Genomic DNA, 72,089 nt, shown 5'->3' with positions numbered 1-72,089 from the left:
GTCTTGGGAGGCGATTACAACTGCACGCTTGACCCTTCCCTGGACCGATCGCACCCTCCCCCTCCGCGCTCCCCGGCCCCCGACAATCAGAGTTGTTCTGAGCTTGGGCCACGCACTGGGCGCTCACCGATGCTTGGCGACACTTACATCCTCATGCCCGCCTTTATTCGTTCCACTCTATCCCTCACAACCTCCGGGTCTGCCTTGACAGGTTTCTATGCTCAGCGCAGATCCTCCCTACGATGGTCTCTGCGGACTACCTGGGACGGGTCCTCTCAGATCATGAGGCTCACATACTGCGGCTCACCTGGCGTCCCCCACACCCACCTGTCCCTACCTGGCGCCTCCTAGGGAATGTCTGACTGATCAGGTGTTCCGAGACTCGCACACACGCAGCATACAGGACTACTTCACACACAACACGAACACAGCTTCTTCGGCATTGATAGAGTGGGATGCGTTCAAGGTGGTGGCACGGGGGAGTGCATTAAACAAATCACAGGGGACAGGCACTTACAACCACGGAACAGAGCCTAGCCACACTCACTAAACAAGCTGATCCCTCGGGGGAGCACGCTGCGCTCACAGCGGAAGCAAAGTCAGCCTACCAGGCTGCCTGCTCTGATCTCCGGAAATATAATTTCAGGGCCTATGCCTCCAGAGTCCATAGAGACAGGGACAAAACGGGTGCGATGCTCGCATGGCTGGCGTGACAAGACACCGAAACCAGACCGATCACGGACATCGTCAACCCGGAAGGTGAGCTCGTGCGCTCCCAGGCGGAGATCCTTCTGGCGTTCCAACACTATTATGCCGTAGTGTACGGCGCCTCGATCTCGCTTTCTCCGTCGTCTGTCACCCATTTCCTTGATCTGCTGTCACTACCCACGATCTCAAATGCCGACAAACTCACGCTCAATGCCAAAATAGAGCCTTCAGAAATCACTCAGGCGCTACGGGCCCTGTCTTGCAATAAAGCCACAGGTCTCGACGGCTTCCCGCTAGAATACTATTCGACGTTCTCCCCTCTAGTGGTTCCACTCCTGGCACAGGTGTTCGCGACGGCCCTCGATCAGGGAGTGTTACCCCGCTCACTACGGGAATCGGTAATCGTGAACTTTTTAAAACAACACCGGGACCCACATCTTATGGGCTTGTATCGCCCCATCACACTACTGTCTGCAGACTGTAAACTCCTCGGGAAGGTATTGGCAGACAGATACGCCCAGATCATATGCCCGCTGGTCCACCTGGACCAGTGTGGCTTTGTCCCTGGGAGGAAAACCTCACAGAACATCCGCCGCGTCTTCCATGTTCAGGACCAGGTAGGGGACAGGTATCCTCGCTCCGCCTGTCTCATCCTGGACCTGGAGAAGGCATTCGACACTCTCACATGGCCATACCTCTTCTTGGTCCTACGCCACCTCAACATCGGCCCTGTACTCATGGCGTACACGCGTCTCCTATATACAGACCTGTCTACACGGGTCCGGATTGGGAGACATTGGCCCCAATAGGACGAATTGCCCTAGCTAAAATGATAATGCTTCCCCGGCTCTTGTATCATTTTACCAACTTGCCGGTGGTCCCACCCAGGTCCTTCTTCCAGGACCTTAATTCCCTCCTAGGAGCCCTAATTTGGGGATCGGGCCGGCACAGGGTAGCCATGAAAACCCTTCAGCACCCACCACCCAGGGAGGCCTCGGAGCCCCATCCTTTGAGTCCTACTTTCTAGCGGCCCAGCTCCAATGGTTGTCGTACTGGACAGCGGACCGACATACACAAGAGGCCAGTACCTCAACGGGTAGGATTACGACACCGGAGCTCACCCGTCTTCTTCTCCCGGGCACTAAACCGCGGCGCACATATCCTCTACAAGTCACGGTGGCGCGTGGATGTATGCTCTGGGTCCACCGGATGTCTCCCGGGACAACCCCATATTCCCTGTTGCTCCCGTTGGTCGGCTGGCCCAGGTTAGATTCATACTTCCCAGCCCCCATGCTCGCTGAGTGGTCACAGTGCGGTATTACGGACATGGAGTTGCTCTTTGAGGAGGGTTGGATTAAATCATTCGATCGACTAATCGCCAAATTCGATCTCCCCCCGGTCAATTCCTCCAATATCGTCAGCTCCTCGAAAGTTTCCATCCTTACCACAACTTCCAGGCCGGCGAACCAGACACGCATCCAGTTATACATGCAATCCTGCGCATGGGTGTAGGACGCCATTTGGTCACCTGGTTATTCAAGGTGATACGAGAACTCTCGTGTACTCCCCTAGTGTCCCTGTGCACCACATGGGAAGAGGACATCAGGTGGCCATTACACGACTCGGAATGGATCAAGGCGCTTGAAGCCCCAAAACGTACATCTAGGAATGCCCGTTTTAAAAACATCCAATATTACATATTACACAGGGCGTATCTGACGCCGGCGCGGCTACAGAAATTTTACCCCACTACACAATTCCTCTGCCCCAGATGCCACTCCCCAGATGCAGATTTCCGTCACATGTTCTGGAGCTGGCTGGACCTCCACCCCCTGTGGCAGATGGTGCACAACACACTGAAAGACTTCACGGGCCTCACAACCCTAGACACCTGGGAATCCAGCACGTTGGCCATTTTCCACATTCCGAAACAGCTCCCGGCCCACAGGCATTTTGTATCCCTAGTGTTACTGCTAGCAAAAAGATGTATAGCTCTGCACTGGCGATCATTAGAGGGTCCCCCTACAGCAGCATGGACAGGGGCAGTTTGTAAATGGGCAGCGGCGGAAGAAGACGCCCTGCGGGAGGAGGAGGCTAAAGGTGCCCGTAAACACCCCATCTCTATGGAATGGGCCAGGCTACTGCATCGTTTCCGACAGTTAACGCGCAATGATGACCCGGCCACACCCACACCTACAACTGCACCCACCCCGACCAATCCCCCCACCTCCGCCCCGGGAGCCTGCAGCCCCTGACCAACGACTAGTGCCGTACTTTGGCGATTCACAGACCCACACTAATACCTAGCTTCCGGGGCGACTAGCCCGATGCCCAATCGAACATGACACTCCCGCCCTTTGGCAGCTCTGCCTCACTGTAAACGCGAGTCATTAACCCCTCTAATGCCCGACCCTCATCTCTTCTTGATATGCCAGTGCAAACGCCCAGATGCTCCCTCCCCGAGTTCTATCCCCCCAGTTACTTGGCAACACCGCTGTACGGACTCTGCAGACCCAATCCATTGATTCCCATGATGGTGACTCACATGCTTGCGCTTGTTTTCCTTTCTCCTTGAATTTTATCCTGCGTTTTCTAGCTTATGTGATTACTTACATGGTCTGTACTGTTCAGATAACGAAATGCCAATAAAAACAAGTTAAAAAAAAATAATAATTCTACGTGGTTTGGTTGAAGACGGATGTAGGTGACCAATGCGATGTGCTCTCTGTATGTTAAGATGAGATGAAGATGAAGATTGCTGAAGATCTAAAAGTTCAGGAAGACGTTCCTGTAGAAATGAAACCATATCAGGACCTTCAATATTCTACGGAAGTCCGTAAAGGTGCAGATTATTTCTACGATTGCGATTTTCAAGATCCTCCGTGTGAATTTTTAACTTGTTCATTTCCTGTTCTAATATTGGAATCTTTGAAGAAGCATCTTGTAGGTCCCTGACTCGCTGTTCAAGTTCTAAAACCTTTCCCTCCATTATGATCCATCTCTCCTCAATCTGTTTTAGCATTTCCTTAGAAGTAGACATAAAAGGTTGTAGGCCACGTACTTCATCTAGAATAGAGTCTAAAACTGGATTTTGTGAAGAGATAATGGGAGAGGGCGGGTCATTTTTATGCCTTTTCTGTTTAGTACCAGAGGAGGAAGTTCTAACAGTATGAAGGTAGCTAGCCATTGTTGAATGCTGAACAACTAAACAATTCTACCTATGAAATAGAACACTTGGATGAGTATATCTCAAAAAACGGGTCTTATAATTGATGAGAAAATTATATAAAAGATCAGAGCATGTGTCATATACTAAAATATAATTATTAAGCATAGTAGCACAGGGACCTCAAAAATGTCACATTCATTATTCCAGAGACACAAAAAAGCACATTTGTGAGACAGTTTATGCCCAAATGCTAATCCAAGAGAAGAAAAAACGAATAAAACAGTATTGAAGCTCAGCCATATGTCAAGCAGGCAGAAAAAAGTCGGAGCAACACAAAAAAAAGAAAAAAACAGGGAGTATTTCTTGTGAAGATATCCTTGTAATCAGGCTCCTTCTGTTCTATAACACTACTTCAAACACTTATCAGTTGTCCCCAGACATTGTTCTGTTATAATCATGCCATTTGCTGCATATAATGAGATTTGACTGGCAAATATATAACTCTATTGCAGCTGTATGGCTAAAGCAAGTATTGCCATTAATAAAGGGTTAATAGTTAACCCGGAACAGGCATTGTGTAAATTGAGCATGTCAAAAGGCTCATATGCGTTAAGCGGGCATAATAAACAGAACGCGAGTGCCGCAATAGAAAATGGAAGGCGCTCGCGTCTCACTGAGGAGAAATTGCCGGCACTGATTTTGGGCTGAAGACTGGAGCTGGTGACTTCAAAAGCAGCATTGAGACTCACCGCCAGCTCCGAAAGTCATGTCTGGCACCTTGACGACGGAAACTCGCTCCAGCGAGGCTCTCCAGTGAAGCCAGGTCCCGCGTTGATGCAGAGCTCACCCTGAGTCCACCATTACGCTCCAGCGCCCAAGCCATGTCCTACATTAACAATTGTTTTTTCATATTCTGCAAAATTACATCCACAGACTGTTAAATGGTGTTGCAGACCTTGCAGAAGGTAGCAAAATGTTTTAGTTTACTGCATCTTCTCCCCACCTCAGGTAGAGCTTTGTCACCAGGAACAGGGGCTGGAGGTCGGGAGGCTGATGATCCCTCTCCTTCTCCCTCTCTACAATTTTAGGTTGCTTTTTGTGGTATGTTTTCAAGTGGTACAACATACTTGTTGTAACACATGAATTTAGTTTGTTGTGTCTTCCTAAAAATGCTGCAGCTCATCAATTTAGCTGTGGTCTTTGATTCACCAGATGGAATAGTAAAAAAATCCTAAGCTATGCTTTGTTTCTTCCTTGGTGGTACTCCATCAGCAGACGCTTCTGATGTATGAATAAATGAATGCATGAATGAATGAATGAATTCTTTATTTGTGTGGTTAGTTAAAACAATTACAAAAAATAAAATTTATAAAAAAGCTGTACGAAATATAAAAATCTTTAAAAAGCAAGTGTTTATACAATACAATGTTAATATTCTCTTTACTTTGTTGGGTAAAAACAGCCAAGTGTTGATCAGCCTGTTGTATTAAATCAGTCTTTTATATTAAATCAGTCTATTTTGAGAAGGAGGCCGAACGGCAGTCCTGGCAGTACCTGTCTAGCATCCTAGGTCGAGGTGTCCATCAGTTTTAGGCGAGTGAGGTGGGCAAAGTTGCCAAAGTTGGCCATGTGCTTCACTGTGTCCAATGTGTAAAGGCGAAGGACTGCCTCCTGTGCCGTGCGAGTGCCCAGTTGGAGGAGAATTGGTCTAAGATAAAGTCTGCGGGCTAGATGCAGGGACTAAAATATGGCCCAAAGACTTGCATTTGTAGTTGCAACGGCGGCACTCCGTAATGGCTGATCTTACTTTCCCGGTTGGATATAGATCTTTAAGAGGGAGGGGATGTAGTCTTGCAGCTAGAATTCTGTTTAAGGCCTGCCTCCCCTCCGCCTGCGTAAGGTGGAGTTTGAGGCTGGGGCATGTGTGGGGGAGACTTTGGGTCTCGTGAAAACCTCTTGTTACTATGGATTCCATGTCCGTAGTCGGAGACCGTAGACATACTTGCGTTTTTATTGTTTTTTTAATAATGGAGTATTTGATTGTGCTTGGGTCCGAATTCTCTGTTGCAAGTTGCAGCAGATCTTTAGCAGAGGCAAGACAAGCGGACCAAGGATTGCCAGGTTGTTCAAAGATGCACTTTCTGACAGCTTTTATTGAGTGCTCCTGAGCCGCCGTTGTTTGGTAGAAATATTTATTCAGAGCCGCCATCTCTTCCAGTTTTGGTTGGTTGAGGTTAAACACTAGTCGAATTAAGTTGTTCCTGGTGCAGGGTGGTAGGCGAAATAGTTTTTTGTAGGCAGTGCAGTGTATTTTTTCTAGATCATTCCCAAATTTCCATGGAAAGGCTTGTTGGGTATAGGTGATAAATGGTAGTAATTTAGCCCTCAGTACTCTATGAATGGCGGTTGTTGTTGGACTATCTAAGGTGGCGTGTAATTTGCAGCGAGCGTAGGTGACCCTTTCCCCTTTCTCCTGCAGTTTGTTAGGGTGAACCCGTGGGCGGCCTGTTTCGCTAAGCCATGCCCCTAGAAAGTTGTAATGTTGTACGCGGTCCAAGGTCAACGGACCCAGCCGCCACGTGATCCATTTTTTTGGGGATAGTGGCCAAAAATCACCGTTTTTGATTTTGTTGGGTTAGCAACCAACTTGTTTTTGGCATTGTTGACTGCGAGGGCTGTAATTGCTTTTCGTAATCCAATTTTGGTATGATCCAAAAGAACCAAGTCGTCAGTGTATTACATCAATTGGATCTATGGATGCCCGATACTGGGGGCGGCTAAAGTGGCTCCATACATGGCTGGACCCATGTCTGCTGTATTTACATTGGAGACCATCAGGCCAGAACGCAGCCCTGTTTTCACCCATGAATCCATGGAGATTTTCTCTGTGGCAAGCTTACTCAAGAGTTTGTGAATACAGTGATCTAAATGCTTGTAGTAAAGAAGGACTGATGTTCCAAAATGCCAATTTCTGCCAGAGGATGGTGCAATCTACCCCGTCGAAGGCTGCTGAATAGTCAATGAAGCAGGCAAAAAGAGGCAGGGTTCGATGAGTCACCGCTTGTTGGGCTAGATATGACAGGGCAATGGTGTTATCCACAGTGAAGCCCCCTTTTCTGATCCCGGTCTGTAAGAAGGGCAAAAGGCCTTAATTGCCAGCCCAGTCTGCTAGTTCCACTAGGAAAGTGCTTGCATAAGCCTTGCCCTCAATGTCCAACAGGGCAATCATGCGGTAGTTCTTGGGATTAGTGTTGGGGCCTTTTTTAAATATTGGGTGCAGCAGTGATTCCCTCAAGGAATCTGGGACATTCCCCAAGAACCTGCATTTGGCATATAGCTGACTAAAGTTTTCCGTCCAGAAGATTATGTCTTCGCTGAAGAGGGAGCCAGGCAGCCCATTGGGGCCAGGTGCTCCATTGTGTCGAATCTTCTTTATGATTAGGCAGACTAATCCTTTACTTGGGAAGGTTGAGTCATCGAGCGGTAAAGTAGATTCTGAGGTAAAGGTGCGTGTTCCCTCCCTTGGTGTTAGTAGGCTGATTGAAGGGGTTAAGTTGAAATCATCCGAGTACAAGCTTTTCACATGGGCTACCCAAGTGTCCGCATCAATTAGATTCTCTCTATTGGTGGCCCCATGGGTAAGGTTGTTTAAGTATTGCAAAAATTCTTGGGATTAATTTGGTGCCAACAGCTCAAAGATCTTAAGCTATTTTGCCTCAGTGCATTCCCGTCTTGTTTTCCAGACCAGTTTTGAGTGGATTTTTGCAGCTGATTAAAATTGCATTTTGGCAGACTCTGATTTTTGGTAGGCTCTGCATTTGGTGTTTAATTGTTTGGCACTTTCCTTGATTGCTGGGACGTATCGTAGGGAGTGTGCTGGGTCTGTCGGAGTTCTATGTGTACTGCCCCCCCCGAAGCAATGAGGCTAATTCATAGGCGAGAGAGTCCCATTCACCTATGATGTCCCCATTAATTGAGCTGGTTTGCCAGCCTTCCTGCATTTGTTTCCAAGAATCAAATGTATTTATTGCCGTCGGCCCCCATTTGATTCTTTTAAGGAGTGTATGCTATTCTTCCCCTTTGGATGCCCCAATGCAACACAGCGAATGTCTCCTGTGATGGTTAGCTGGACAGTTAAGGCGGTGTGAGGAAGCCGCGACCCCGACCCAACCCAAGAGGGCCGCGGGATTGGACGCGGCCAGAAATCAGGTCGGCGTACCAGCTGTGGCCAGGGAAAGCGCTGTTTCCGCTTTTCGAGCACAAATGGGAGCGTCCACAGTAAACCGGCGCGCAGAGCCGGAGTCGGGACCGGAAGGAACAGAGGAGACCTTCGAGAGCGCTTTGAGGCCGAGAGACGAAGAAGGGGACGTCGGCGAGAACGAGGAAAGGCAGGAGAACGTCCCGACCCCGAGGGACCAACCCGAAGACACCACAAGAACCCCAGAGAACGCGAGCGAGACCGGCCCCCTGACGGAACCAGAGGAGGCAGGATCTCACGATTCCACGGTCACCTGGGACCGTGGTGACAGGCAAGTGACGGGGGAGACTGGGGGCTGGTTCAAAGGGTGGTGGAAGGGCCGCCTGAGCACCACACTACGTCACTAACACTGGTATATCCCTCACTTAGGCACGGCACTGTTAGGGACCGGTGGGACCTGACCCTTGTTTTATTTCTTTTCTCCCTCACTCCCTTCTGGATTTCTGGAGGCCGGTCAACGACTTCTACACCCGAAGAAGGGGACAAAGACTTGGGACCATTGATAGAGCGCCAACACTTTATGAGAGACTTCCTATTATTGTACTGTGTTTACTCAGTGACTGTATAACTGACTACACAGAGATCACTACCTTGTTTCATGAGCCAGCAAGAGCATACCAAGTCTAAAAGAACCAATAAAGCTGGTAAACCATACCCCCAGACTCGCTCCTACCTTCGTGTGCCTAGTAGCCGGGACAGAAGTCCTGACAGGCGGCATGGTCGCTTTCACTTCGTGGATGCAAACTGTAGTTTAACATGAGTTTTTGTACTCTCTCACTTAATAAAACATTAACTATTGTGCTTTGATTATTATAAGTGGGTGCAAAAAAGGCCCCAGGGTTATGTTTTGTGTATAAAGAGTGTGTTGTTGCCAAATTATATGCTTGCATAAGGGCGTTAAAGATCCTGGTGCTCCCTGAGTTGTGATTTTGTGGTGCAGGGTCCCCTATTGAGTATTGAAATCTCCAAGAATAATGGGTTCCATGGATGCAAACTGCATGAGCAAAGCTTCTATCTGAGTTATCAACTGGTTGAGCTTGTCGTTGGGACCTGGCCCATGAGAGTTGTAATAGACGTTAATCAGAAGAATTGGTATAGGGCCGTCGACCATAATAAGGCCTTTAAGTGTACCAGCCAGAAACATGTCTGAATCGTTCTTTACCTCTGTGAAATGTATTTTCAATGAGTGCCTAATGTATATTGAGATCCCCCCAGAGGGTCTCCCGAATATGTTGCTTTTGATAGCCGGTTTGGTATATACTGCATAGCCTCATATTTGTATGGGTGTAGTTGCCCATGTATCTTGGGTGCAGATAAGATCAGCGTCTTTGAGGAATGTGGATGCCAGTAGGCTCTGCAGGACCTTGGTGATCCCTGCGACGTTCCAGGTCATGATTTTTAATGTTTGGATGTTATTTGAAGGGCACCTGTGCTAAGTACAGCTGTCTCTTAGGGTGTGCCAGGCCTCAGGTGTCACAAACTCCTTGTTAGCGAGGGGCCTGGTGTTAGGGGCAGGGGTTTAGGGCCCTTGGGAGCCAGGACCAGTCTTTGGTAATGTTCTCCATAGTGGAACAGGAGAGGTTGCCCCCTTCTGTGTGTGCTGTTATTTTAATTGAGCTGTCACTGGTCAACTTTGTTTTTGATCCACTTTTAGTACCATGAAGAACAGAACCAGTAGTTGTTGCTGGATGGTTTAAATCCTTTGTAAGCCTCCATTCCTCCTTGTTCAGTTCCTGATTTCCCAACTGGTCCTTCGGGTCACTACTTTTCAAGATCGCCGGGTATTTTATCGCAACCGGGGTCATGATTTTTATGCACCAGTTTTCCAGTTGCTTATTGTTTCCTCTCATTGTCTTGTCCATGGCCCAATTAGCGAAAATGATCTCTGTTGTCTCGCTTGTTTTGCTTGGTCCAGGGGTGAGGAAGGACACACTGTTGATGTCAGTTGTTTTTTTTACTTTTTCTAACCCCCAAATGTTTGCGCTCAGCCTCAGCAGATTGCCTATATTAAGGATGTCCCATTTCCTCTGCGAGATATACTCAGGATATTTATTTCGTCGGTGGCTGACAGATTTTGATGAGGAGTTTCCTCTGGCATGTAAGGATCCTCTATGGAGTTACACGTTTCTAGACCCTGAATAGCCAGGTCATCCGTGGGCAGAAATGAATTTCCTACCTTCCCTTGAGCATTACTCCAGAGCTTGTGTTGGTGGTCGCTGGCCAAGGGTAGATCATCGGTACATGTTTGAACGGATTTAATCTCCCTGTGATTAATCAATGTGGTTGTTAGGTGGAACTTTTTATAGTCTATTGCAGGAACACTTTTGTTTGTTTTGCATGGGTCGAGTTTTCCTTGATTAATGCTATTCATGTTTGCATAGTCCGCAGTGATCGCTGCATGCTGCTTTAAGTTAGATTCCAGGTTTTTCTTTTGTTCAAGGGTTGTTTTTTCAACTTTTGGTCCTTGTGTGTTGTTAAAGTGCCACCTGGGTTCTTGGTCAGTCGTGTCCAGATGTTTAGGTGGATGCACCAGAGAGTGTCCTCAGGAGCCAAGAGGAATATTTTCGCAGTTGGTTGTCCCGTGTATTTGTATGCTTGTAGTTTTGATTTTTTTGCGGTCATTTTTAGAGGAGGGGTAACAACCTCACATTGGTCTTTATCGTAGTCCTCATTCTCCTTTGTTTCCAGTCCGAGACAATGTAAAATAGAGCCTTCCTTGTGTTTTTTAATTTTTCTTGATTTATTAAAATTTTTCAATTTCTTGTTTTTTCTGGACAAATGTTGACTGTCAGAAGTTGTGGACTTTGACTTGTCAATAGTTCCTGGTCCTTTTTTCAAGGTGCAGCCGATTTTTATTTCTGGTTCTTCTGTCCTGTTTATTTGGTCACTTGCGGCCCCTATGATTTCGCATAAGGCATCCTTGTTGTTGGATAGTGGGTCCTTCTTACTTGTAGTCAGTTTTGTGCTCTGTTAGGACAGGGCGCATGGGGTGTTTGGCCGCTTATTGACTTCGTTCTTAAGGTCCTTGACTAGAGTGCTCATATTCTCTGGGAGCTTTTCTAGATTTTGAAGTATTGGACTGCATCCACAGTCATCTTGCTGGACCATTAAGGCCGTAGTAGCCTATGCTCTGTGGATCAGTGAATTTAAGTTTTCCAGTTTAGAATCTAGACCAGCAATCAGTCCTGTGACTGTTTGCAGTATATTTATTTGGATATCAAGTTTGTCTGCATGCATTATGGCAGCATTTGCCATTGAAATCATGGCATCATTGATCAATGCCAGATGGTTCTCAATTCTTTTTAGGGCTGCAAGTCAAATTCATTTGTATGTGTATTTAAATGTTCATTTGTATGTGGAAAAAAACAGGTATTTAAAAGATTAGGGCACTGTTTGGGTGAGAGTTGATGACTTGTGGTCTCATCAGGGGCTGAGAAAGGGTCAAGAAGCTCCGTTTGGAGCCTTGAAGAGGTTCTATATGTACTTGTGTTGTTGCTTGGTTCTGAAGAAGAGTCCTTGATCCTTTCAGGGATTGAGAGACCGAGTGGTGAATTTGGTTGGTTAAAAAGTTCTCCACTATTGTCTGTGTGTTTATTAGCGCTATAGGCTATTTGGAAAGTGGAGGAGTTTAAAAGGTAATATAGGAAGTGGTCTCAAGGTTAGCTGTTGTTCATTTGCAATGAAAAGACTGGCTTCCTCGTTTGTGTGGTCTATTTTTGCAGTCCCTAAAATTTGAAATGCTACATTATTGCAACTAGATGATCCTAGGTCCGCTGTGGTTTCCGGGGCTCTTTTCCCTGTGATAATAGTTATTTATGGCGAAAGTGGAACTTCTGGTTGAAGTCCTGAGTTCTGATCTGTGTTTTTGCAAATGTCTCCCTGCGGTCTAACAGTAGTTTTGGCACAGGGAGTGTGGAGTACTTTGTCAGATTCCCCGAATTTATCTTCTAAAGTTGTATAGTAGAGATACGCTCTTATGTCACTGTTACCTTTGGATTTGGTCCTGGTCTTTCTGATGCTGTTGCCGTTGCTATTTGTCATAATGTGCCTTGCGTTTGTGGTCTTTTCCGGAGAGATTGCAGTTGTTTAATTTGGTTGCTGTTATTGGTTCATCCTTCGGCGGATCCTCCCTTAGAAATAATCCGGGTTTGGACCATCCTTTACCAAGGGGATACAGTATCTTGGACTTTTGCCGCCTTGAAGTTTTGTGGGGGCGGTGATTGTCCTGGTGCTGGACCAGGTTTGAGTTTCTGTTCCGCATGATCGATCCTTGCACAGGGCTTTACGGTGGAGAGCTCATATAGTTCGACCCTTCTGATGTAACTTTGACCAGTTGTAGGTCTTCTTGTAATCCTTCTGATGCCATTTTATTTTTGCAAAGAAATACGCCAAAAATAAACAAAAAGCACAATTTTGAAAATCAGCTTTGGACAGCTCCTTCAATAAATTAACCTGTACCTGGATAGTTTGAAAGGGGAAAATGGCTGTGTACTTCCTTTCATAAAGGAAACTGTGTAAACCAATGAAATTTCGTTATTTGGTAGTCACATGCTATTCACGATTCCCATTGTCGTCGTGACTTCCGGCGTCATCTCTACTGTCCAGTGTCTCCACAAACAAGGAAACTGTAATTCAGCTGCACGTTTTTTTGATAAGTGTATACAAGGGGAAAAGTTAAACCAATATCATACTAACTATCTACACTCCAACTTTATGTAAAAACATGTCTATATATGTGTTTTATACATCGTATTTGCAGCCACCGACATCATCGCGACTGTCTGGTGGAGCTGCAAACAAGAAAAAGGCTATTCGGATGCACTTTTTCGAAAAATTTGTACAAAGGGATAGTTAAATCAATGTCTTACTAATCAGCTAGACTCAAACTTTATGTAAAACATGTCTATATATGTGTTTTAAACTTTGTCAAAAACACATGATATTCGCGGCCACGGATGTCATCATGACAGTTCGGTGGTCTTTGACTTTTTAAGTGAATCTTCCGATCTGGCAGGATTATCAAGTCCTGTTACAAGTAAGCTGCAATAAAAGAAAGTTGCAGATATTTAAGTACAAAAAAGAAGAATAAGGTGAAACAGTTACGGAGTATAAAAAGGGAAATTATCCTTAGCTGTATACAGGGAAACGTTGGCCATCACAAAGTATCTCAAATTGAGATAGCGTTATGAAACGGGTGAGCAGGCGGGGAGGGCATTGGCACTCCGGATCAGGCAGGAGAGGACTTAAAACACAATTTCCAGTATACAGGAGGATGGTATTGATTATACAGTGTCTAAGGATATATTAAGAGTTTTTAAGACCTTTTATCAAAAACTGTATGACGAGGAAGGTAGGGTGCATGATCAGAGCCTGGAATGCTACGATGTTAGCCATGTGTTAGACGAACATAGCAGGGATCTATTGCATAGAGACCTGACCCTGACTGAAGTACGGATGGCTTTGTGGGAGTTAGCAGCTGGTAAGGCTGCAGTCCCAGACGGAGTTCCCCTGGAAGTCTACAAATGCCTAGAAAAAGAGATCTCTCCAATCCTTCTGAATTTATTTACTGGTATAGTGTATATAGGCGTAATCCCAGACTCTTGGAAAGAGACTAATATTGTTAAATTTCATAAAAAGGGCAAACCCAAAGATAACCCAGGGTCATATCGACCAATCTTGCTTATCAACGCGGACACCAAATTATACTCTAGGTCTGGGCGAAAAGATTGAGGGGGATCATTGGCCGCCTCGTCTCTCCGTGGCAGCATGGGTTTGTGCCAGACAGGGGCACAACGGATCATACCAGACGGGCCATCGCATTATTTGATGCCCATGCTGCTACCGGGGGAGGGATGGCCATGGTCCTCCTCGATGCGGAGAAAGCGTTTGACCGCATGGTCTGGGAGTTTCTGTGGGGTATCCTTGCCGGTAGGGGTTTTGGGAACAAAAGCATAAGAGCCATCAAGGCGATGTATAGGGACCCGGTGGCGAGGGTTACGGTCATGGGCCAGCGATCTGATGAAATATTAATTAGAAGGGGCACTCGCCAAGGATGCCCGTGCTCTCCAATCTTGTTTTCTTTATACATTGACCCGCTCATCCAGAAAATGTTAGCCTCTGAACAAATTACCCCAATGGTGCTTAACGGCCACTCCACTAAATTGTTAGCATACGCGGACGACTTGGCAATAGTAACCACGGATCCTCACCAATCTATGACAGAGTTGTGTCAACTGGCCAAGGATTTTGGGGGGCGGTCTGGGTATCGCTTGAACAAGGAAAACACTCAGATAATCTGCACGAATAATATAATTAAGACAGATCAAAGGTTTGTAGACTCAGCCGTGTATCTGGGGGTAAGGGTGAATGCCAATGTGGATGTGATTGTTAAAGATAACTATTTACCCCTGATATATTCTATTGAAGCCGAGCTGAAAAAAATTGATGTGCTACATCTATCACTGATTGGGAGGGTGAATGTTTTAAAAAGGACCATGTTTCCAAAGGTGATGTATTTATTTCAGGCCATTTCACTGTTATTAGAAGAAAGGGTGATCAGAAAAATAGAATCAGTATTCTCACGGTTCATCTGGCAGTATGGCAAAACCAGACGATCAATTACTCATATGCCCTTGCCATTGGCGAGGGGAGGCTTGGCTATGCCTAACCTTAGGTTGTATCATTGGACATGCTTATTGGTACAAATTAATATACTGTTTCAATTCGATCCTGTAGCACTAGAAAGCCAGCCGGATAATCAGGCACTCCCCTCCATCTTTGAGCTCCTATTGGGAATGAAGACTATTGGGTTACTAAGGTGTGAAGTGGACCGCAGGTATTACAAGAGAGCTAGATACAAGATTCTGGAAGGGGTGTGGGGGACATGGAAGGCAGTTAGGACATTTTTGAATACACCAAAAATAAATGGCAATATTGATCTTTGGAACTCCAACATCTTCCCCCATTTAGGGCAGAATAGGGACAGTCGACTTTGGAAGGAGCGGGGGGTAAGGTGTTTGGGGGACATTATGGTGGGTGATGATATCCTTGGCTTTGATATATTGCAGCAGAAATTTGGTATTCCATCTAGCCAGTGGCAGTTATATGGTCAAATTGTTCAGACATTGTGGGCAATTAGGCCAAGGATTTCTCTCCCTGTGGCAAACCCAATGGTCGACTATCTGAGAAAAAGGGGCAGGAAAATAAGAATAGGGTATAATTATTTGCAACAAGGCCTTGTGGATGATTTGGAAAAAAATGAAGCCACTTTGGCTCAGAAGTTAGGGGACGCAGATGTTGATCTAGATCTTGCCTTACTCATGAATAAGAAAATCTTTCGATCCTCAAATCCTGAGGGCCCAGCATTACAAGACCCTGTATAATTTATACTACACCCCCGCGAAATTATTTGCTTGGGGTGTAAGGGAAGACGACAGCTGCCCCAGATGTAATATGGGTCCCGCAGATCTACTCCACATGTTTTATCACTGCCCTAACTTGGCCCCAATTCTTAGGGAAATCCAGCTGTTCTTGGAGGGGCTGCTAGATCTAAACATCGATGTATCCCCTACCGTGGTTTTATTAGGTATTGATGGGAAACTGAAGGCTGCAGGGGATGCCGAAGCCCTGGTTTTCATCTCAGCGGCAGTGTTACGCATACTTATTTCTGATAGTTGGAAGGATACCACGTGCCCACTTTCCAGATGTGGCTCACAAGGTTATTAGGAATGCATAATATAGAGGCGTGTTTATATGAATTTAAGGGAAAGAAATCGTAGGAAATGGGAAGAAACATCTGGGCCCCCCTCAGAAGATGGAGGAAATCTAGGTGTTGAACTTTTAAGAACTTTTAAGGAGAAATTTTGTAATAAGAAAAACTGTTCCTTTTATCTTGCTTGAGTTGCGCTGGCATGAATTTTAATTTTATGAGCCTTGTGTCTTTTTATTAATGCTATCGACTGATGCTTTTATCTTGCTTGATCTGGTCTGGTATGAACTTTATGAGCCTTGTGCCTTCTTATTAATGCTATCAATTGATGCTGATGTATTTATTCTGATTATGTTTCTTTTTTTTATTTTTGTACCTCAATTGCACCTTAACATCTCATAAAAAAAAAGAAAAAAAAGAAAATAAGTATCTCAAATTGAAAGGTGAATGCCTCAGAGTGGAGCGTGATTTTTACACAGAACATAGACCCTACACACACATCTGCAACTTTCTTAAGAGTCGGAGGAATTACCATCTCAGTGACCTAATTGGAGTACAGGCCCCCGACCGAGTGCTTTTGCACCAGAACGTTGTGTAATATAAACAAAAGGAGAAGATTGGTTCTTGCTTTGTCCTGAAGAAGGTGGTTGTATCTAGCTCATCCACTGAAATGCATGGAAGCTGAATTTTAGGTTACATTTGTGTAATATATGACCACACGTAGACACAGAATGTATTCTTCTGCTGTGTGCTGTCTATGCATTATTCAAAATTAACAATCAGGTGACTAATTTGATTGTGTTGTAACAGTCTTTTCTGGCATTTTTTATTGTGTACAATTTCTATGAAATTTTGAATGTAATATGTTTCTGATAATATTTTTTAATGTATTATGAAGTATTTTACTATATGTTTCAATTGCAAGCTTTTTTACTTTTTATTAAATAGCACATAAGTGTTCCTACCTACAGAGTAAGTGGGTTTCCTTGGGTGATGTGTATGTGGATGTGTATATCAGTCGGATTCATTGTATGAAGTGGTTGCAACGGGATATATATTTTGGATGTTTGAGTCATATTTGGTGCCCTGTCCCTTTTGAGTAAGGGGCCCCTCTCATTGTGTTCAAGGTTTTTAAGTTAATGTCTAAGGTTTTTTAATTTTATTCCTAATTGTAACCTGTAACTTTTGAGAGTGAGTGTGTGAGTGTGTGCATGAGTGTCTAAGTGGGTGTGCGAGAGAGTGTGTGAGTCTCCTAATGGGACTGTGTATGAGTGCATGAGTGTCATAGTGGGTGTATGTGTGAGTCATTGTGTGGGTCTGTGAGTGGGTGCATGAGTCTCCAAGCTAATCTGTGAGTGGGTGCATGAGTGTCTAAGTGGGTCTGTGAGTGGGTGCAGGGGTCTCTCAGTGGGTATGTGATTGAGTGCAAGAGTTTCTCAGTAGGTCTCTGAGTGGGTTTTTGTGTGTCTGAGTAGGTCTGTGAATGGTTATTTGAGTGTCTAGGTGGGTCTGTGAGTGAGTTTGGGTAGGTGGGTGTGGGAGAGACCAGACCACATTTAAATGGGGTGGGGGACGACGCCCCTTCCCTGCTCTGATTTTGGCCTCTGGGATCCAATCCACCTTGGACCATCATAATTCTATGGGGGCACCTGGACCCCATCCTCCAATGCTCAGCCTTATTACAATTGGGGAGGGGGCCTGCGTACACCCCCACGTCAACCAGATTTTGGTTCTGGGCTAGTTTGGACACCAGGGACCCCAAACCCTTTGGCCTGGCAATGTTTTCCAGGGTGCCAGTGTGCGAAGTGTCTATGGGGGTATCTTCAAGGCCCCTGTGGTCCTAGCCGGCACCCCACTTCCTACAAGAGGCTGCATTGCTACTGCACACAGGGAGCTGCTGGAAATGCTGCATCCTGTGTGCAAGAGCAATCATTTCCTCTCTTTCCCTGCCCGCATATCTGTGGGCAGGGAAAGATATGAAACCTCTGCTTCCAGCAAGTGGGAGCACTTTGATAACTCACACCCGCTGCAACCAGAGTGTTTGCTTTTTCTTGGTGGAAGTATCAAACCTCCAACCAAGTAAAATCAAACAGCTAGTACCCAAGTTGGGCACTCTGGGACATAACAGGAGCTGGGTCTGGTAGTGGTGGCACCCAGGGCCATATATGACTCCAGAAGTGGGCCACGTGGCCCCCTCCTTTCTTGTTCACAGGACTCCCCTAGGAGGTAGTGGTCCCCGGGGTAGTATGTGGCCCAGAAGGGGGGGCATGTCCCTTCCCATTTTTTTCTAAAATACTTACAAATATTTGGCCACAGGGAGATGGAGGTCCTGAGCACATCCCCATTATTTTTTATTTAGCCCGAGGTAGATGAAGGTACCTGAGACTCAGGGGGGTCTGTGCAGCCTCCATCAAACTTCTCAAAAATCCTCAGGAGGGGGGCTGAGTGCACCCTTTTGAAAAGAAGTGCAAGAGTTTGCGGTTGTTTTTTATGTGAATTTGCAAAACAAAATTAAATTGCTTTTATAAAAATGCTTTTTTGCTCAGCCAGGGTCCCTCTGGGATCCCAAGATCGAGGTTTTGGGGTTAGAGTATTCCTACCCTACCCCCTTTTCTTTTTTTCTCATATGTTTTGGGACTCGGCTGAAGCTGACTCCTAATATGGTTGCCAACAATTCCTGATTGAAGTATTGTCAGCCAATGAGAGCTCCACAGTTCTCTGCACAAGCTTGTTATTATTCGCGAATTAGATATGATCTCAGATATGCAAATTTGGATTTCCTTAAATTTCTCAAAAAGCGCGACCTGGGAACCAAAACCTACCTTTCTCCCTAATTTGGTGTAATTCTGTCAAGCGATTTCATTTCAGATGTCATCAGTGATGTCACTGACCATGTCATGAGAGATGTAATATTTGACGTTATCAGCAGTGCATTGCGGGGTTGTAAGTTATAGTTAGCTCTAAAAACTATAATGGCCAAATTTCTCTGGTTTTATACGAGTAAAATGTCAACTAACTATAACGTCCCTAAAACCTGTTTTTTTCAGTAATTTTTGAAGGTTTTTTAAATGCAAATACCTAACTATAATGTTCCTGAAACCTCAGTTGTTTTCAGTGAATTGCTAAGGTTTTTAAAATTACTAATGTCCAACTATGCCTAAATAGGTAGGACATGTGCATAAAGAGGAAGAAAGGCACAGAAAGAATCAAGTGAAGTGCAGAAGGAGGCAACAGAAGTCAAGAAAGAGGAAGAGATGTGCAGAAAGAACTAACAGAGGTGCAGAAACAGGCCTATTTTGACTGTGCCTTACAATGTACTCTAATCACTAATCCTTCTCCGAAGATGTCTTAAACCTCACTTTTCTCTTGAAGGTTCACTATTAATCGACTGCTTGGAATGTTAGTGCTACCAAATATAAAACAGCAATCCTAAGCATATCACTGTTTTAAGTCTGACTAAGTTTGTGAAGGGATGCATGCATGTCTATGCTTTTTCCTAGTGACATGTTAAATGAAAAAAAACATACAAACTCTTGAATACATGTGTTTCAAACAACATACTCTGTAAATTTGTGTAAAAAAAGGTATATGCATTTTTTTTCTGCTAACAGTACTGGGCACATGAGTATTCAATACTATATTTGAGAGGCTCTATAACAAATAGATACATAAGACATGTCTGCATGTCCAACTGAATGACAGAGCAGAACTGGGAAGATTTGACAACCTATAGGAGAAGTTACCCGCTTTTAAGCTACAATCTTCAGATGTATAACACATGTAAGAATAAATATACACGTACACATATACCTCAGTCACGAGAGCGCACAGACCTTTAAACTTGATAGATTTCCCATTTGAGTACAGAAAGAGGCGAGAGAAATTCAGAAAGAGGCAAGAGAGTTGCAGAAACAGGCAAACAAGGTATGGAAAGAGGGAAAAGGGGAGCACACAGAGGCAATAGAGGTGCAGAAAGAAGGAAATGGGTACAAAAAGAGGCAATAGGTATGCAGAAATTTGCAGGAGAGGTGCATAAAGAAGCCAGAGCAGTGCAGAAAGAAACAACAGTGGTGCAGAATTATTATTATTATTATTATTATTAATAAATTGTATAGAGCGCGTAGTCACCCGTGAGTATCCCAGCGCTAGGAACAGTACACCTGCGGGTAGTGGGGGGCAAGGGGGGTTGGTAGGGAATTATGGAAATAGGAGGGTTTTCAGCTGCTTTCTGAAATGTAGATAGTTGGGTTCTGTTCTTATATCACGGGGTAAGGCGTTCCAGAGACGTGCGGTATGAATCGAGAAGCGTGTGAGGCAGAAATGGTGGAGAAAAAGGCGAGAAGTGCAGAAAGAAGAAAGTAAAGTTCAGAAAGAGACAGGAACACTGCAGAAAGAGGCAAGAGAGTTGCAGAAACAGGCAGGAGAGGTACAGAGAGAAGGAACAGCATGTAGACAGAGGTAAGAGAGGTGCAGAAAGAGGGAAGAGGGATGCAAAAAGTAGCAGGAAGGGTGCAGAAATTTGCAGGAGAGGTATAGAAAGAAACAAGAGCAGTGCAGAAATTTGCAAGAGAGTTGCATAAAGAAGCAAGAGCAATGCAGAAAAACCAACAGAGGTCTGGAAGGAGGCAAGAGGAGTGCAGAAAGAAGCAAGAGAGGTCCATAAAGAAGCAAGAGCAGTGAGAAAGAAACAATTGAGGTGCAAAAAAAGCAAGAGGGGTGCAGAAAGCAGTAGGGGAGGTACACATAGAGGAAAGAGGGATTCAGAAAGAGGCAGGAGGTATGAAAATAGAAGGACAAGAAGTGCAGAAAGAAGCAACGGAGGTGCTGAAAGAGGCACAAAGGGAGCAGAAAGAGGCAAGAGAAGTGCAGAAAGAAGCAACAGAGGTACAGAAATAGGCAGGAGTGGTGCAGAAAGAGGGAAGAGAGGTGAAGAAACAGGCATGAGATTTGGACAAAGATATTAGAGGGTGCTACAAGAGAGGTGCAAAAAGAAGCAAGTGAGGTGCAATAAGAACCAAGAGAGGTGCAGAAACAGGCAAGAGATGTGGAGAAACAGGCAAGAGAGGTGAAGAAAGAGGGAAGATGAGTGCAGAAAGAGACAACAGGGGTATAAAAAAAGCAAGACAGGTGCAGAAAGAAGCAGAAGGAGTGTAGAATTAAGCAACAGGGGAGCGAATGATAAAAGAGAAGTACAGAAAGAAGTAACAGAGGTGCAGAAGGAGGCAAGAGAACTGCAGAAACAGGCAAGGGATTTGCAGAAATAGGCAAAAGAGGTACATAAAGAGGGAACAGGGGTACAAACGAAGGCAATAGAGGTGCAAACGAGGTAAGAGGGGTACAGAAATAGACAAAAAGGTGCAGAAAGAACCAAGAGCAGTGCAGAAATAACCAACAGAGGAGCAAAAAGAGGCAAGAAGGGTGCAGAAATAGGCAGGAGGGATACAGAAAGAGGCAGGCGGGATACAGAAAGAAGGAAGAGAACTGCAAACAGATGACGAAAGAGGCATGGAGGGTGCAGAAAGAGGCAAGAGAAGTGCAGCAAGAAGCAACTGAGGTACAGAAAGAGGCAAAAGGGGTGCAGAAAGAAGAAAGTCAGGAGCAGAAAGAGGCAAGAGAGGTACAGAAAGAGGCACGAGAGGTACAGACAAAGTCAAGAGAAGTGTAGAAAGAGACAAAAGAGGTACTAAGGAGGCAACGTAGTTGCCTAAAGAGGCAAGAGAGTTGCAGAAAGAGCCACGTGAGGTGCAGAAGAAGACAAGGGATCTGATGAAATAGTCAAGTGAGTTGCAACAACAGGGAGAAGATGCAGAAAGAGGGAACAGATGGACAGCCTGAGGCAAGAGAGGTGCAGAACGAGGGAAGAGGGGTACAGAAAAAGGCAAGAGGGGTACAGAAAGAAGCAACAGAGGTGCAGAGGGAGGCAAGAGAAGTGTAGGAAGAGACAAGAGAGGTACAGAAACAGGCAGGAGAGGTACAATAAGAAGCAAGAGAAGTGCAGAAATAGGCAAGAGGAGTGAAGAAAGAGGCAAGAGAAGTGCAGAAAGAAGCGACAGAGGTAATGTAATGTAGTGTAATGTAATGATGTCTTGTAAAGCGCCTGAATCACCCCACATGGGGTATCTCTGCGCTGTAGACCGTTGGGGAACCCGTCCTGGCTTTCCCTGTGAGATGGTCCCTACTGGGTACCTCCAAGGTGAAACCAGGCATTCCCGGGGTATGTTGGGGGCCGTTGTGGAGATGAGGCAAGCTAATGCCCAGAGTTGCCGAGTGTGATCCCTGGTTAGAGTAGGCACCGAGGCGAGAATTATCGAGTCTGCTGACCCTGGTCCTGCCGCGTCGGGAATTGAACCCTGGTCCCGGGCCGTCCTCTGCTTCCAGGTCTGCTGCCTCTAACCAGTGAGCCACACCACTCCACTCCGGGTCTGCCGCCTCTAACCAGTGAGCCACACCACTCCAGGTGCAGGAAGAGGCCAGAGAATTATAGAAAGAGGCAAGAGAGGTACAGAAACAGGTTGGAGAGGTGGAGAAAGAGGGCACTGGGGTGCAGAAAGAGGCAAGAGAGGTGCAGAAAGAGGGAAGAAGGGTGCCGAAAGAGGCATGAGGGATACAGTAAGAAGCAAGTGAGGTGCAGAAAGAGGCACCAGAGGTGCAGAAAGAGACAAGAGAGGTGCAAAAAGTAGAAGAGATGAGCAGAAAGAGGTAAAAGAAGTGCAGAAAAAAAGGTGCAGTAAGAAGCAACAAAAATGCAGAAAGGGGCAAAAAAGGGGTTGAAAGAACCAAGAGTGGTTTGCACACCATTAGTATCAATTTAATACCAACATTTAGCAATAACTGATAGGTGACCATTCTAAGTTTGCAAAGGGCCTTCCATAACCCTTTGTAGCATGTGAGCAGTTTGAGGTAGACACAAGTTTTTTTTTGTTCAAGTCTGCAGATTAAGCAGTAGATCATGGATTATGTGGCAAATGCGGAAAATGTATAATTGTGCAAAAAGGTCGCTGCAGCCAAACAGTTGCATAATTTCAGTGGCCCTGCTCATACCTCTGACTAGTTCCAGAAGTGCTCCTCAGTGGTTCCTTCTTTTTTGTCTCATTGAGTTTATAGTTAAGCTTCTATGAAATGAGGAAGACTAAACCTGAGGTTGCCACTCCACAACAGAGACTACCATACCACATAATTACTATCCATGACAAATAATCTCACTCTACATAATTTCTTTACACTAAATACCACATACTTTCTATCCACATAATTTACTGCACAACATACCGCACAATTCCAGAAGCATATATCATGCTTTATGCATTTACACAAAGTGATCTTAACACCTTGATTCAGGGAATCATGTTTGACGGTCTAGTTGTCAACAGGAAGCAAAGCACATACAGGACTTCTGGCATCCGGTCGCACACTCATGGCCATTCAGAGATGCTGACTATCGAGTAAGACGGACCGGTAATGCCAGATAAAGGTTTTTAATGGCGTTGACGAATTGTAGCTCTTATTACACGCCTTTCGTTGAATGTATCCTGAATCGGATATCCTGAATCGGATAATAATCTTCGTTCCCGTTTGTTTGTTTTATTTGTTCTTTCTGACTATAGCATCGCAAATGGACACCACTTCAGTCCGCGTTCTGGCACGAATATTTAACCGTGCAACTTAGATATAATTATCTTCTGACTACGCATACTATCGGTACATTTTTGGTAAGCGTTATTTTAAACACCCGTACACGGTGACTTGGAAAGGTGGAGCCCTACTAGATATTACACTATGAAGCATCTGTTTAGAGTGGTGTGTTACTCTTACAACGCAACTATTACAACGTAATGCTGTTACAACGCAGCTATTACAACGCAAATACCATTACAATGCATGCCATTACAACGCATGGCATTACATAGCAGATGCTATTACAACGCATACCATTACATCGTAAGTATTGGTAAGGATTTAATTTTTTTTTATTTTATTTAATTTTTTATAATTGATTTAACTATTATTAATTATAAAAAAAAATATTTATTTCGTTTTTAAATATTATAAATTAAATATATTAATTTAAGTAATTTTTTAAATAAGTATGAGTATAGGAGTATATGTTTTGGGGTACTGATGTATATGTTTTGGGGTGTTTGGGTATTTTTAGGTTTTTGGGCAGGGTTTGGGTTTTGGGGTACAGGGGTGTTTTTAGGTTTTAGGGCAGGGTTTGGGTTTTGGGGTACAGGGGTGTTTTTAGGTTGTAGGGCAGGGTTTGGGTTTTGGGGTACAGGGGTGTTTTTAGGTTTTAGGGCAGGGTTTGGGTTTTGGGGTACAGGGGTGTTTTTAGGTTTTAGGGCAGGGTTTGGGTTTTGGGGTACAGGGGTGTTTTTAGGTTTTAGGGCAGGGTTTGGGCTTTGGGGTACAGGGGTGTTTTTAGGTTTTAGGGCAAGGTTTGGGTTTTGGGGTACAGGGGTGTTTTTAGGTTTTAGGGCAGGGTTTGGGTTTGGGGTAGAGGGGTGTTTTTAGGTTTTAGGGCAGGGTTTGGGTTTTGGGGTACAGGGGTGTTTTTAGGTTTTAGGGCAGGGTTTGAGTTTTGGGGTACAGGGGTGTTTTTAGGTTTTAGGGCAAGGTTTGGGTTTTGGGGTACAGGGGTGTTTTTAGGTTTTAGGGCAAGGTTTGGGTTTTGGGGTACAGGGGTGTTTTTAGGTTTTAGGGCAAGGTTTGGGTTTTGGGGTACAGGGGTGTTTTTAGGTTTTAGGGCAGGGTTTGGGTTTTGGGGTACAGGGGTGTTTTTAGGTTTTAGGGCAGGATTTGGATTTTGGGGTACAGGGGTTTGTGTTTTGGGTTACTTAAATTATATTTACCATTTTTAAATTAATTAAAATATGTTTAATAAATTAAATTAATTTTATTTCATTAATTACATTTTTAAATTAAATTAATTAAATTAAATAAATTATTTCAATTAATTATTTTTCATATCAATTTTAAAAATATTTACATTAAGTTCATTTTATTATTTAAATTAAATTAAATTATTCCCATTTTTTATTAAAATTACATTTATTAAATAGATATTATTTTATTAAATTAAATTAATGGCTATTTTAATATGTATTTTATTTAAATTAATTAAATTAACTTAATAACATTTTTAAAAAAAGGTATACTTACCTATACTTACGATGTAATGCCATGCGTTGTAATACCATCTGCTATGTAATGCCATGCGTTGTAATGGCATCCGATGTAATGGATCCTGCGTTGTAAAAATTCGGTTGTAACGGAATGCGATGTAATATTTCGCGTTGTACTGACACCAATCCGTTTAGAGTATGATACAAGTATCATCCAAGCATGATATTTTATTGTGAGGTTGGGCCATACGTTGTATTCAGATTCCTATACACAGTGTTGGTAAGGTGGAGCCCATAAACCAGAACACAATGAAGCTTTCCACTCTATCACCAACCTCCACGCTCATAACTGTTGCATGTCAATATATAGGACCACTTTTTGCTACATACATTTAAAATACCTAACTAGATTACACAAGTGTTGAATCTACCCCTGGGATTTAACAAGAAATCCACTATCTATTTGCAAAATTCTGAATACTGGACTAGATCGACTATCGGGACTGAAATCATTTACCAAGCCAATATTAGGCTGGGACGGAAATAGAACCAGCCAGAAGGTATGTACCGTACCACCTGGCACTCACACTCTATGCAAATTTTGGGAGATTGAATGTCCAATTATACGTTACTCCTTCTAAATCTCCTTAGGCAACTCTGAAACAAGTTGAAGTTCATAAGGTTGGCCTGAGCTTTCTTGCTCAGTTTTTTGATTTGGGTAGAGGACACAGATGGGTGTTATCCCACCACCTCGTATTTATGAATAGCGATGCAAAGACCCCTTCCCTTCCATCACAATCTACCACGAGCATCTGCTTTTTCTCTGTGAATTCCTTGATTTATTTTCTGTATTTTTGGACGTAGAATACCTAGCTCTTTTTCATTTCTGTCCGTCACTCCTTCCCTGCTGTTATATCCATAAGATGCGAAGATCTTAATTTAAGATCATTTTATGTAAATGCATAAAGCATGATATATGCTACTGTTGCTATTACAATGTTAAGGCCCGAGAAACTGTGGGATTACATTATGTTTTTCTTCTTTTCCCAGCCCTGAGGAATTTGTGGGTATATCCCATACAATGAAACACGTGTGGGCTGGATTCAGAGCAAGATACTAACATTAAAGCATCTTGTCAAACTGTTGTGGTCATTTGGAATCTCAAGTTATGTACTTGTAATAATCTGTATTTTGGTGTGATAGGGATCAACACAGGCAGCTGCTGGATTGTTGAGAGGTGGTCCAAGGCCACGCCCCCTTTTTACTTTTTACTTAAGGTGCCTGGTGGGCTAGTTGGCCCCTAAGGATCCTTAGTATTCAATGGGCTTAATCCCCCAATCCAGACCGCACCAGGAGGTGCATTGGCATGGTGGTGCAGGGAGGGGGCGGGGCCTCCGGCGACATGACAGCTTTTTAAAATTTGCTTTTTGGAAGAAGGCTGAGTGACCCCCCCCACTTCTCTTAATTCGTTTTGGGCCTGAGCATTTTAAGTTTTTTAAATGGAAAGGGGGCCATGTGACCCCCCTTCCCTGTGCCTCTTTTGGCCCCAGGGCCCCCGCTTCCCCTTGGGTCTGCCCTGCCTTTTATCTTTAAATAATTTGGAGGGCACAGCGTGGCCCCCTTTCTGAATCTAATTTTGGCCCCGAGATCCCATCCCACGGGGCCTGGCCTTTTTTTTTCTTATTAAAGGGAGGGGGGCTGCGTGGCCCCCCTTCCCTGGGCCACTTCTGGCCTGAGGTATTCCATCCCCCAGGCCCGGCCTTATTTAAACAAAATAATAATAAATAAATAAAATGGGAGGGGGCCAAGTGGTGCCCCTCCTGGGCCACTTCTGTCCCCGGGGACCCCATCCCCCATGGCCTGGCCTCCTTGTTGGGGACTGCGGGGGAGCCCCAACGCCACTGCGGTCCCAGCCGGCACCCCACCTCCTGTGGTAGCTGGTATTGCTTTTGGACAAGGGGAGCTACTAACATGCAGCTCCCCTTTTCCAAAAGCTATACTGCTTCGCTTCATGAAAGCAAGAGCAGGTCTTCTGCTCTCGATTCCATGAAGCGAAGCAGAGTTTGCAATGACAGGGTGGGAGCCGTGCTCCTGTCCTGCAATTGCAAACTGCAATGTCCCAAGGGTGGGCACCCCGGGACATTGCTGCAGCAAGACCCGCGGGGTGGCAGTGGCCAGGGTCAAAGAAGGCTCCAGGAAGGGGGCTGCACATCTCCTTCCCAATGTGCACATTGGATGCCTTTTGAATTGTGACAGCCATAAATGATTTACACAATAGAAAAAAGAAAAAAATAACTTTTATACCAAATATTTCTTGTCATTGATGCTCCATCCTGCAATCTACAAAGAAATGTATTAGAGTTATCAACTTTGTTTTTGCATGATCAATACCACACAATGTCAAAGCAATTGCTCTACCTAACACAACTATTTATAGTTTATTGTATGCTTTCCCAGGTTCTGAGGGACGCAGTGTTACCCCATTGACTCTTTCACTAGGACAATGGCAGCACAAATACCAAATCTAAACAGGCCACCACCCTGACTGCGATGGAGTAATGTTAGCCAGCAGAGGAGTCTGCCCTGTTGAAGGTGGTGAACCACTTATGTAATGGAATAAAATTCATCAACCCGGACAGAGGATCAGGCAGCCCACATTGTCAGGGATTGCCAAGGCGCCTACCTAACATTGAAGAACTACATCTCCCATAAGTCCTGGTAGGGGGTGTGGCTCTATAAAGGAAGGGTGGGACCACCTGACTTTGTTCGTGATTTTGTGCAAACAACCATGTTTGTTTATTTGTGACCTACAGTGCGTTTTGTTTCTAGTAAGACTTTGTTTCCTGTCTTCTCTTGGGATCGTGATCAGAGAAGTTTTGTCCGTTTTGTTTTCTGGCTCCAGCGCGAGTGATTTTGGAACGCGCAATAATTGCAGAGGGTTTTTGTCGTCTGCCTGTGGAAACGGGAACGGGGTTTCCTGAACATTTGTTTGTCTCCTGCCGGTCATACTGGCAATTCATCACCGGGACAGAAAGCTGAAGGAAGAGCCACGGATGAAGAGCGGACTGAAAGGAAGCGTCTCTGGTGCTGTGAGTTTACACGCAACGCGTGAGGTTAACGCGTTGTTGTGAAAGTTAATCTATGATGCTTAGACAGTGAAACGCTGACTGCTTAGACTTGTATTGGAATCCTTTTGGTGTTCTCGCCGGAGAGCGGAGTGTAGTGGGGCTAGCCTTCTGCGCACTGCCGCTACGAAGTAAGGCACTAGTGTCTCTTGTGATAATTGCCAAAGCGGAAGATAGTGGGAAGTCCTACATCTTGCCGTGTTTGGAACTTTGGATTTTTGAGAGACTTTTGGGAGTTTGTTAAAAGGGAGCGGAAGACAGTAGTTGGATGCTACGTCTTGCCGTATTCCTGAAGGAGAATATTGTACTTACTGGCATCACAGATATACTCTTTGGAAGAGAATAACATTTCTTTGATTTGACAACACGTAATTGGTGGAATTATTACACGTTTATTTAAGGCACACTCTTTTCAAGGAGGGGTAGGTACTGCCACGATACCAATAGTTTTACCTTCCTTCTAGGGGTGAGTTAGAACTAATTGTTGTTTATATCCCTTAGGAATTTGGTGCAGCCATATACACACCCATTGTACAGGGAGGAGGTTATACACACCCATGGTACTGGGAGGAGGAGGAGAGCGTTGATTCAAGAAAGGTGAACCCTTTAAAATAAGTAGTGAAAGAGGTATAGAGACAGGGGTTCGAAGTGACCAGTTAAAACCAGTGCACTGTTTTTCTTGTCTTTCAGCCATCCCTTCCCAGCAGCCCCCTTCCTTTCCCTTCCTTGGTCTCCTGTTTTTTCCCTCACCCTATCGCTCGAACCCACTGTGTTTTTTATCAGTGTGTTGGTGAGATCGGGAGGTGGAGTTTATGTGCATCATCCGGATTCTGCAGAGTGGGGTCTGACAGAATCACGAACCCACGAATTGCATTCTGCCTGATCCGGTTGGGGTACATATGGCCACCTTGGATGATGTGTTGAGGGCCCTGGTTTTGGTCCAACAAGAATTGGCAGCGTCCAAAGCGGAGGCTGTAATTCTTAAGGATAGGGTGGAACAGTTATCAAAAAACCCTTTTTCTTCAGGTCCTTCTCAGATTCAGGTTACTGTTCCTCCCCCTATTCCTTTAGCTACCCCAGAACGATATGGGGGGGACCCTCGTAAAACACAAGCTTTCATGACTCAACTCATGCTCCATTTTTCTTGTAAACCAGCCTCCTTCCCTACAAACCATTCCAGGGTGGCGTTTGCAATATCTTATCTGTTGGGGGACGCGGCCAATTGGGCGGTCCCTCTGGTAAAGAGAGATGATGTCATGTTGTCCAACTGGACCGCGTTCAGGGACGAATTCGAGAAAGTTTTTGACAGGAGGGCCACCAATTTCAGCGCAGATAAGGAGTTATTGTCCCTGCGTCAGGGTAGGAGTGACTTGATTACTTATTTAACCATGTTCAATCGTTTGATTGCCGAAACTGAATGGCCCGAAGGCAAAAGAATGTCTCTATTCTATCAGGGTTTGAGGGATGAATTGAAGAACGCTGTGGCCTACATAGATCCTCAACCCACCACTTGTGTAGAAATGGTGAACTTGGTCCTGAGATTGGATGGTAGGCTGACTGAGCTGAGTGGGGATGGAAGAAAATGGGACAGGGGTTACAATAGTATAGTGAGTTCCCCTCCTAGAGTTCTAGAGGCATCGGAAAACGGGGCAGAACCTATGGAAATAGGAGCTATTAGATCCCCTCTGTCCCATGATGAGAAAGAAAGCAGAAGAGTACATGGTCTTTGTATGTACTGTGGCAGAAAAGGGCATTACGTGCGTGAATGCCCTTCTAAGCCCCAAAATCCCTCTAGTTGGAATAAGAACAAAAGAATAGCTGTTTCCTCTATGGGAAGGGAGACAGACAACTTGTTAGCACATTCCTCCCGAGAGAAAGAGATACCTGATTGGAGACTCACTTCACTATCTTCGCCTGGTATAGGAGTGAATGGGTCACACCTGGTTCTTAACATGTCATTAGAGTATGAGCAAAAAAGTCATCAAGTTAGGGTTATGCTGGACACAGGAGCCACAGGTAATTTTATTGATAATGGGTTAGTGTCTCGCTTAGCTATACCCAGAGTACCTAGAGATATACCAGAGGAGGTCTTGGCGGTAGATGGACAACCTATCAAATCTGGTCTAATAGTTGAGAAGACAGCTGAGGTAATGTTGTCCATAAATGTGTCAGAAGGGAGACATGTGGAAAAGATATCATTGAACATCATAGAAGCCCCTCAATACGAGATCATATTGGGGATGCCGTGGTTTACGTTCCACAACCCTTCTATAGACTGGAGAACTCGTACAGTACACTTTTTGTCTGGGTATTGTCAGGAACATCTGGTGTCTTCTGCATCCTCACTGTTAGCGGTAGTCGCATGTCAGTTTAGGGTGGCCACATTGGCAAAGAGAGAGGTGGTCACCGTCCGCACTGGGTTGAGTAGTCAGAAGACAGACACATTGACCCAACAGATACTGCCGATTAAGGAGGGTGTGAACGATAAACAGTCTATCATTCGTACAGGGAAGGTTAAAGATATGATGAGGGCGGAGAGGTCCAGTAAGAATGTGTGGCATAGGTCCCCTGGAATGTTCCCCTTCCTAGCTAAATCTGGAACTGATGCCAACTCTTCTCCGGTTGATATTCCTGTTGATCTCCACTTTCAGCCATTAGTCAAGGAAAAGGCATTGATACTGCAGAGGGCTCACTATGGGGTGCAGGGATGTTTGAACAGGGTCAATGAGGAGTACATGCAAGGGGTGGGCTGTTCTGAGGTGCCTGCTCATGGGAAGGTGCCGTCTTTTCGTTAATAGTTTCCTGCTAAGCCTGGCCATAGAAGGCGCTAGGGACGGGGACATACTGTCAGGGATTGCCAAGGCGCCTACCTAACATTGAAGAACTACATCTCCCATAAGTCCTGGTAGGGGGTGTGGCTCTATAAAGGAAGGGTGGGACCACCTGACTTTGTTCGTGATTTTGTGCAAACAACCATGTTTGTTTATTTGTGACCTACAGTGCGTTTTGTTTCTAGTAAGACTTTGTTTCCTGTCTTCTCTTGGGATCGTGATCAGAGAAGTTTTGTCCGTTTTGTTTTCTGGCTCCAGCGCGAGTGATTTTGGAACGCGCAATAATTGCAGAGGGTTTTTGTCGTCTGCCTGTGGAAACGGGAACGGGGTTTCCTGAACATTTGTTTGTCTCCTGCCGGTCATACTGGCAATTCATCACCGGGACAGAAAGCTGAAGGAAGAGCCACGGATGAAGAGCGGACTGAAAGGAAGCGTCTCTGGTGCTGTGAGTTTACACGCAACGCGTGAGGTTAACGCGTTGTTGTGAAAGTTAATCTATGATGCTTAGACAGTGAAACGCTGACTGCTTAGACTTGTATTGGAATCCTTTTGGTGTTCTCGCCGGAGAGCGGAGTGTAGTGGGGCTAGCCTTCTGCGCACTGCCGCTACGAAGTAAGGCACTAGTGTCTCTTGTGATAATTGCCAAAGCGGAAGATAGTGGGAAGTCCTACATCTTGCCGTGTTTGGAACTTTGGATTTTTGAGAGACTTTTGGGAGTTTGTTAAAAGGGAGCGGAAGACAGTAGTTGGATGCTACGTCTTGCCGTATTCCTGAAGGAGAATATTGTACTTACTGGCATCACAGATATACTCTTTGGAAGAGCATAACATTTCTTTGATTTGACAACACGTAATTGGTGGAATTATTACACGTTTATTTAAGGCACACTCTTTTCAAGGAGGGGTAGGTACTGCCACGATACCAATAGTTTTACCTTCCTTCTAGGGGTGAGTTAGAACTAATTGTTGTTTATATCCCTTAGGAATTTGGTGCAGCCATATACACACCCATTGTACAGGGAGGAGGTTATACACACCCATGGTACTGGGAGGAGGAGGAGAGCGTTGATTCAAGAAAGGTGAACCCTTTAAAATAAGTAGTGAAAGAGGTATAGAGACAGGGGTTCGAAGTGACCAGTTATAACCAGTGCACTGTTTTTCTTGTCTTTCAGCCATCCCTTCCCAGCAGCCCCCTTCCTTTCCCTTCCTTGGTCTCTTGTTTTTTCCCTCGCCCTATCGCTCGAACCCACTGTGTTTTTTATCAGTGTGTTGGTGAGATCGGGAGGTGGAGTTTATGTGCATCATCCGGATTCTGCAGAGTGGGGTCTGACACACATCTAAATAGGATGGGTGGGAATCCGGATGGGTGGGAATCCGTCAGATTCATGTATTACTTGTAAATGCCACCATGGAGGAATGACGAGATCTAAATAGGGCTCTTAGTCCCAATCCATGAAAAGTTTTCCACCCTGACAAAGTCTTTGCAGCTCAAATATGTGGGCTGTTCGAGAGTGAAAAATCAAAAGGAAGTGTATATAATACTAGATGGCAGCAAGTCTCCTCTCTTTTGTGCAATTTGCAATGTGAGGTATCAATACTTTTCAAATACCCTTGCAGATGAAAAGTGTTACCTAGCTAACAGCAGAACTTGTCAACCATTTGCAAGAGAGGTGTTCTGTGGGGAATGGCGTGTACTGTGTGATAGAAAGCTCCCTGCAAGAGGGTGAGTAAATAGCAGTTCCATTGACTGTTGCAAGGCCCTGACATCATTTTAAAGGATTTGTGTTCAACACCTGAACTTTAGTGAATACAAATTGACATATTTTAGACCTGCTCTCAGCCTGGTATTTGCAACAGTTTGCAAAGGTGCAGAGAACAAATCCCATGCGAGAGGGTGGAGTTTCAGGTAATTCTTGCAGTGTTGTACTAGATTGATACATATGAAACAGCGCCAGAAATTGGCTAGACCAGGACAATTGTTTGGCCCTATTTCCCTTCCCTAAAGGCCCTCTTGCCGATTCAGCTTGTGTAATTACCCTCCTTTGTACTAACGCAGCCAGAGTATCTTTGTGAGTCCGCATACATCCATTACTCCTTTGTGGCTTTTTCCTTCCTTTCCATAGCTTTCCTCTATTATAGCACGGTGCTGGAAGCCACCAGTCCCGCTTGGAGTGGTGTTTGCTCCTGAATGGTCCGGTGAAGGCTTGGACAAAGGCAGACAGCTGTCGAAGGCGCCTGGTCGAAGGAAACCGGAAGAGATATCTTCACGAGCACAGTCACAGAATGTTGTCATTAGCTACGAAAGTGCCGTCAGCGGAGCAGCTCATTTAGTTTTACTATTGAAATCAATGTTTTCTTTAAAAAAAAAAAAAAATCCTTCAGAACGTTAGTCATCATATAATGTTTTGTACCGACATGGAAAGAAAATATAATTATATAGCTTGTAATGGAAGGACTATTCTGCCTTTGCTTGTAGGATCTTTAAGATGTCTTAGTGGAATGTCAGTTGAAATCGGCTCTTTCTTTTATAATTTTTCCTTGATGCATTCTAGTTCTTTCTAAAACTGTGTCAATGTTCTGTTTCAATGGCTAGGAATGCTTTACTTTGTTTAGTTGCAGGTGGGTTCATGCCATGTTTTATTCCCCTTGGCTCGGAAATCCTAACATGCCAAGGCCTATGGGGATAAAAAGTGATGGCTGCTGAAGGTATCATGCATTACATTGGACCACTTGGGAGCTATTTTGTGTGATACTGAGGGCATGAGTAACTAATTTTGGAAATTAACCTATCTACATGCCACAGATATCTCCATTTTACAACTGCCAGGTTTCAACAAGAATATTCCTAATTGTGGCAAATATGTTTACTGCTAATTGCACAACATGCTTGTGTACCGAGTGGTCCGAAAATGGTGGATGAATGCTTGGTAAACTTTGTTAATGACTCACACATAATGTTGTAGACAGTGACACACTCCTCTGCAACATTGACCCACAGAGTAAATGGCCGAAACTTTAGTGCCAGTCCCTGGCAAGAAAGCAAACCAATACTTTATCTGTAGCTACTGTAATTTTATAGTGGTTATCAGGGGGATTACCATAGCAGAACGTCAACCCTTTAAAAAAAACAACAAAAAAAACGGAGACGATGCTTTAAAAAAGTCAAATAAACACGTTGGTGCACGTACTCTAGCTAACATATCTGAACCTGGCAAACATGAATTGTCTTGACTTAGTGAGTACTTTTTTTGCACTGCACACATTTCACACAGAATCGCATCAATTTTTGTGGCAGTAGATGTAGTCCTTGTGAAGCGTGCCTGATTGTGTACACAGGAACCCAAAGTCTTCCATGTGATAGCAACATTGTTGTACTGACACATAGCTGGCAAGTGCATGGCCCTAATGCATTGTGTGACTCCCTCTGTCAGCCCTGGCATTTAGCTAACAGCACTTTTGCTGAAAATTGTAAGTTAATGAGCAAGATGTAAAAACCGAAACAAGTACAAAAATGCGACTTGCCCTTGGAGGGAAATCTAGAAATGAAAGAAGCTACCATTCATTATACTGGTTCACTCGGTACCTACTCTGACCTCCTATGCATTAAGTATTTCGTAAGGTACCTTAAGCTCATTTATGCCACCAGTAATAGTAGTTTTATACGGACGTCACCCTAATTTTGATCTTGAAATATGTACATGCATTTAGCTGTTTGAGTACATTTTGTGATCTTGACTGAATGTTCTAGAATATGAAACAAACAATGGCAAAGCTAATAGGCGTTTTGGCTTTGTTATTGTTTGTTTTCTCACAGTTTTTGCAAATCTTTATTGATGTGGAACCTACCGGCCGCACATCCATATTTAAAAAAAACTGTTGAAAAGCAAATATATTTTTGATCTCAAAAGGACACTTTGCCATAATAGTCACTGACTCTTAAGGGCACTACTTTGTGTGTTGATTTACTTCTTGTGAAGGGAAAGAATGCCATCACATGTAGTAAAGTTAGCCAATAGCTTGGCTCACTGTCCTGTCCCAAGCTGTACACTGCAGTGGATGGATGAAAAATGAGAATGACACAATAATAGACCAACTGATGAGAGGGTTGGCTGAAAGCCTCTATAGCTAATTGTGTGTATGTATGTGTGTGTGTATTATTTATATTTATATATATATATATATATATATATATATATATATATATATATATATATATATATATATATATATATACACACTAGCAGCCCACCCCAGCGTTGCCTGGGGCAGAAAGGGGCTAGGGGCAGCATAGAAAGGCTTGCATGCACTTCTGCCCCCGGGCCGGCCCCCTCCCGCCCGTGTCCCGGAGAGCCTGATCCATACCTTAGCCGCCGGTCCCGCTCCAGGCGCCCTGCCCGCACAGGCTGCCACTCTCCAGGCACCCAGGCCCGCACAGGCCGCCACTCTCCAGGCACCCCGCCCGCACAGGCCGCCACTCTCCATGCGCCCCACCCGCACAGGCCCCCACTTCGCCCATCAGCAAGCAGGGCCGCGCCAGTCCTCCCAGCAGGTCGCGATCTTCGGCGCCATTTCCGGAAGTGTTGCCAGGGAGCGCAAACGCAAATGATGTCATCACGCAGACGTCACGGCCGGTGCTACTTGCAAGGGACTACTTTATTTTTATTTCGAAATTTTTTAAACAACGTATATATATTTTTTTAATAGCCTATGTCATTCTGCTTGCCCTGAGGTTTTCAAAGATGTCTTGGGTGTTTTGATTGGTGGTGTACTTTTTCGAGTTTACCTGGCTCAAACGGCACAGTTCTCTCTTTATAATAGTAGTATAGACATAGAAATATATTCATATATTATTTTTTTTCACTGAAAAAAGGCGAACGTTACAGGGGTGTTTTAGTCAGGCTCAGGCTTCCCTCGTATGAAACTTGTGAAATTCAGCAGTTATAGTTAGCTGACCTCACTATAACTCACACCCCTGCAATACACTGCTTATGACCTCACATATTACATCACTCATGACATCATCCAGTGACTGACTGTTTTTATAGAGTTTAAGTGTTCAATATAAATACCAAGGTGTATATGGAGAATCGCTGGGTGTATGAGTGCCTGTCTGGATGATTCAGTGAGTGTGTGATTGACTGTATAAGTCTGTCAGTTGGTGTCCAAGTGGTTGTATGGGTGTGTGAGTGGGTACATGAGTGGCTGTATGGGCGATTGATTAGTTGTCTGAGTACCTGTCTGGGTGAGGGGGTGTGCGACTGCCTGTATTGATGAATGAGTGGGTGAATCAGTAGCTGTATGGGTTAGTGAATGCATGTGTGAGGGGCTGTATGGGTGAGTGTGTGTATGGCTGTGTGGGTGAGTGAATGGATGTGCCAGTGGTATATGAGTGAGTGCCTGGATATGTAAAGGGCAGTATAGGTGAGCAGTGGGGTATGTAAGTGGTTGTATAGGTGAGTATGTGCTTGTGTCAGCGACTGTATTTGAGTGAGTCCCTGTTAGTATCTGTATGCATATGAAGTGGGGGGGTGTAATTGTATGGGTGAGTAAGTGGCTGTGTGATTGACTGTATGGGTGAGTGAGTAGCTCTACAGCTGACTAACCCAGTGTGTGGGGGATATTATGGGTGTATGAGTGAATATATTAGTGGCTGTATGAATGAGTGGGAGTATGCGTGGCTGTATGGGCGAGTGGATGTCTGTAGATATATGAATTTGTGAGGGGTATAAGTAGTGGTATGGGTCTGTAAATGGGTTTGTGAATTATCATGTGGGAGTGGGTGTATGAAAGGTTCTATGGGGATGTGAGTGGATGCGTTGGTGATTTTGTGGATGATGTCATCAGTGATGTCACTGACCATGTCATGAGTGATGTAATACATGAGGTCATAGGTGGTGCATTGTGGGGGCGTAAGTTATAGTTAGCTCAGCTAACTGTAACAGCTGAATTTCACTGGTTTTGTTCAAGTGAAACCTGAGCCTAGCTAAAACGTCCCAGTGACCTTTGGTTTTTTCATTGAACTACTAACGTTTTTTCAATCTCCATTTCCTAGCTATAACGCCCCTGTAACTTTTATTTTTTTCAGCGAATGTCTATAGTTTTTTAAGCAGTAATGTCGTTTGCAGAGTGGTGGAGAAAGGGGGATGAGCCTCCAACCAGCTCTCAGGAAACCCGCTGTGTAGGACTTACAGGAGGTACAAGGAGGGCTTCTTAGCCTCCAAAGGTCCCTCAGGAGTAAAGTGGACTTCATCCCCAACCAGTAGTGTGCCAGGAGCCGCGTTTGCGGAGTGGTGGAGAAAGGGGGCATGGCCTCCGAAGACCTCTTAGCAATCTCGCTGTGTGGGACTTACTGGAGGTAAGGTTATTATTTTTTTATTTATAAAGTTTTATATAGCGCAGTGTCCCCTTGATCATCCGCTCCACCCATATCATCCGCCCCCTGGGTAGCAGGTGATGCTGCAGCAGGGGTTGCTGCGGCAGGGGTTGTGGGCGCCTGAGAACTACCCAGGAATGCCTGCTTAAGGCGATTGAACGCATCCGCGTCGACGCCCGAGTCTCTGGGTCGCTTAGAAGGTGAAGGCTGAGCATCTGTCATGGTATTCCCTGGTGTAGGGTTTGGCACAAATAGCGCAGCTTTGGCCAATCGCTCACAAGCCTTATCAATCTTACATGTCAGACGATCCTCTAACAGCGCCAATGCCTCTGCGACTATGGAATTGTCCACTGCGTCATAAAAGGAATCGTCCCATGGTAGGGCATTAAGGGGATCCTCCTCCCACTGGTCATCCTGGTAAGTCTCCTGATAGGAATCTATGACACCAGGCAGAAAAACCCCTCAAAAGGTAAGTGGGTAATTCGGAGGCCAGATATGGGCAGCTGGGTGTCAGCCTACACTTTGGACAAGCAGAGCCTGCGTTTAAATACGGCTACAGCCCAGGACCCAACAGCCCAGGTGCAGGAAAAATATTAATGGGCAGTCTGCCTAACAGAAGTGGGCCCTTGGAATTCTAAAATTCCAACATAACAGACTCCCTAGGAGCATATAACAAAACGGCCTATTAATGACCCCCCTGGTGTGCAATAACAAACTGCCTAATGGCAGACTACAGACCCGAGGTAAACGGGCATTGGAAGGGGCGTGCACAAAGACAAAATTCCTGCTTAATGGCAGAGTACAGACCCAAGCAGGCGTGAAAATCAACACAGGAGGCGTTAGAACAGTTAAGCTTTTATCTGGCGACTAATTCAATTTTGCACAATTGTTCCTTCTGGGTAGTCTGAAAACAAACACATGTTCCAGGTACACATCATAAAATGTTTTCTGAATGTATGACTAATGAGTTTGTAACAGGCAGATTATAATCATTCACTCCGAAAACATGTAGCAAATAAAATTTAGTCTGAAAGTCCCATAAGGCATCATTAAGAGAAGCCCTGTGCAAGCGATCAAATCAATCACATTACTATAAATTAATCAGAGCGAATGTGACTAGTGTTCAATTAACATTCACTTTAAATTCTACTAGTCTTACTTGAGTCTTAACAATCATTGCCGTTAGTATTCAGATATTGCTCACAAAGAATACCACTAGTCTTCAAATAGTGGTCCGTTAGTATTCAGATATTGCTCACAAAGAATACCACTAGTCTTCAAATAGTAGTCCGTTAGTATTCAGATATTGCTCATAAAGAATACCACTAGTCTTCAAATAGTGGTCACAATCAATGAGACTAGCCTTCATTTTGCTCTTGAAATAGCACAAGAGCTGCAGATAAACACTAACAGAATACTACTAAGCTTCAAATACTATTCTTCTAGAATACTGCTAGTCTTCTTTTAGCAATCAATTGAAGTGTTCATCATGTATTTGAAGGGTAGTTGAGTAGAACTAGTATTCCCTCATTAGCATATTTCGGCTCGTGGGCATACTACTTAGTCTTCATGCGTACTAAATGAATACTACGTTTTAATGGTAAATGAATACCACTGTAAACACTGAAATCACACTAAATGAAGAGCTTCCATTTTGGTGAGGGATGGCAAATTTATTTTGCAAAGCAAATGTGGCCACTCACACATTCTTTCAATGTGCACGATTTTGCACAGTCAGATCTATGAGAGCGCTGCCCTTTATGGCCTTTGGAAATAAAAAATAAAGTGTGTATGCTCAAAATCTGGATTTTTTTGCGCCATTTGTCACTAGAAAATACCTATATGAATAGGCCTCTCATCATTTTATTTCTAACAATAATTCTGGTGAATATCCAACACACCTCTCCCTTATTTGAAGTGATGTCTGACGAGGTAAATCATATTTCTCGAGAAATGTATCCATACAGGCTTGTAAATTTCAGCTTACGTGAGGAAAGACTAACTCAAGTGTTTAGCTCATCATACCAATGTGCATTACACAACCTTCATTGAACATGCCCGAGGATAATTAAGCAATTGAGTAGCCAAGAAAGTGAGAGTGTTTCAGAATTTAAAGAAATCCTATTTTCTTATTTCTCAAATATGATCAGTTCCAGTGAGAGCCCTACTGTCAAATTTGTTTTGCAGCGTAAAGGCATATTTGTTTAATTTCAAGAGCACCAGCTCTCACCTTAATACATAGAACTGTTTTCGCACACTGTTAAATTTAAAGTAAATGACCTTGTCTGCCCACTCACTCACCTCAGAATCTCATCAATCAAAAACCCTGAAGACACGAGGCAGCTGCGGTAAAGTCTCCAAGCACAGCTCAGACCGTGACAAGTGGAAAGCTAAAGCCTGTTAGGAATCCTAGCATTGTTGAATACAATTTATACTGTAGCGGTAAATATCAATTTCAGATTGCAAAATTGCACGTTGTGTTTTGTATCGCTGAAGCCTTACATTTGTCAGACTGTAATGTGATTTAGAATTCATTTAATAATATTAATGTTAAACATTCAACCTTCTCTGTTTACATCATGCATGATAACACGGTGAAACAAGCAAACAAGGATATGGCTTACTGGAAAATGGAATGAAAACAAGATGGGGGCGTTGCATTCACTACTGCTTTATTGGCAAAACTGCATAATTGAGGTACTGTAGCTGACGCCATTCCCATGTTTCTGGAAGACGAAAGGATCCAAGAATTTTTATCAAAGGTTTTGCATCTAGTTTTGCATAGAAAGTCTGATTTGCACTTTTATTATATTACTCCATATTTCAAAGAAAGCACATAGAAATATGGGGGCATATTATCAAGCCTGTGCGCTAAAATTATCGCCGCTTTATCGGCCGAAAACGGCCGATAAAGCGGCGATAATGGGCTTGATAATATGCTCTATGGAATTCCAATCGAAGCCCATGTTAGATGTAAAGACATCTAACATGGGCTTCGATTGGAATTCCACAGAGCATATTATCAAGCCCATTATCGCCGCTTTATCGGCCGTTTTCGGCCGATAAAGCGGCGATAATTTTAGCGCACAGGCTTGATAATATGCCCCAAGATTTTGTAATGTTCTGTATAACAACATTGTACTGGGTGGCTGCACAAGAAATGTTTAAAGGGACCGCACATATCACACAAAGTTTATCTCACATAGAGTTCGATTTAGGATATTTCTCATTATACCAAGGCAAATTCCGTGTTTTGTATTTTGTTTGCAAAGAATACCGGTCAAGAGATATTCGGCTTAATATTCAAAAGCTCTGTGTGGTAGTCAGTTCTGAGATTGGGTTTGTGACTGCTCAAATCTGTGTTGTTATGCACAAAAGCCACTTTACAAGTAAAGTTTACACGAAGTTTAAAGTCAAGTTTACTTTACAAGTAAAGGCATTTCCCACTTGAAAAGTATTTTTGTGACTCAGTCTGAATCAGAATCAGGAGGGGCATAAATAAATCACCAGTGCCTGCATTACCGTTCTCTGGGCCGCAGAAGGGATTAGGGGGAGAATTTTCCTAAGCCACTTGAGAACCACAAAACAGGTTGCAGTGACGACAGACACCTGGGCTTTAAGGTAGAGTTTGTTGACAATGGTGAAACCGAGGTTCTTAACTTTTTGGACCAGAGCAGGTAAAGGCCCCTGAGTGTCAGGCCAGTGGTTAATTCCCCAAAGTTTGGGGTTATTTCCCGGAACAAGCCCCTCTTTTATAGTACCGTTCAACTTCAGAGCATTTCTGGTCATCCACATTGAGATATTAATCAGTCCGAGCTGGAGCAAGGAAGGGTCCTGATGTTGAGTGGCTGAGAGAGAAAAGATGATCTGGGTATCATCTGCATAGGAAAATAGTCAGTCCTCACTTTTTCAGAGGGCGAATATAAAGGTTAAAAAGTAGAGGGCTTAAAATTGAACCCTGCAGCACTCCTGAAGATAATGCAAGAGGATTTGACTTTGTGGTATGAGAAAAAACTTGAAATAAGCGTTCTTTTAAAAAATAGATCAGCCACCTCAGAGCCACACCCTCAATACCAGCAGCTTGAAGACGATCTGCCAAGATGAAATGTGACACCGTATGAAATGCAGCACTCAAGTTTAGCTGAATGAGAGTCGCTGTACCTCCGCTATCAAGCTGCGGCCTGAGATATTCTCTTCCCTCAAGCAAAGCCGACTCGGTGCTGTAGCTAGACTTGAAGCCAGACTGTGACAGATGAAATAAGTTGCGAATTGCAACAAAAGAGGAGCGTTGGGAGTTGATGTGTCTCCGCAATACCTTAGAGAAGACAGAAAAGAGGGCTATTGGATGGTAATTTGACCAGCAGAGAGGATCAAGACCAGTCTTTTCAATAGAGGAAGCACAAGAGCATGTTTCCACTTCTGAGGTATGATACTTGAACTTAGAGAGATGTTAAGAAGGTTAAGAATCACAATTCGAGCTGATTCATAAAGAAGTCTAAGCTTCGATGGGGGAAGGGCTCATGTGGGGAGCCGGACTTTATAGTTCCCAGTAAACTAATTGAACTGTAGCCAGGTCCAGTGGAAGCCAAGCCCTGATTTGTCGAGGCTCATTACAAGAAATGGCCTGGGAAGAAGTGTCAGCCATGTCCACATTTAAAGTAACAGGAAAAGTAAAGTTACCTTGATGGGATATGTTCAAGTCAAGTTGGCAGTGAATGGAGTCTACTTTATTAAGAAACATTTTTACTAGCTCTTTACATTGGTGTTGCGAAAGTGAGGGAGAAGGCAGATAAGTATTGGCTGCTGAAAGTTTCTTCACAACTTTAAAGATAATTTTCTGGCAATGTTCGGAATTCATAATCTTTTCTGTAAAGAAGGTGGCACAGGCAGATCTACAGAGAGCGTGGTATTCTCTAACTGTTGCCAATTAAACGAACTTAGCCTCGGGCATGTAGAGTTTCCACCATTGCCACTCTAAAACTTTACAGTGTTTTTTTGGCTTTTTCCAGGGAGTTGGTGAACTATTGGGCAGCGGGAGGCATTCTGTGTTGAGGTTTGATTAACGATGGAAGGGTCAAGTCAATAGCCTCCGAAAGTTAATGATACACCAAGATTTGATCTGCGTTTAAGTTGGAATATAGTGATAGGAGTTTTATTTAAGAGCAGTTTATAAGTGCTGACATGTCAAGTTTGGAACAGTTCTTAGATTCAGGCCTTTAAGTTGGCTGGGTGAGAGGGGCCAAGGAAGATTTGATGGTAAAAGGTACTTCAAAGTGGTCAGTCCAGCAGAGTTGGATAGGAGATGCAACAGACAAAAAGGTTTGCAGATTGGAGAAAATGGGTTCCAAATGGTGTCCCACTAAGTGAGTAGGTGAAGAATTGATAAGCTGAAGATTAAAAGTGTTCAGGTCTTCAATGAGAGCTAATGCTGATTTATTGTTGGAATGCTCAGGATTACAGTTGAGGTCGCTGAGAACAGAAAAATTGGCTACACGTACAAAAAGGGGGGACCAGTGAGTAAGAAAGAACTGAGACCCAGTTCTTAGAAGGCACAGGGGGGCGATGAATAAGAGCACCTGAGAAGGGGAATTGTTTATCAATCATTAATATTCTTAATGATCTAAGTATTCAATTAAAATAGAAATAATTTATAAAATGTAATCAAACAATTTATCAGCTAAATGAATTACATAGTTAGTATTATAAATAACTAATTAGTGCTAAAGCATGTAATAAACAATTAAAAAAATATTGAAATATATTAATAACATGTCCCACCCTACATCCAGTACAAATCCAACAACTTGCCTAAAAACTAAAAACAATCTTTAATTATATCAAAAGAAAAAAAATGGCTTTACTAAAAATTGCAAATAATTGATAATGAAATACTAATAGCTTGTAACACACAAACTAATAAAACAAAAGAGTCAAACACAATATTATAAATGGCAATATTTAAAAAAAATAAACATAATATTCTTTCCCATAATATTTGTGTCTTCAAAATATGGTTTGAACACCATTTCTATACAACAATATTGTTGCAGTGTAACCATGGATGTATGCCTTAGAGATATTAAGTTACACACACTACTTAATGGACCAGTTCCTGCCTACATAAGACTAGCTAACAAATGAACTACAATTTTATTCATACATTCTAATGCATCCAACAAGAATTGGAAGCATGTCAAGTAACCAGTCCATGTAAAGATGTTTCTTTATTTGGCCTAGGTGAGGTGAAATAAACATGGTAGGTGCATCACTTTTCCATCTCCATTAACCTCTTCGACGCTAATGACAAGGGTAACTCGTCATGAACTTTCCATACATTTCAATGGAAAATGAATGTAAAATATTAATGGTGCTTAGCAGCGAAGGGGTTAAGATCTTAAGAAAGCTTTGTGAGAGCTTGTCCAGTCCAATTCTAAGAACACTATTTTCTGTAAGAGCTCAGAAGACTTTAGCTGGTTCTTTTCAAAAGGAGGAGGAGTTGGACTGAGAGTGTCTGATAAGTTTGCCCAGTCTCACACCACACAATATTTTCGATGGCTTGAAAAACAAATGGTGATTTTGTAGCATTATCTTTTAGAAGGGTAATGCATAAAAAAACACATAAAATATGTTCACTTTTATATGCATGTGTTGCCCATTTCCCTTTGTTGTTTTACTTGATTATGATTATAGGTGAGGTTTTAATTAGAACATCTCCTTATAATTACAATATTTGATTTATTATAATTTTAAGCCACTTTAATGCATTTTACTCTTCATTTTTTGTCAAACATGGAGAAGCAAAAGAGCCAGAACATATATTCTCCTCCATTTATTCAATTAAATATAGGTTGTAGGTCAGGGTCTACAGAGATGGGAAATACCATTCCTCAAGGTGGCTTTTTCTTCAAGTATTTGATGACAATATGTGGCCATAATTTGGTGAGTAACTAACGTGCCGTGAGAGATGTATTTACTCACATTATCCTAATAGGCTAAAAGTTTACCGCCCACCCCTAGTCCATATTTAAATGATGTATTAGCTTCCCAACAACTACTGAAGATAGAATCACAATTTTACACCTCCCAGTTAAGTTCTGCCAGTTAGTAACATTTGGCTTACAGAAATAAACTATGCCTTATTGACATTAACCTGTAATATATTATATGTGTGTTCATGCTATTTTAAGGGCCGATTATGAGTTTAGCGGTGTGAGAGCAGACTGTCATAAAGGCGACTAGCTCTGGCACCACCAAAACCATGGTCAGGCTTCCCGCACCGCAGATTTTAAGTTTTCTTTTGTCTGACAGGCTTTTTTTGGCGTTCACACAGCGGTATCCCTGAAAATGGTCACCACAATGGAAACGCCCAAAAAAGATCCTGCACGGCATGAACTGTAAAGTCCCTGTTGGCCCCCTTTGTTTCCTCTCTGTCACGGTTTTCATGGAGGAGAAACCACCATGAAAACCATGGCGAAGAGGAAACTGGTAATATGCTTGGTGGGACTGTGGAAGTCCAACCAAGCATACTGCTGCCTCTACACCTCCGCTTCACTGGGTGGCATCCATGCAGCAATATAGGTGTGACCACTCTAGTTGTAAAAGGGCAGTAGAAGTTGCAATGTGTCCGCAAGTCTAGGCGCCCTTGGATGGCCAGACTCGTAATTGGACCCTAAGTAATAAAGTGAATGCGTGGCACAGGGAGTGTTGCATCTCAATCAATCAATTACTCAATTAGGATTTATAGAGAGGGCTAATCACTAAATAGGGTATCCAGGTGCTTACAAGTCCTGGAGGCTCATTTGAACATCCAGTACTTGAGGGCCCTTTGGAATTTAGGAAGTTAGATGATGGTCTGAAGTAGCACATGGAAGCTGTTGCAGGTCTTTTCTGTGATGGGGAGAAGGAGAGTTCTCCAGGTCTGCTTTGGTAGATGTCGGGAGACTGGGCAAGTGATAGGGAGGCGGAGCATAGTCTTCTTGCCGTTAGTGGAAGTTCAGGTGGTGGTGACATAGGTGGGTTCTCGGTTATTTAGAGCCTTGTGTGTGTGGATTAGCAGCTTTAATTGACATTTCTTCTATATGGAGAGCCAGTGGAGTTGCCTGATCAGGGGTGTCATGTGGTTTAGTTGGGTAACATCGAGGATGAGACTGGCTGCTGCGTTCTGTTTGGCTGTAGTAGGTGTGTTGTGTTTCCTATGTAGAGACCGTTGCCGTAGTCCAGTCGGCTGGTGATGAGGGCCTGTGTCAGGGTAAGTCTTGTGTGCAGGGGTAGCTACTTGCAAATCTTACGTAGCATGTGTACAGTAGGAAGCAGGCAGTGGAGACAGCATTGATCTTTGATTCACGATGGGCGTGTTGTCAAAGAAAATTCCAAGGATTCTGGTATGATCAGAGGTTATGGGTGTGGATCCTAGGTCTCACAGCCCCAGGAATCATTCCAAAGGTTGCAGTTTTTGCCGAAGATAAGTACTTCCATCTTGTCTGTGTTCAGCTACAAGCAGTTATTCTTCATCCAGTCAGTGATGTCTGCCATGCATCTGTGGAAGTTGGTCCAGGTGGTGGTGAGGTCATCTGTGAAAGAGAGGGTGAGTTGGGTGGTCGGAAAATATGTTGAGACCAAGGGTTTTGATGATGACCAGTGGGGTCATATATGCGTTGAAGATCATGAGGCTGAGGGTTAGCCCTGAGGGCACCCCAGGTGATCTCCGTGGGTTCGGAGATGAAAGATGGGAGGTGGGTCTCTGTATTCTTCCAGTGAGGAAGGAGGTGATCTTCCTAACCGAGTCTACTTGGATGACAAGCTGCTGTTTCTTCTTGGTGAAGGATGTTTCAGATGTTATTGGTTGCTGCAATCAGGGCAGTATTTTCTCACTTAATATGATATTGTTATTTTAATTAAAGTAATTTATTATCTGTTCTAGAGAAGTAAAATGCTAATAATATTTTATGTTTTCAGTAGACACACCAGAGTAATATCTATCATTGTACAAACATCATGGTTCCTTCCACCAACTTGCCCTGATATTGAAATACAAAAGGTTTTCACAGATCACATACAAATGCCATTTAAAACACCTGATCCAATTCAAAGTAAGTAGGGACTTCTACAACATGGATAACACAAACTGGCTAAGCTGAAGCCTTTCCATCAGACTAATTTTGTAGGTAATTAATCAAATACACAGCAGGAGAGCGTCACACTTTTAATTGTTTGATGTTCAGATCCTCATACCTAGATAAAAGGAAACCGTAGATGAAGGAAAACACAATTGATCTATTATATCAGATATGTGAGGTGTTTTAAGTCCACCTTAAGTGGAAATGTTTTCATAAAGATGGAAAGAGTTCCTTGGTAAGCCTTATGATACTGTTGTGCTTTTGAATGGGAGAGCTAGGATAGTAAGCAACTGAGGTTTCTTGTTCATTGGGAAATGGGTTATTAGCCTTAAAAGCAAGAGTATATGACAAAGATGAAATACAACATATTTATATCCACCTCAGAAAAGGGCAGCATTTTCTCTCTGTAAGGTAGTGATTCATTACAAAGTACCACCCATTAAGTCACAGTGCTCACACCTTGATCAATAGCTGGGTATTGGAGGTGTACACTTTCTTTACTAGCTCAGTGAAGCCTTGATGGTATCACATCTGCTCACTCACATACATGTCTTGCTTCGCAGTAATAGGAAGATAGTGTGCTATTTCCCTCTCTGGCTCTGCCAGTGTTATATTATCCTGAATATACCTGCGCTCCAGGGTAAATGTGATGAATTAGAGGGGAAATTATCATTCAGGGAGGGAGAGCTTTGCCATATATTATTAGGGTTCCCCTACTGCCAAACATTGCATTCACTTGTCCCATTTTGACATAGAAGAACAGCTACATTTTCAATGGAGGTGTTTGCTGGCTCCACATTAAATAACCTTTGACTTTGTGGCTCATCAGCTAAAGTACCACAAGGTTACCATGGTGATAGTTCCCATTGAATTTAGGGAAGGGTCTCCACTACTGATTTCCCCTACAATGGCCTGTACTGTCCTAATTTGCATCAGGTTCGTTGCCTAATTGTTCTCTTTAAGTAAATTCCTACTAAACCAAGCATCTGCTGCACCTCGATCGGCTTCCGCTGCTGTTAGATTCCAGCAGTCCAGAAGTTCAGGAGAAGACTGCTTACCCCTGAGACAGGTTCTTATGCTTCCGGAGTGCCTTCTTCTTTAAAAAGAACAACATGTAGACAAACAACATGTCACTCTCTGAGAAAAAATTAAACCCAGCACATTTTGAAGGCCTACACTTTGGTTTCAAGGTTTCCCACATTGAAATGGAAGCAAATCTTAGGTGTAATTGTGGTGTCAAATTCCTCATAGTGCTATAAATTTTCCTATTGGGTTTGCAACATGCCCCCTAATTTCATTACACTTCTCTCTAGCACACTGACTCTAAAAACTATTTTCACAACCCTTTGTGCAAAGTCCTCAAAACAAGTCTCCATTTTCATTATCTTCGGGTCAGTGCTGCTATTTAAGGCACTCATACCTTTTAATGAGCCATATTTATAGCTTTTCCTTTTTATAGAGAGACGATCTGTGGGTTATGCTTCCTTCTCTGGTGTCAGTGCCCTGGTGAAGGAAAGACTGAGTCGAAAAATCTTCTGTTTCTACGTGGAGCTTTTAGATTTCTGCTCCTTCAACAGCACCAGTCATCAGTGGGTGTAATTCACTGCTGCATCATAAATTGATTTATAAAGTATTTTTCTGAGTACTGCACATCCCTGTTTTTGGGCACGCATTGGAAAGAATGGAATTACTGTTTGTTGTTGGCATTGCAGGCTATATTTTGGTATAAAGCCAAACTTTATCCCCCTTGTACAATGCATGTTTCTTTGTTTGTCTCTGGAATAATGCAGCATTTTTTTCCTTAGTCACATTCGTTAGTGTTTGCTTATGAGACTGACAAGTATTTACTATGGTTAATGTAAAGGTACTTGCATAAGTACTGTATCAAACATCAAAGTCAGGTACTAATAGAAAGCAGTATGCAGAAGTGGATATGTGTATCTATAGACGTTCAAGCCCCTAAAAGGTGATTAATCCGATAACAAACTACATGTTGCCATTTGGAGGATGAGGGTAAAGGACAGCTAATTCTCTGCAGCATAAATGTTATTGAGAAGTATCATAATTTGGAAATGAGAGTGTGTCTCTGCCAAAATACTCAAGGAGTTTAAAATGTAAACAAATATTTGCTTTCTGCGGAATAGAAGCCACATTCTCAGGAAGCACATGGAGACTTGATAAATTGAGTTATTAACTGTTTTTCACACCAAATAATTCTTCTGGTTCCCTACTCCTTGTTGTTGCCTTCATTTAGGGTTTGTCAGGAGGCCCACTATATGGCAAAATGGTGGAGGTAATTACATTGACTACGCTGGTGAACTTCTGCCCGACATATTTGAAGATCTCTGCTAGCCTGCCAGAGACCTATTGAATTTAAACAAACATTGCCACCATTGCCACAGTAGCTCGTGTGAAGGCATGATATGTTTCATGCAGGCACTTGGCGAACTTTAGTTAAAAAATAATAGTGACCCTGAGACTCTGAGAGATTTTTCTTCCTGTTGGTGGAGATCAATTTTCTTTTTTCTGTTTGGGACCACCTGTCTGCAGTTTTAAACATGGAACAATGTACATCTGACTGTCCACTCTAAATAGTGTAGATGGTCTGATGCGCTTACACTGACAACCGTGGAAGTTTTCCTCCAGTTGGGGCACTGTGGCAAAAATGTGATGGTCCACCCAATTCTAAGCAGTGGGCGGACAAACACTTTGGACCATAGGGTACATTGGCAAATTTATGTTTTAAAATATCAGGTATTTCTAAAAAAATGTAAGAAATAATAAACTTGAACCATTTTCCCTATCTTTTTTCACAGGGAAATCTCCAGCACTGATGTGTAGATCTTCCTCTACATTTGTAGAGATACTAGTAGTAACTTTACACTCTAAAATACCATCTTAGATGTCTTCATCCCTTGAACTGAGGGCGTAGAGACCTGTAAATCTTTACTTTGGTGTAAGTCTACACTTGGAAATGGTGAATAGTGAAAAGGTATAGGCTTACAGCTAAGTGCAAGAATAAATTTACACATAAGTAAATTTACATGTATAAATGTACCTTTGTAACATCTACTAAAGTAGTATGAATCTACTGCATCCCAGCTGTGAATACATCACAATCCAAGCTAGGGAACTCAGAGGAATTACAATCAAATTATACAGACACCACTGAAGCCATGAAATAACATTCCCATGCAAAGGCAAAAAAGGCAATAGAACAACTATCTTTGCACATCCATTTTAGCACAGTTATAGCTAGTAAAGCGATAAGAGGTTCATAATGAAAGAGTAATAAATTAAAGAATGCATATGCAACACATTGAATATAGAAAACCTGTCTCAGGGTACATGAAACAGAAATAAACACATAGCTCACTTCATCACCATGCAATCTGTGTGACCACATGGGCACATACTACTACACTGGCAGCTTGCCAAATCAACAAACATGAACATGACTATTGACTTAATTCCCAAGAGGCATAAACCAATTGAGTCATGGTTCATGTAACTTACACCTTTCAATGCAAGAGGGCCCTACCAACACTTGCCCTACACCTTTCACCAGCTGAGCATCACCAGACTAATAACCAGTAATATACACTCTATCTTCATACGAAAGCAATCCTCAGACATACAATGTTTCTATCAGTGTTGGGGAATGTCTTTCAAATTGAAAAACAGCCGCTTTAGGATGAGTGTAAGCCAAATGCACAAAGATGTTCATTTTCTTTAACATGGCTAAAAAAGAGGGTACTGGCTCATTGCCCAATGATCTGACAATTTATGGAAGACTCATGTTGGCCATGTTAAAATGGAGTCTCTAGTTAGCAGGGGTTTTTACTCTGTTCAAGTAGGGACCACCACCCTAATCAGAGTAAGCCACCTTCTGGTAGCTTGGCACAAAGCAGTCAGGCCTAACTTAAGGGACAATGTGTAATGTATTTGTGTAATACTTAAATTACAGTAAATAAATATAAAAACACCCCAATATGACTCAAGGCAGGTTTAGAAGAGTAGAGAATATTTAGCTGATTAAAACAGGACTACAATGACAAAAATCCAATAAGTAGAAGCAGAGAAAATAATTTTTAAAAATAAAATGTGAAAACAGTTCTTGGAAGTCATTAGTGGGCAAAAGGTTACTTGAGGTTGCAAGGGACCGTTACAAAGTCCAAGATTCAGGCCAACAGCAATGGAGGGCAGGACAGCAACAGGACGCAGTTAGATCATGCTTAAGAAATACCTCAGATTAAAGATGGCGGATTGACACCGCCAGGAGTGGAAGCGCTGATGTCGGGTCCGGGTTCAAAGCGGTAACCGGTTTGTGTGCTACAACATAACAGAGCACGGAAGAATCTTACCTGAAGACAACTGAAGGTTACAACAATATCGTGAGCAGCGGGGCATGTGGAGATTACGGCAAATCCGGAGCCGTTTCCAAAAACTTTTTTCTTTTACTGCTGCCAAGAAACCTGCCAAGAAACTTGCCGAAGCAACCCAGGTACTACACCAGCGGCAGCAATTCACAGGAAGGTCTTGGCGAGGCTTGCTAAACCCGGCAACGTGGATCAGGCTGGGATCGACTTCACCCTTAGCGGCGATCCGCTGTTCATGCCTGCGTTCCCCCACAGCACCGGCAGCAGCCCAGCTGGAGAGAGCGAGCGGCAGGATGGCGCCGAAACCGCCCACACGGACAACGCGGAACACCACAGCGAGCGCGAGCGGGAGAGGAGGAGCAGCAGCAGCGGTCTCGTTGTCGGTTACAGCTATCAACGAGATCCTGGCAATCAAGAAAAACACCATGGATATGGCGCTGAGTTTTGCGCAAAGTACCGGGCAGGAGGTACAGAACGGAGCAGGTACTGGCACAGCAGCAGCAGAAGCGGCAACAGTAGAAGCAGATGGAAACGGAGAAAAAACACAAGGTAATACAACGGATAAGGGTCAGAAGGGAGGTAATACTGCAGATGGGGTGGTAAGAGAGCAGAACAATTTAAAAGACCCCGCGAAGTCGTTTCAAAATACTATTAACACAGCTACTGGTGATGACTCAGCCCCTGCAACACAGGGTATTACTGGGATACTGACCTCAGTCACTATGATAACGGAAAATGCTGCTGATTCAGATCCCAACGTTAGTACCACCATTACCACCATTACCTCAACAGAAAATAATAGCGGCACTCCTACCCTTCATCGCGACCCTGCAACAAACCAGTCTTCAAACTGCATTAAAAACTCCACAGCAATTACTAATACTACTAGTATATCACTCGATAAAAGCTGTGCGGGGGAGGCTAGTGAAACGGAAGGAACTGTGAATGATGTTAACGCTGAAATAAGTGGGACAGATGAGGAATACGTGGATGTCAATGAACAGGGGAGCAACACACCCTTATGTATGGCTAAGGAAAAAAACAAAACGATATCCAAAAAGCCCAAAGGGAAAAGTAAGAATAAGGTGGCTAAAATGGCGGGCAAATCAAAGGCAAATGCCCTAAAGGCTATCGCTGAAAATAGCCCTATCAGACAGTGGGTGCAGGCTAAAGGAGGCGTAAAAACCATGGCTTTACGTCTGTCTGGCAACAGTCCCAATGATGTAATTATTGTACCCACGGATAAAACAAAAGGAGATACTCCATCCAGTCCTATTCTTACAGAAAAAACAAAGCAAGCTAACACTGTAGCTGGTATTGAAGCTAATACCAAGGATCTGTCATAGCCTGAGTCCTCTGTACCTACCTCGAAGCCTATTGAAGATAATATCACCTCATCTTCAGCTTCCGTGTTAATTGATAGCAATGATATCAGCAATAGCGTTAGCCTAAGTGATGATATGTGCGAGACACCCATGGCCACTTCTCCTGAGGTTGCTAGGACCCTGCTAGGTGAACCTATTCTAGCTGTGTGTATGGGCGACAACACTTTAACCTCATCTACAGGGGCTACTGAATGGATACCGCAGGGCGAAGTGACTGCTTCTTTTCAGACAATCCTACACCTCTTAAACGAACAAAAACAAGAGGCTAAAATTCACTACCAACAGATGAGAGATGATAACAGCAGAACTCAAACCTCTTTACAGGAGATGGCGTGTAAACTGGGAGCGATGTCACAGGACATTGTAGAACTGCAGCAGAGAGTGGCCACTACGGAAGAGAGATCAGAAAATTCTGAAACAGAGCTGAATAGACATGATTCACAAATAACTCAGATGCAGGCCAAACTTGAGGATTTGGAAAATAGGAATAGGAGGCAGAATCTCCGTGTCTTTGGTATTGCGGAAGGAGCAGAGGGGGCAGACCCGAGGGCATACATCACCCACCTGTTTCAGAAAGCTTTTCCTGACCTGTCTGATTGGGACTGGGATTCTCAGATCCAACGGGCACATCGTTTACCCCTATTCCAGAGAGATAAGAGCGGAAAATTTCCAAGACCCATTTTGATTTACATTGGCAATTTTCTGCTTCGACAGGCCATCTCTCTGAAAGCACGGCCTAATACTCCAGTCACTATTGAGTCAGTAACTTTTTTTGTGAGATCGGATTTAAGCAAACTATCATTAGAGAAAAGGTGGAAGCTTAAACAGTTTATAGATCCGATTAAAGAACTTGGTTTTCAAGCTTATTTGCAAGAGCCTGCTAAACTTAAAGTGATTAAAAATGGTCGCTCATACTTTTTCTTTGACACAGCTGAGGTTGAAAAAGCAATTACCTCCTGGAAGACTGGGAAATGATGGTTTGATTGAACATAAGAATATCTAGAATTAGATAATGGTGCAAAATCTTCTCCTTCTTTTTTATTTTTCTCATTATATATACTAATGTAAGGCAGGAATTTAAATGCTTATACGACATTGTAAGAATCTAAAGAGAGGTATTGAGAATACATGTTGGACTGCATGGACCTGTTTTGCACAGATTAATTATACCTGGACCCGATTAGCGTTTTTTCCACCCACTTACTGCCAAGTGAACGGCAGTCAACAAGAAGGGGGGATCCACAGGTAAACACGGGGTGGGGGGAGGCAATATCAGAGTGTGGGGTGGGGTAAGGGTAACTTTGGTTGGGGGTAAAAACTGCATCAAAGGTCACAAAAAGGAAAAAAAAAGAAAAACTAAATTGCTTCACAAGACATTGAGCGTGATTACTTTTTTTGGTTACATAGGTTATATAGGAAAGGAAATATATAATTTAGGATGCATTTAATAAAGTGTTTAACGTGGAATGTTTCAGGATTAAATAATAAAATTAAGCGCCGGCTTGTCTATGAGGAACTTAGGATGTATAGTCCACAAATAATAGTCCTAACTGAGACACATATCGCCTATAAAGACAGAAATCTTCTTAAACAATTAGGGTTTGATCTAATAGTAAGCACGGAATTCAATGCTTCTATTAGGGGAGTAGCGATTTTAAAGCATAGAGGGCTGAAATGTGAAGTAGTTAAGACTTTAACTGATAAAGCGGGGAGATGGGCGATAGCGCAGTTAAATTTAGAAAATTTTAAACTTACAATATGTGGAGTTTACGCGTCTAATCAGGACGAACCTTTAGTCTTTGACCAAATTAACATGGAATTACTGGGATGGAGGGGTGAGATAATTGTGCTAGGAGATTTTAACTGTATAATGAATTATAAATTGGATAGTACAAGAAAAAATGCTTTTCAAAGGATGAGGAAAACTAGGGCGGCAATTTTGGAGCTGGCAGCAATTCACCTTTTGAAAGATGTATGGAGATCTTTATACCATGATACAGGTGGATATACTTTTTATTCAGCGGCTCATAAGATGTGTTCGCGCATCGACATGATCTGGGCATCAGGTTTGATTTTTGAGAAATGTAAATGTTCAATGGACATATATCCTAGGGTGACATCTGATCACAATCCGATCTCTATAACATTTACACTTATAACGGAGGAAAATTCTATTCGTTCATTCTCCTTCCCACGATACTTATTTTCTGACACCATGTTTATAAATCAACTTAGGGATCATATAAAAGAATTTATTGACATTAACAGACATTCAAGCTTACCATGGATAGTCTGGGATGCATGCAAAGCTAGTGTACGGGGATTCACTCAACAATACATATGGCGGCAGAACAAAGAACTTCGGACCATTAATCAGCATAGGTTAAATGAAATAAGGGATATCGAACTCCAGATATCTGAGGCCATTTGTAACAATGCCTCAAACCTAGAAGTTCTGAACCTCAAATTAATCGAGCTTAAAGCAGCAATTAAAAACCTTCTGAGAGATAAAAGTATTAATAAACTTAGAAAGTATCATATGGAACAGTATGAAAGTGGAGATAAAAGTGGGAAATTGCTGGCTTACAAAGTTGCGGAAGATCGCTCCATTAATATGGTTAAAGAAATTAAAGGGGACAATAATCAATTATTTTCTGATCCAAAATCAATCCTACAACAGTTTGCTTCATTTTATCAAACTCTCTATACACCGGAGGATGTTATTTTAGACGACTGTATTAAGAATTACATTGGTGTTAATAAAGTCAAGAACTTAGATTTAGACCAATCGGCTCAATTAGAGGCCGAGATCACGTCCTTAGAAGTGAGGGGTGCAATTAAATCTTTGGCAACGGGTAAAGCGGTCGGGGAAGATCTTATCCCCTTGGAAATGTACAAATATTGTATTGACGAACTTTTACCACTATTGGTTGACGTGATCAGCGCTATTGGTAATGGGCAACAAGCACCTAGATCATGGAATTTGACCCAAATTATTTTCTTTTTAAAAAAAGGAAAAGCACCACAAGAGAGGGGATCTTATAGGCCTATATCCCTTATTAATAGCGATGCTAAAATCTTCGCCAAAATACTGGCTACTAAATTAGCTCCATTTATGTCTCAACTTGTCTCTCCCCAACAACATGGATTTATTCCTAAACGCGATACCACAGCACACATTAATATGGCTATATCAGCTTTTGATGCGGCACGGATTAAACACACCTCACTCGGTATGATTTTACTGGACGCTGAAAAAGCATTTGACCGGGTGGGGTGGGGTTTTTTGTGGGCCATACTACAAGCTTTTGGGATTAAAGGAAAATACTTACGGTGGATACAATCTCTATATGATAACTCTATGGGTAAAGTTTCATATATGGGGAAATGCTCCTCTCTGTTCTCCATTAAAAGAGGGACAAGGCAAGGGTGTCCTTTGTCACCATTACTTTTTGCTCTTGTAATAGAACCCTTTTTAATTGCGCTACAACAACAAACTTCAATTTGCCCTTTTTTTAATGGATTAGAGAAATTAGATATCGCTGTATATGCTGACGATATAGCTGTCTTCACTCCAGATGTTGCAAAGACTATGAAAGGTATATTAAAAGAAGCTGACATCTATGGCTCGGTTTCTGGCTACAAATTAAATATTACCAAAACCCAAGTTGTTCTGAACTATCAAGCTAATCCCCCAGTCCCTGGAATTAGCAATACAGCCACCTACTTAGGTGTCAAAATTTGTGCAGATATTGACTCCATAATAGGATTGAATTATGAACCCTTATTAAAAGAAACAGCTATGCAACTCAAGAAATGGCATAAACTTCCCATCAACATCATTGGTCGAATAAATTTAATAAAAATGAAAATCTTGCCTAAATTCCTATATCTATTTCGCACTATCCCTCTGCGGGTCAATAATTCCTTCTTTTCTAGATTAGAAGGTATGATTGGCAGCTTTGTATGGGGGTATAAAAAAGCCCGGCGTGCTTTGTCATTACTTAAACTTCCCTTTTGTCAAGGAGGACTGCTATTTCCGGACTTCAAATTATACTATTGGTCATCATTTTTGTCTCGGATCCGCAGCTTAGCTGTTTTGGATAACTGTACATACTTTCACAAGTTTTTATTAGGACTAGATGCCAACATGTTTGTGTATAGGATGAACGACCCCAACTACTTTAAAAGGGTAAAATTTAAGACCATAAAGGATACTATGAGCATTTGGCGATCTATTATGGCTAAATGCAATACCTCTCTTTTTCATAGTCAAACACCTGTTTGGGGCAACCCCGGCTTTCCTATTATTTTTCATGATGCAGCTTGTCAAGTGTTTTTAAGCTCTGGTATTAGACTTCTGGGGGACTTATTTGACAATCGTGGTTTTATGGCTTTTGATAAAATGAAACTCTGCTTCAACTTACCAGAGATAGCTAGGTTTAAGTACTATCAGATCAGAGATTACCTTGTGAATAAAATAGAACTTACTATAATCCTAGAATCTGAGATATGGGACTGCATTTATAGGGATGTTGATAGATCCATCATAAGCGTGGGTTATAAACTCTTTTCTGATCTCAAGACTAGTGATGTTACCACTCTAACAGAGAAATGGAATAGGAAACTAGCCATTAATATCTCCTCAGACTTGATTGCTAAAACACTTACAAGCCTAAATACAACAGTGATATCTTCCAGCTTAAAACTACAGTTGTTTAAAACAATATGTCAACTATATTACACGCCTGATAGAATACTTAAATGGTCAACGAATAATACTTATTCAGATAAAACGAAGTGCCCTAAATGTGATTTGAGTGGGGCTGACATCGTTCACATGTTTTTTAATTGCCCTTGCCTCAAGGAATATTGGGAAGGAATAACTAAGGTTATTACCGAGAGGCTGGAGCAACCTTTCTTATTCTCAAATATAGATGTTTGTGTAGGCATTAGTGGGGGGGAAAGGTTTAAAGACTTGTTGAATGTTTTAATTACTTGTGGAAGGTTAATTGTTGCTAGAGCTTGGATTGAAAAAAGCCCACCAACAGTTCTAGAATGGTGGAGGTTAGTAAATGAAATCTATAGTATGGAATCGGCTGTTGCAGATACAAGAGGAGGGCAGGCCAGGCGAAAAATTGATAGAATATGGGGCCTATTTATGTCATAATAAGTTCCTTTCAAAACATAAAATTGCCGATTTTCAATTGTAAACCCTGCATTGTACTAGTATTACTACTGCTATTTCTTACGCTAATTTAAGGGTAATTATGGAACATTGCCATCTTCTAATTTCTGCCTTTTTTTTTTTTTGTTTAAGTCATGGAAAAATGAATTGTTTATTATTGTATATGTGATTCTTTGATGCAAATAAAAAACACTTTAAAAAAAAAAAAAAAAAAAAAGAAATACCTCAGATTGGGTTTTTGTCTATGTTGAGAGTCCACTGTGTTGTTGTTGAACCACGCAGCAAGGGTTGTGCGTCATCATAGGCTCAGTTAAAATCAATGTAAAGCTATGATGTCGAGCAGCCTCTGCATTGCTGTTGAGCTGTGCAGACCTTAGATTCTTCATCATGGTGCTGTCTTTACAGCGGCAGTCAATGCATCAGAAATGTTCACGCAGTTGAGGCAATGCATCAGTTTTAGCAGAAATTAGCTGCAGAACCCACTTCTGTGGCTCAGGAGTGGAGAGGGCACCAGAGGCAAATGTTGGTATCACTGATGACAGAGTCCAGCAGCACCAGCAGGATTGCAGGAAGTCATCTGTGTCCCCGAGAGTTCAGAAAACAAGCAGTAAGCCAGAAAACTCTTGAAGTCACTCTGGGTTCAAGAGAAATGGTTTCAGTTCTTGTCCTCAGCAGGGCAGAGATCAGCAGGCAACAAGGCACCTCAGCAAAACAGAGAAGCATTTCCTCAGAACAGTCAATCACAGCAAGTTAGCAATCTTACAGTACAGCAGGCTTATCTTGTCCAGTAGCGTACCCATTTGTTATGGCCACAGCCTTGGTACTTATACTCAAAAGTGCCTTTGATGTAGGGGGTGACTTAAAAAGATTCCTCTGAGGTGCACATGCATCCCTTTTTGCCCAGTCCTGCCTGCCCTGCTATCTTTGGGGGCAATCAACCCCTTTTTGTTAGAATAATATACAGCCTATTCAAATGTAAGTATGAGCCACCTCTCCCCCTACCTGCCCCGAAAGGTTATCAGTATGCTGAGGAATCCAAATGAATCTACTGTCACACCTAGCCCTTCCTGAGTTGTGGCTGTCTAGAGGGAATTCCCAAAGTTCAGCTGTCACACAGCCCAGACAAATGTATTAGAGGCAGGCTGCAGGTACACAAAGCAAAGTTAAGAGCAGCGAAATGAACACTTCCTGAGAGTGACATTTCTAAAATGGTAATGTCAAATCAAAATTGACCACAAAAAAGATTTAGAACCACCACTCCAAAGATAATAAACATGTAGTAGATAATACTTTCCAATTATTAATTACAGCTGAAAAGGTATTTTAAGGAAACCCAATTAAGCCTATGGAAGGAATAGGCTTCACAGCAGTGGAACACAAATTTAGCTCTTTGTCACTGCCTGGACATATAAAATGTGAATGTACATTTCCTGCCTTTTAGCTAAACCGCACCCTACCCTTAGTGTCACTATGGGCCTACCTTAGGGGTGACTTATGTGTAAAAAAGGGTAGTTTAATGATCAGCAAGTGTTTTTAAATATCAAGTCAAAGTGGCAGTACACTGCACACACAGGGCCTGCAATGGCATACTTGAGACAGGTTTGAAAGGATAATTGTGTGGATGGCACAACCAGTGCTGAAGGCCCACTAGTAGCACTTAAATCACTGGCCCTTGGTATATGGTATACCACTTTATAAGGGATGTACAGGTAATCTAAAGATGCGGTTCAGGTATACACCAATGTCAACATGTTTTAGGGAGAAGCACATGCACTATAGCACTGGATAGTAGTGGTAAATTGCTCAGAGTCCTAAGGCCAACAAAAATAATTATGCAAAAAAAAAGAGGAGGAGGATGGCAAAATATTTAGGGTAACCCTGCAAAAAAGTAAATTTCTATTCTGACCCCCCACCTAAAGCCAGGGTAACCTAATCAATACCTTGATGCACTTCCCTGCTAAGGACAACAGAACATGTAAAATAGCTCACTCCTGCAGGGGTACTTGCCAGTTCGACACCTGTCTGAACCTGGAAGTTCTAGAAATATCCTGTGCTCTAGAGCCATCGAACAAAGTCAACCAAACTATGTATAGGGAGATCGAGACAGACTCACAGGTAGAGGGCAGAAATTATCTGCACAACCTGTTCCTGACCCCGTTTCAGTCACAGAGTCTATCACCAATCAAAATTTTGACTTTCAACTAAAGCCTACTCATGATGAGAGAGGAAGGGAGAGAAAATAGCCTTTAGTGAGAGCAGAATCTCCTCAGTTCCACCGTCGAAAGAAAGTGCACACCTCACAAAAGATGCAATGACCAAAATGCTCTATTGTCTTCAATTAACTCCACCTTATCAATGGCAAATAATGCGTTCAACTGGTAAACAGAAACATTGGAAATACAAATTGACACAATGCAGGCAATTTCGATAGCTATGGTCAACATTGAAGACAAAATTGACACCTTAGGGGGGAGCCTGGAATTACTGAGATCATTACCAACCCCCAGGTGCTCGTTTCTATTTGTGGAGAAGCTCAGCTTACTACCAGAAGTTTTAACATCTATTATTACAGAACTTAACAAAGACTTCAGGTCACCATAGCCCAGCCTCACTAAAGAACACCTGAAAGAACTTTAAAAGATACAAATGGGACTTAGCGAGTGCTGCAAGCCCCCCCGATGTGGTATAGCAAACCGCAATGAGGGGTGCATATCTCTGCACGGATAATATACACCCAGCAAAAAGGATCACCACCAGAATAAAACTGAAGTCAGCAAACCGATTTTGGGTACGGATACACCTCCATCATCTTCACAGTTGGCAGCAGTGATGCTCCAAAGCACATCTCAACATGAGGAAAATGTCATTGACGGGACCCCGCACAGTAACATCAGCAGGGCAATTAACCTGGAATTCACCACAGAACCTTGCAAAATACTCTCAAGGAGAGCAAAGAAACGCTTGAAAAACTGAGCTAAAAACAACAAACAACATAGCAGGGCAAAAGAATTGCAACTGGGCCTGAGAGAGATAGATGGAAATCAGAGGCAAAAAACACTCACAAAGACGGTTCTCACACAAAAGAATCTGGAGCTAAAGAAACTCTAGCCGATTGCCCAAAGGGAACGTTTTAGCTCTAGGCATGGAAACGGCCCGCCAAACAGTATATCAATACCTAAATCAACTATGATTCCAGCCATTGAGGAGAGACCGAAAAACAAGATGGAAGAGCAGACCCAGCAGATGCCGAAAGTGCCATCACAAACCGTCTGTATAGGCAGATTCTCTGCGGGGCAGCACCACAGACTGAAAAATGACAGTCCCCAGACAACTGAACAATAATAATCTCTGGGGGATCCCAATCGCCCACAAAGACACCGAAGCGTACATAACAAATGCACAAAGCCCAGCCACTTACTCCACAGCCGATAGCCAAAGTGCACAAGGGCAAAGGGAACCGGAGAACAACATCACAACTTTCACATTCCAGAGCTCTCCTCCATCGCTTCTGAAGACCTCATCCAAGTACAATTTAAGCCATTGGGTAACATTACAACAAGAGAGTCATCAATATTAAAATGGAAAAATGACTCCATACCCCAAAGTATTATGACAGAAAGAGATCGATTGGTGAATTGGGGGATTATGGTACACATTCCTGAGGAGGAGTGATACCCGTTTATGTTAAAAATTGGATCTAATGGGGGCCTGGCTAGCAGCCGAAGAGCATGGCCGCAGGTTCCGGGCTCCTAAACCAGGGCCCAACATATCAGTTTAATCATCCGTTACCTTTCTGAACCCAAGGCTGCTAGGACGCTGGCGGAAGGAGTGCGGCATCGTCTGAGGCCGATTCCAGTGTCTTTTCATCATTCCTACGGCCGCGGCAGAGGGGGAGATCTGCGATCTGCGGGTGTGCAATAGCCAGGACCCACAGTGCGGAGAGAGCCCGGCACCGGAAGCCTGCGTGTCAGGCTGGAGGAGGGCGGAAGTGCCGGTCGTCCGAAAGACTTTCCCCCATGCTGATCCATTGGAGGCTGGCGAGCGGGTGTGACTTGTGACAGGCTCAGTGGACCTGAGCGAAGCCTGTGAATTCCCTGACTCACTTCGCAGCAGGGGCGGGAACTGTAAAACCCCCCAGCCGCCATTACTGGAGGCACTGTTGATAGCCCGCCCTGTGTTGCTGGTGTGAAGGCTGCTGTTGGGGTGGTGAGAAACGCGCTGAGTACCGGCCCTGCGGGGAGCGGTTGTGCGAGGGAACGGGGCGCTCCCTTCTCCCCTCCCACCGCGGTCCCCGTGGCTGAGGCACATATTTAAAGGCGGCCTGCCTGGTGCAACATTGATGGCGTTCTGACGACGGGGCCCGAGCAGCAGCGGTTGCCGACCGGAGAGGTGACGTGTTGGGCCCCCTTCCCCCCCTGACGGCTTGATTGGTGCAGTGAGTAACCGCCTTCGGGCCTGACCGAGAGACTTTGAGAGGGCATTTGTGAAAGTTGGGTGGAGCGATCGGGCCTCTTTGGTGTGGACTAGCGGCACAATACACGCTGAGCTGTCATTCTGCTGCCCCTGGACTGTTCATCCATTCTGTGTCCTCCTTCTGCAAGTTGCTTTGACCTGGGGGCGCCAGCCGTGTTGAGTGAAGGGCCCTCACGGCGAGTCGTCCACATTGCCCTTTGGAGGGACACGCCTCTGTCATCCGCCGGGGGCCATTAGGGGACTCCAGACCCTCTCATGCACTGGGATCTCTGGTTTAAGGACTACAGTGCTCTGTCTTGTGGGCACCTACTGTTTGAGTCCTGTTCCACGTGAGGTCCTTCCATCTACTGCTACCATGACAGGCAGGAACACGAAAGGGGTGAACCAGATAAAACTAGACAAATTCGCCTTCACCAAATCGCAGGGTGAGGCACATGACAAGGAGATCCCTTCGTCGGCCGGGATGTCAGGGGGGGTCACACAAGAGGTCACACTGCAGGACATTATGGCTACACACTGAACAAGGTGGATTCCAGAATTGGGACCCTAGCGGTTGACGTGGTATTAATCCGAGCGGCTTTCAACAAAATGTCCGCCAAGATATCGGACGTCGAGACCACAGCAGAGGCCCTTTCCTCAGACACGTCAATCCTCAAGAAACAGGTGCATCAACTGGAAGAGGATAAAACGTTCTTAAAGGCCCGTCTGGAGGATCAAGAAGGGCGCTCTAGAAGAAATAACATTTGTCTAATTGGCGTGCCGGAGGGAATGGTGGAACCGGCCCTGGACCTCTTTGTTGAAGAACTGGTAACGACCCATCTTTAACCGCAAGGGTTATCTTATTTATTTTCTGTGGAAAGAGCACATAGGGTGCCGGGTGGACGACCGAAACCTGGGGCTCCCCTGCGCCCTGTTCAGGCGCGAATATTCAACTTTCGAGACCGGGATGTCATCTTACAAGCGGCTCGGAAGGCTCCATTGATCCATATTGACAATGCCGTCATTAACATCTTTCCAGACTACACTGCGGCAGTTTCGAAGTTACGCAGAGGGTTCATAGAAGTGAAGAAGGCCCTAAGGGAGCAGGAGATAAAATACTTCATGTTATTTCCGGCCAAGTTGAGAGTGGAAGATGGTGGTAAGGTGTGGTTTTTCCTCACACCTGAGGAGGCGCAGGACTGGCTGGAGGGATGGCAGAAGGTGTTGGGGCAGGGTCGCAATGGTCAACGTGAATCGTGAGGGAAGGGGCAGCAAGGCAATGTGGAGCAGGAGTAGGGACAAGTCCCTGGACTCTGATATGATGTGGATGAAGCGCCGACACTGTAATGTTTGAAAGGAACCAAAATCCGCTTATTTTCAAAAGACCTGCTTTGATAACTCTGGACGGTGGGCTAGTTATAGTCACACTGTAAAGCCGCTCAAAGGTATTTTTCTTTTTAGCTTATATTTGTGTGGAAGTCTTGCCGAGATGCTGACTGTGGACATGTACAAGACTATTCATTTTAAGCCTTCTTCAATGAAGTCCGACCGGGGCTTTGGGCATTGGACAATGGTTAGGTAATGGACTTGGTGGGGGCTGGAGCAGTTTTCTCTCCCCCCTCATCGTTGAAGAATGGGAATGGGTACTAAGCACTCTGCTTTTTTGGGGTGGTGGGTTGTTGTCTTTCCGTCAAGCAGGGGAGCAGGGTGGGGGGTGGTTGGGGCGGGCACGTTTCTGTGGTTTCTTTAAAGTTTAAAGGTTTTCTGTTTGGGGCACACACTACTAGACATTATGACGATGGCATTGTGCAGGTGCGCTGCATTGTCAGGGGTGTGGTCAGAAATATTGAGTGTGGTGTTGGAGACAATGTTGACAGGCTCTAGTACTGGTACTGATGTCCCCTCTGGGCTCCCGGTGTCTCCCTTAACGTTGCTTACCTGGAATGTGCACGGCCTGGGGGATAGAATCAAACGAGTATTGGTGCTGCAATACCTAAGGCGTACAGCGCCGGCGGTGGAATTGTTACAAGAAGCGCACCTGATGGGTTTGGCTTGTAAAGCCATGGATCGCTGGGGGTACAAAATGGTTGTGCACTCTGAATTCTCATCTGGGTCTAGAGAGTGGGCGTTTTGATTCGTAAGCAATTCCCTCTGATTATACATAACATATGGACAGATACCCAGGGGAGGTTTGCAGCCATATCTTGTCAATGTCGTTTCTGTGTTTATCCCTCCAGCCCTGCACTCTGTGGCCTTTCGGGCACTTAGCACGTTCCTGCGGGGCCTTCCGAACGAGAACTAATTATTGGGGATGACTTTAATGCAGTTGTGGATGGCGCCAGGGACCGCTACCCAAGTAGAATAGTGGGTGCAGTCAGCTTCCCTCTGATGGGGTTCGATTGACGCATTGGGTCTCACTGACGCTTGGAGTTACAGACACCCTACAGAGCAACATTACACTTTCCAGTCAGGGGTGCATAATAGCCTCTCCCATGTAGATTATTTTTTCCTCTCTGCTGACAGCCTATCACGCTTGACAGGCTTGGAGATACGTCCCCGGGGCATATCAGATCACTCACCTGTTACCCTGACGTACACAGTGCACACAAAGGTGGGAAAGAGAATTTTCCCCATCACTCCAGGCAACCTACAGGTCCCCAAGATCTGCAAAGAAATCATTACGGCTTCCAAACACTATTTCCAGGAAAAAGAGAACTCTGTGCAGTCCCCTAGTGTTCTATGGGAGGCATACAAGACTGTGGTAAGGGGGTAGACAATTGCCTCTATAGCGGGCCATAGGCGTGCGGCGAGAAGCAAGTTAAATACACTTGAGGCGAGCTCCAAGCGCAGCACAAGCAAAATCCATCTCTGGAGATGGTGCATTCTCTGCGTCTTAAACAGAGCACACTTGGGGAATGCCAGAGTGAACAGGTTAAACTTTGTCTTCAGGCTACGCGGCATAGGGTCTACGAGGTGGGAGACAAGGCGGGCAAACTTTTAGCGTGGTTGGATAGGAGGGAAGGAGCACAAAGAACAATAGCTCAGATTCATACCCTGGCTGGCACGGTCGTTACTGCTCCTGAAGACATAGTAGATGCCTTAGCTGATTACTTTACGCAGATTTATACCTCCGAATCGCGCATGCCGACGGAGGAGGCGCAAGCATGACGACGGAGGAGGCGCAAACATACATTAAGGATATCCGAATGCAGACTCTGTATGAGGAGGCGGCTGTGTCTCTAGAGGCGGACTTCACGACAGATTAGATTCTGTCAGCCATCCATTCTCTGCAGTTGGGAAAAGCAATGGGGCCGAATGGGATACCCATTGAACTAAATAAACATGCTTCTGATTTAATAGCCCCACATCTTCTGGCAATGTATCTTAATAGCCTGGAAGCCGGGGAATTGCCGCAAGACCAGCGAATGGCTACTATAGTCGTGCTGCCCAAATCAGGCAAACCCCTAGATTAATGTTCCTCATACCGTCCAATAGCCTTACTCAACTCCGAAGCTAAGATCCTTGCTAAAATGATTGCTCTCCGATTGACCCCTCATCTCTGTACTCTGATCCATGTGGACCAATCTGGGTTTATGCCCATTTGGAACACCGCACTTAATCTGCGGAGGGTGCACACAGTCATAGCTCGCATGCCATGTATCCAAGAGCCCGCAGTACTCCTCGCATTAGATGCCTGCACGGCATTTGATATGGTTGAATGGCCATATTTGTTTGCGGTCCTCAGACATCTGGGTTTCCATCCCAAATTCTGTGCATGGGTGAAGTTGTTATATTCGCATCGTCTTGCACACTTGGTGGCCAATGGCCACATCTCTAGGGACTTCCCGTTGAGTCATGGGCTGTCCGGTGTCTCCTTTGCTTTTTGAGTTGGCATTGGAGTCACTGGCGGCCTGGGTACGATGAGATCCCATGATTAGGGGGCTGAACTGGACGGCATCATGGGAGGACCGCATCTCTTTATATGTGCACAACGTGCTTTTATACTTGACTTCCCCCAGGCGGTCTATAATTGTACTACTGAACATTTGTGAAATATTTGGGCGGGCGTCTGGCTACACCATCAATTGGTCCAAATATGTTCTGTTTTTTTTTAAAGGGCCCGCCCCCGCTGCTCCAGGCAGATTGCCCCTTACGAGATACGGAAGAATCCTTTAAATACCTGGGTTCGTGTGTGACGCCTAATCCGGATGCTTTCTTTCCTACAAACGTAGGACCCCCCCTAGAGCGGTTCCGGAATGATGTGCAGAACTGGTACAGCCTGCCCCTGACACTACTGGGCAAGGCGGCCCTTTCTAAAATGATGACACTTCCCCGATTGTTGTACATCTTGGAAAATGCCCCATTTCCGGTCCCCCTGAAATATTTTAAAAGCATAGAAACTTGGTCTCGGGCCTGCTCTGGGGTAGTAAACCAGAGCGCATATCACATGGCAAGTTAATCAGGAGTTGGTATGACGGAGGCATTGCTCTACCAGATGTCCAGTTATATTACTGGACTGCCCACTTAAAAATAATAATAAACCACTGGCTGCATGCACCCCAAACGAAACCGGCATTCCAGGCGGACAGGTATGAGCTGGGGGAGGTGGGAGTTATTTCTGCGCTATATGACAAAAGAAGCACTTCATCCCTTCATCCCTCCTGGGCCCTACGGCACATACAGTCGCCGTAAATGCAAGTACATTATTACCCAAATGACACCACTTTGGTGCACACGACAGCTGGGTAAACTTCGCGATAATAAGGGCTTCAAGGAGTGGGACCTGATAGATATTTCAACGGTGGGTGACCTATGGAAGAAAGGTGCTGTAATATCATTTGATCAGCTCCAAGTCCATTACGATCTAGCACCTGCCGAGAGATTCAGATACCTCCAGATTAGTCATGCCCTGATGTCTGTCATCCCGCCGGGCACTGATGTGCCTGAAGCCACCTCATTAGAGGGCCGACTACTGACTGAGCATATGCCCAAAAGGGCGACCTCCTTCACATACCGTAAATTAATCAATAACCTGCCGGATCCAATGCTAAAACTAAAACATAGTTGTTCTAACGATTTGAGAGACTTCGATGAGGCTGACTGGCATACAGCACTGTCCTCCCCACAGGAGGTGGCCATACCCTCTAGACTACATTTGGTTCAGCTAAAGATACCTCACAGGGTGTATTACAACAGGGTTACTTTGCACACCATGGGGAGGGCGGAGCACCGCCTCTGCCTGAGAGGTTGCAGGGAGAAGGGAACCTTTTTTCACACCATTGTGGCAGTGCCTTGGGATAGCGGTGTATTGGGCTAAGGTAAGAAAACAGTGCCGCAGGTGGTGAAAGATGCAAAAACAACAGTTGATGGACAGAATGCAGAACAATGTCATACATTCACCCCAGTACAGATATCTGGGAATAAATCCATCGTTTTTTTGCACTCCACACCACCCCAGTTCAGACATGGCCATATGCAAATCAGCCTTGACCCTGTGTCTCATGGGAACAGTCCAGCCTGAACTGCCAAGCCATGTCTTTCCTGGACCAGAATCAAGCATCCTAGGACCGGTTTCTGGCTATCAGCCAGGATAGCTTGACTCCAGTGGTGTGGAGAGCATGGGACTCACGACTGAGCATACCCATCCCACTGGGGTGACAAATGCATAAACAACAGTTGATGGACAGAATGCAGAACAATGTCATACATTCACCCCAGTACAGAGATCTGGGTCTAAATCCATAATTTTTTTGCAGTCCACACCACCGCAATTCACACATGGCCGTATGCAAATCAGCCTTGACCCTGTGCCTCATGGGAACAGTCCAGCCCGAACAGCAAAGCCAAATCTTTCCTGGACCGGAATCAAGCATCCTAGGACCGGTTTCTGGCTATCAGCCGTCATCAGCCAGGATAGCTTGATTCCAGTGGTGTGGAGAGCATGGGACTCAGATCCAGAACAATCTCATACATTCACCCCAGTACAGAGATCTGGGTCTAAATCCATCGTTTTTTTGCACTCCACACCACCCCAGTTCAGGCAGGTGTTGAAAGAGTCGGTGTTCTCTGAGCCGAGACGCTGTCTGCTGAACATATGGGAACCAAACGACCCTACCCACCCAGCTCAGGATTGAATGACACTGGGGATAATGTACACCAAACGAAATGTAGCCAAATACTGGGGATCCGGGTAGGTACCTGTGCTTACTGACTGGTGTAAGGATCTTGATGCAGCGATGCTGGCGGAGAAAGTGGTGTACTTGAACCAGGGGTGCCCCCGGAAATGGGACAAAATCTGGGGGTCCTGGAATGAATATAGAGGTTATCTATGTGATCCACCATTGACAGATGTGAAAGTGACTCTGATTAGGGGGAGGGAGGGTTCGGGGACATCGAGCTGTGTGTCATATCCACTAAATGTATCATATGTCTGTTATATGTTCTTAATAAAAACAATTGAAACATTTTTTGGATCTAACATCAAAAAAACACAGAGCCCACAAAGTCTTCCCTAAGAGGGACAAATTATGATGCTCGTACTACAGCATTTCTTAACCTAATCTATTCAAACAAGGCGTACGTTCTCTGGAAGAGGAAAAACAGATCAAGAAAGAAATGCCGAAGAGGGAACAACTATAACTTGACCACCGCAAAGAACAAATTGTTCCTAGCACACAAATAAACAGCTGTCCCACCAACGGACTCAGCAAGACTGTGAAAGTAATTTGATGGAATGTGTGTGGGCTAAAAACAACCTTACGAAACACGGAAACATGGAAGGTTTTGAATCTCTACAGTCTGGGGATCTGTTATGCCTTCAGCAAACTTGGTTACTTGACCCAGCGGTCATTCCAGGCTTTACTGAATTTCAGTAGCCAGCAAAAAAGTACAACATATTCGTAAGACTATCAGGGGGATTATCAATATACACACCAATCAGCAGCAATATAAAAGACATACCCTTGCTTCACACGGATATGGCCCAAGTTACTCTTCTGCAAGGCTTGAAATTGAATGGCTGCCCAATGAAGATTGTACTTCTGAACATCTACTTCAACAGCAACGAGTCACCCAGACACAGTGACATAAGGGCTCTAGTAGACACACGTATTTTTTATTTTTTGGGGTTTTAAATAGCACGAACAAGACTTGCAAGTAACAGAGCGCTTTACAGGTCATACGTGGAAAGAACAAAATAACATCACACGATCTAAGAGAAAACAGTAATACAAAGCTAATATTCGTACAGACTAATCTGACCCATGGTCAACTATGGAGCATAGAAAACAGCAAATGAATAAAATATAGTAAACAGTTATAGAGTTCACATGAATTTAGCCTTGAGGATTGCTTTCACTTCTTTTTTGAATGAGGCAGAGGAAGGGTTCATTCTTGTTTCACTGGGTAAAGCATTCCAGATCCTAGGAGCCATTCCAGAAAAGGATCGGTTATAGGTTTTCTTCTTGGCAAATCGTTGGGGTTTTAGAAGGAGAGTCTTAGAACTCCTGGAGGCTCTGCTGCCCGCAGAGAGCACTAGTTTCTGAGCTAGGTAGAGTGGGGCGTTGTGGTAGAGGGCCTTGGGCGCCATGCATGCGATTTTCAGATGGATTCTGGCTTCAAATGGTAGCCAGTTGAGGGCTCTCAAGCATGGGGATATGTGAGAGTTTCTCTTAGAGCCTGTGAGGAGTCTTGCAGTTGAGTTGATTGTGGCTCTTAGTGCTGCTGTCGACGATCTTGGAATGCCGCATAAGGTTACCGCACCATATTCCACACGTGGGATTACTAGGGCTTGAACTGCTTGTTTGAAATCGTATGCGGCAGAAAGGGTTTCAGTTTTCGCAGGGTCTTCAGGTGGAAGTTAGCTCCTTTGGTTGAGGGGCTGATATGTTTCTGCATGGTTAGGTTACTGACAAGCGTTACACCTAGTGATTTTGCCGAGTCCACAATGAGAGGTTGACCATTAAGGGCTGTTAAGTGTTTTATCCACCCCAGGATAGTGGGAGTTTTGATATGGGGAGCAATTGAGAGGAATTCCGTTTAGAGGGAGTTTAGTTTCAAATGGTTTTCGGCCAACCATGGTTGGGTTTTTTGTAGTCTGGAGTTGAGCGATTTGATGTCATCAACTGAGTTGATCTTGATGTAGATTTGGGGGTCGTCTGCATACATGTGTAAGTGAATCTTGGCAAGGCTGAGAAGATCGGTAAGTGGTTCCATAAGAAGGTTGAAAAGGGTGGGAGAGAGGGAGGAGCCTTGCGGAACTTCTAAAGTGACTGGCTTTGGGTTGGACAGGGATTGGTTGACCTTGAATCTTTGGGATCTGTTATGGAGGAAGGAGGGAAAACATTTAAATACAGTTCCAGACATTCCCATTCTGTGTTTCAAGAGATTGAGCAGGTTGCCGTGTTTGACAGAGTCAAAGGCTGAAGACAGGTTGAGTAGGATTAGTAGACAGGCTTCGTTTTGGTCTAGGATTTTTAGGGTGTCATCTAATACATGAGTCATGGCTGATTCAGTGCTGTGACCTGCTCAGAAGCCTGATTGGAATTGGTTAAGTAGGTTGAATTGATCAATGTGGTTGTTCAGCTGTATGTTATCGCATTTTTGGGAAGCATAGGAATGTTAGAGATCAGACGATAGTTATTTGGGTCTGAGGGGTAAGCAGTTGGTTTCTTAAGGATAGGCGATGCCTGACCTGATTTCAAGCTGTCTGGGATGGATCCTTGAAGGAGGGACATATTAATGATCTTAGTCCAGAGTGGTAATAACAGAGGAATTAAGTCTTTTAGGTAATTTGCCGGGAGCGGGTCTATGAAATGATTGGAGGGTTTCAGAGCAGTTAGCGTCTTTAAAATGGTATCCTCACTGAAGGTGTTGAAGTGGGACCAAGTAGCATTGTTTTTTAGTTTATATTTCGGAAGGTCATTAGCTTGGGCACCAGCCCGGGCAGTGATGGGTTCTTTACCAAGTCTGAGACGGATTGAAGGTCTTTGAGTAGATCTGATTTAATGGACTCCATCTTACAGGCATAGAAGGAGGCAAATTCTTCACAATGGGGTAGAGAGAGTGGTATAGCATTAGGGAGATTTGGTAGGCTCTTGGTCTGGGCTGCTTTGATAAGATTAAATAGTTTTTTGGAGCTGTTCTTGGCTAGGTCTAGTTGAGACCTGAAGAAGGCGGTTTTAGATTTTCTGATCTTTCTAAAATAAGCGTTTATGGAAATTCTAAGAGGTTTGAGGTGGTCAGCTGAGGGGGTGGCTCGCCATCGTTGTTCAATGACTCTAAGAAAGCGTCTGTCTTCATTTAGTCTCCCATCAAACCAAGGTTCTGGGTCTTTTGTAGAGGTTCTTTTAAGTTGAAGCAGGGCTATTTTGTCTAGTAGGTTGTTCATGGAATACAAGTAGTGATTGGTCAGCTCCTGTACATTGTCAAGGTCTTCCAGGGGACAGAAAATGTTTGAATTCGCTGATGCTATAAGGACAGAGCCGACGTTATTCAGGTTTCTCTTCAATATCTGAGTTCTCAGGGGTTGAGTTGGGAGACGCTTAGCATTTTCCAGGATTTGAAATGTAATGACATGGTGGTCAGACCAATCGCAAGGGAGGATCGATTCGAGCTGAGTGGCGTCAGCTTTAGAGATTATGAGGTCGATAGTTGAGCCTTTGTCGTGAGTAGGGCTGTTACATATTTGGTTAAGATTAAGGTCAGCAAGTAAGGCTTTGAGGCTGTTTACCCCTGAGTCATTCTGGTCATCCCTTGAAGAACTAATACGCACTTCACATCACTTGAAGAACTATTAAGCAGTCAGCCAAACTGTGGGATCATAATTAGGGCTCCTGGTTTTATGGTATTTTTTTTTTTTTACATTTCCGTCTGTATTTATCCATATTTATTTTTGGGTAATTTTATCTGTATTTATCCATATTTATTTTGTGTTTTTCAGATAAATTAAGTTGTAACACTACATTTCCATATTTATTTAACTGATAGACGTGCAGTCATAATTTGATGTCTGTTGTGTTTTAGCTACCTAAGCTGCAAAATATTACATGACAGTACAGCCACTGGTAAATATGAGCATTTCACCACAAATGTATGTTGCCATATGCAGTTATTTAAAGTAATTTCAACATGTTTTTTTTAATTTCCCATGCTGTCCATCTGCTCACTTGTTGGGCTATATTTCATAAAAGACAGCATGGAAAGTCACTTTTACTGTGTTTATCCACTTAAAAAAATAATTACAGATAGAAAACACATTGTTTTCTGTCTGTATTTA

The sequence above is a fragment of the Lissotriton vulgaris genome, chromosome 8 (genome assembly GCF_964263255.1).
Source record: "Lissotriton vulgaris chromosome 8, aLisVul1.2, whole genome shotgun sequence".
In the NCBI taxonomy this organism is placed as follows: domain Eukaryota; kingdom Metazoa; phylum Chordata; class Amphibia; order Caudata; family Salamandridae; genus Lissotriton; species Lissotriton vulgaris.
This window is presented reverse-complemented; position numbering follows the sequence as displayed.